Source organism: Hirsutella rhossiliensis (assembly GCF_020360975.1).
Source record: "Hirsutella rhossiliensis strain HR02 chromosome Unknown scaffold00008, whole genome shotgun sequence".
Lineage (NCBI taxonomy): Eukaryota > Fungi > Ascomycota > Sordariomycetes > Hypocreales > Ophiocordycipitaceae > Hirsutella > Hirsutella rhossiliensis.
The window spans coordinates 1,252,640-1,320,424 of NW_025408674.1; the positions used below are offsets into that span (position 1 = coordinate 1,252,640).

The following is a 67,785-nucleotide window of genomic DNA, read 5'->3' on the forward strand; positions in this document are numbered from 1 at the left end:
TGAAGACCGGGGGCGATTGATTCAATTGTTGATCTTTAAAGAGCCCCTCCAGCGGGCTGTGGTTATCCCCTCGTCCTTATATAGGTCGCGTCGCGATCCCCACTTCGGTTTCAGATGGGCCATGCCAGGTCTTTAAGCGCGTGACACCCCTCTCTTGCTCTCTATAGAGATACTAGCTGTCGTTGTGCATATAGGCTTTCGCAATAGGAAACAAGGTCGTCAGTGATGCCCGAGCTAGTCATGGGCTTTACAAAAATGACACCAATCCCTGAGCGAAGCGCGCTCTCGAGGCATGATGTGGGCGTGATGAACTCCACTCTTGGCTGCCCGGAGGATGTATCGCACCCCATTAAGGTATAGCCGGCTGTCACCCTTTTCGTAGCCTCCTCCTCCACGAGAAAGCATCCAACCGGATCCGCTTTCCACGTACCATCATCCATAAGCTGATGGAACTCCACCATCTCTGTCCGCATACGACTGCAATCTTGGGACTCTTCTTGGCGGCTTTTTCCCCCTTGACGCGGCTCTCCCCCCTCTGGTGAGGCGATGAGACGGCGACCTGAGTCTCACAAATAGACAAAGCCTCTGGGGTAGCACCTGTATGGATGAAGAACGCATATAACACCGATCTCAGAACGTGAAAAGTGTCCAGTTCTGGTCCTGCCTTATTAAGTCTCTCCAAGTTGAGGTGAGCTTTGTCGAACTTAAAGGAAGCTGTGTCTGGAAATCCACATCGGTGCAATGGCCGCTTAACAGATTCTTCTAAGCGATCGGAGCTCAACTCTTGCACGACATGCGAAGCTTGACCGGCAGTCCAGTGCCGAATCTTAGCAGACCAGAACCCTAGTTCTGCGGCATAATTGGCAAAATGAATAAGGTCTTCCCGTTTTGCTACCCGCGGTCGAATTTTCGCAAGCAGCTCCTTATCATTCCTTCGGGGTGCAAGAGGCATTTCAAGGTGTCTTTTCCTCGCGTACAGCCACATATTAACACGAGCGTCCTTGAACTGTGTTAAATCTCGCTTGAACGAAGCTCTTAGCTCTGTGGTGATCGACCCATTTTTTCTAGGTACGTCGATCAAGTGGCGCATACAATGCGCGCAATACTCGAGCACCTTCACATCGTTATGGAAGGTAAACAAGGAAGGGATTAAGAGCTCCATGTTGCAGAGTCTTAACAACAACTCCTGACGCCAATCTGGAGTCTTAGTGGCGAAGATTTTGCCCGATGTGAGCAGATTTTCAATCTCCTTCCTGTCTTCCGCGCCGTATCGTGGACACTTCTGCTCTAACGCCCGGACTGTAAACTCATCTAGGGATTGCAAGGCATCTATATCGCCTTGAGTTATTGTCTCGAAGAAGCAATGTTTAATCCAGGCGAAATAGCTAAGAATTTCCTGTGCTGCCCATCAGCCAACGCCTGCTTTGGGCTCTGGAGCTCGGATAAATACCTCTCTGCACTGCAAAGCGATAACTTTATGCATAGTCTTGAGTAGGAAGGCTGATCGGAGTCCTTCTACGTCGAGCAACTCGTCCAAGGCATCGGCCAGAGCTGGTTGATTCAGCAGCCTCTTTGCGCACCTCCGTGCGTGGTTAGAAGAGAGCTGTTCGAGACAAGCTGATACTCCTTCTTCGTCGTTTTTCTGCCTGTAAAAGCGGATTTGACGATAAACTTCGTTGTCTCGCTTGCGGCATTCATCGACGTGTCTACCTGGATGAGAGGGACGATTTCGCGGCATGATGAAGCACCTTGGTGAATGCTGTTTCGGGTGGTGGGACAGCGCATAGATCTGGGCTATAAGCAGATTTTACGTTTTTTTTTACTTATCTTGCCTCGAGTGGGCCTAAACGGAGCCAGAATTTGCTGCAACGCGAACACTTTTTAACACAGTCTTTGCTATCCCTCGACCCCGAACAAGGTGGTGCGAGCTTAGAAACAGCCATGAACTTGAATACGAACCGCCGTGGCCGATCTACTCACCTTTTCTCAAATCACGATACCCCCCAATCGCCTTCTATGACGGAAGGCGAGAGGGATAAGACCAAGGCCCCAAAACCTTCTCCATACTGGAATAGGCGCTCGCTGCTGAAGGGAGATGAGCCGAGCTCGACCGATAAGGAAGCTCCGACTGGGAGAAATATCCCTGGCGCCAAAACTGGGAAGCCATGGGATAGTTACAGAGATTTACAAGATCCTTGATTTTGAAGGAATATCTCACTTGCCATCAGCGCTAAGTCACCTCGCCGAGTTGTTAACATTAGATCATTCCCATCGGTCGATACGGGCAGCCCTCTTGCTTACTACCACTTCAATCACAAAAATATCGTGTCCATCTTAGAAGTCTTCAACGATTCCCCTAGTGGCTTCTACCTCGTGTTTGAGGAAATGGCCATCTCGCTACGTCAACTCGTCAACTGCCCAGCCCACCGAGTGAGCTGCAAGCCGTTGCATTGCTTCGTCAGGTACGCCCGTTCCGGACGAACCGTCGCGTAACACTTCATCATCAGACACTAGATGGCCTGGCATATTTAGAGCGTCAAGGATTCGGCCATGGGCAGCTGAGCTACCAAAACGTTCTTCTCAACCAGAATGGCGTCGTCAAGCTAGGTGCGCAGGTCCGCTTCGTACCATGAACCTCAACCCGTTTTCTAACGGCGGCGCCCTGTGGCTAACGAGATCAATTAGCGAGCCCTGAGAAATTTGAGAAACTGAATAGAGACGTTGCCTCAAGGAACATGGAAGATCTTAGAACAGTCACGCTTTGGTTTCTGCAAAAAGATCCGGGACCGGGACTTAAGGATCGGCGCTGGCTCAGTCGCGACAAAGTGGCAGACTTCGTAGCTGCAACAACTTCGGTTAGCACTGCGTCGGAGCTTTGCCAGGTGCGTGTCTTCACTCATCCGGTAGAGCAAAACCTCAGGCTAAGTGATTAAGCATCCATTTCTTGGTGGGTTCAAAATGACATCGCTTGCGAGTTGCTTTTGGATCTGGTCAAGCTGGCCGAGGTCACGAATCAGAGACGTTTCGAGTTCAAGCTTATTTAAAAGATGTCTTCTCCATTCTGCCCAGCTTACCTGCCCCGTCCACGTAGAAAATGGACTTACCAGAAGCCAGGGTGGCAAACCACTCAATCCCAGCAACGGTTGCTCAATATAGTTGAGCAACCGTCAACTCAATCAACTCAATCGAGTGTCTGCTGAATAAGCTTGTCAATTCAATTCATGCTCCGTTGATTGATGGATTGATGAGATTGCCGTTGACGGTCAGGGATCCTGTAGGGTAGGTGGCCAAGGCGAAATGTAGGTACGGATTGGGTATATAGCTACCACTAACCTTACAGGTTACTCAGGCCCGTTGTAGGTAAGCCTGCTCTCCTCTTCGGGGAACAGGGCCCCCTGTTCCGTTGGAAGAGTCGACGCGCTGCGCGCATCGACGCGCTTCACAACAAAGTTCAATCTCGCCTCAGTTCCACTTACACTTCTCGATTCTTCCACAACGCCTTGGCTGATCTAAACATTCCTATATGCAATGAGCGAATCTCCTGAGCCTTCTTCTACTCCCTTGCCGCCATCAGGCGATTCAGGCGACTCAGGCCCCGTTCCCCATCTCGAGTGGGATGCCTTCCCTGGCATCACTTCCGCGGCTATACCAAGTCTCAACGCGCCGGCAAGCTCAAATCGTGGATCTGGAGCTTTGGGTTCGACATTGAACATCAAGCTAACGTAGATAATCGCCTCTGGGTCTGTGAGCGGTGTTTACCGAAGAAATCGCCGAAGGGACCCGTGAGCTTCGCGGCAAAGGGACCCTAAACATTGAGCGCCATCTACATGATGCTCACAATGTTATTGACCCATCAGGTAGACGGTTACCGAAGGGTTCTACAACCAACAAGCGTTCTATTGCCCAATTCTTCAACCTCGATGCCAATGACCAGAAGGAGCAAGCATTCATTAACAAGCTAAAAACCAATTCGATAAAGATGTCTTCAATCTCTCTTGCTTGCTTGGATCACCGAGTCGAATGTTGCCTTCCGCGCAGTTGAAGCCCCTCGATTCCGGCGTCTTCTCGAATACCTCAATCCCTCGATCGCCCTGACTCAAGCCCACATGACACACTCGACTATTCGAACGAAGCTTTTCCAAGAATACCACCAGTACAAGCATATTGTGATAAAGGAACTGAGGAGCGCCCGGGCAGATACACCTTGCGTTTGACGGCTGGAGATCGCCCAATCGCTATGCGCTTAATGGGATTGCTGCGTTCTATCTCTCTAAGGAAAAGCGGCACAGAAGATCATCCTTGGGCTCCTGAACTCCGAGAGTCTCATACTGGCGAGAATATAGCGTCGCAGGTGGCGGAAGTGATCGAATCATTCGAGATTCAAGACAAGATCGGGTATTTCACGCTTGACAATGCGAAGAATAACGATACGGCGGTAGCAGCACTGGGACACGTTTTTAATTTTGAAGGGAAGCAGAGACGGGTCCGCTGCTTTGGGCATATCATCAATCTCGTGGCCAAAGCGCTGCTCTTTGGCAAAGATAATGAAGTCTTCAAATCAGAAGAGCGACTCGACCTGGACCTTGCTCGACATGATCTCTGGCGGAAGAGGGGGCCTATTGGCAAGCTCCACAACCTTGTCCACTGGATTCATCAATCGGATAGGTTAACGTACATGCTTCGGGATCTACAACGCAAGAGGGACAGTACGAAGAAACCAGTTGACGTTCTAACGGATAACATGACACGATGGTTGTCCCATTATAAGATGATGGATCGAGCCCTTCTACTGCACGACTTTCTTGACGACCTCGTCGCATTGGAACAGTTCGAATATACGAAGCAGGTCAAAGAAGAAAGACATGCCTGCATGCCTCCGAGATTCTGACCTGCTGACCGGTAACGACTGGACAGTGATCAGCCACTTTCGGAATATTCTTAAGCACTTCGAAAATGCCATCAAGGCCCTCGAGGGAGATGCCCAGATTCGGGTGCGTAAGGGCGGCAACCTCGTGGCATACGGAACAGCATGGGATATTATCAAGCATTCGAATATCTCCTTGAACGATTGGAAGAGGCAAAGGAATTCGCCAAGGATGTGCCTGATTCCGAGCATTTCGCGATAAACGTCGAATTGGGGTGGAAGAAGTTGGAGAAATACTATATCAAGTTGGTTGAGTGCCCGGTATATTATGCTGCAGTCGCTCCATCCCGCCTTGCGACTGCAATGGTTTGAGGAGGCTTGGGCTCATCGACCTGAATGGGTCCTTGAGGCACGACGGATTGTTCAGGGCATCTGGGAACGCGACTATAAGTCATTAATTCTCAGCGATGACGAGGCTATTCCGATGGTTAAACGTCGAAAGGTTGACGACTTGAACGAGTTCCAACAGTTCCGACTGAGGCACCGGCTACAAGCTGGTCAGACGGCCACAACCGTCGTGGGCCACCTACTGCCGATGAATTCGATCGCTGGACTGTTGATATCGGCGCAGATGACGGAGACATCACGGATCCGTTCCAATACTGGCAACTCAAAGAGTCAACGTATCCCAGACTTGCTCGAATGGCCTTTGATATGCTATCTATACCGCCAATGTCAGCAGAGTGCGAGAGGGCGTTCTCATTTGCTGGGCTAATGGTCACACGACTACGCAGCCGGCTTCAGGCTAACACGATCAATGCAGGCCAGGCAATTCGGTCTTGGCTGAAGGCAGGGCTAATACCCGACTACCAGGGATTATTGATGCTTCAGTCGATGACGATGTCTTCCCGAAGAGGTGCCCCACGAAGGACGAGAAGTTGATGGTGTTGAGGACCTTAAGTAGCTTACTAATAGGTAGGGTAGGCATCAACTCCATCAATCAACGCAATCAATTCAACGAGGGCTTGGATTGCTCAACTCAACGAGAGGTTCGCTGATGTAAGCCGTCAATCTACTCAATTTGACTCTTTGGTTGAGTTGATTGAGTGGTTTGCCACCCTGCCAGAAGCCTATGCCGCTTGCATCTCACTCATCCTTGTATTGCTCCTCGTCGTTTCTAACCGGCCGGCAGGAAAGCGTATCAGACGTCTCTCCGCGACTGTCGCGAACAAGGTTGCTTACAGTGTGATGGTGAAACGACATCGCATGCTGGGCCCATGGCTCTTGTCTTCAGCCTTGCTCAACACTACATATGTTGCTGTCAATGGTTTATGCGTTTTTTGCAAGGTTTCGTTTGAGGCTACCACAAAGGGGGGTCAAGTATTATCACTCGCTTCACCGAGTGAAGCTGCATCTAGAGCGGGTCGTCTCTCAGTCGTCAACCTGATGCCGCTGTATCTTTCTTTGCACCACTCATTCATCGCAGATATGTTGGGTTTGTCACTCGCCAGTTACAAAAAGGCTCACCGTGTCTCAGGTGCAGTTTCATTTGGCCTGTTCCTTTTCACGGCGTTACAATGGTGGGCAAAGGGACGCAATTCGACATCAACAGTTGGGTAGATATTAAGAAGCTTCTTGTCTGAACCCTAAACTCTCGTCGGGTCACTTCTCGCCTGAAAGAACAAGTGCTGATACTTTTTAGGCTGCATTTTCGTTCCTTCTGCTTGCTTTCGCGTCACTGCTTAAAGTCGCCCTTCCCTTCGAGCTCCATCTTCGACTTCACCAGTCTGTCGCTCTGATTCTTATAGTCGGCATCGTTGATCACACCTTTTCGGTTGCTAGGTTTGAACGTATGCCATTGTACGTTTACGGAGGAGCCATCTGCTCTATCAATATAGGCTATTATATTCGGATACTCTGGCGGAACACCAATCTACATATGCCCTCGCCGCGTGCGTTTCTGAAACGACTAGATGGCTCCATCTATATGGTAGTCCGTGTCTCACAGCCGCTAAGAGTTGCGGCAGGACAATACATCAACGTTTGGATCCCAAGTGTGCAGTTTTGGTCAAGTCATCCTTATACAGTATCACGATATTGGTGGAGCGAGGAACGTTCAAATCTCGAGATGCTCGTTGAGCCTCATCGTGGCCTAAGCCAGAAGCTCTGGCATAGTCTTGTGGCGAACGAGAGCGCATACGCTGAGCGACGAGTCTTTTACGGGGCCACATGGGGCCCGGATACTATGAGAAGTTCAACATAGTGGTTATGATTGCAGAAGGTTTCGGTGTTTTATCTATGTTTACCTGTCTCGAGGAAATGGCACGTGCCTTTGCAACAAGCCGCACTCGCCAGATACGGGTCGTTTGGATGAAACGAGCCTCAGGTATGCTTGAATCACTCCGGTTCGAACGAGACTGATTCTTTCAGATCCTTCTCACATACTGGATCTCTTCAACGAAGCCTTGGACAAAGACTTATCAGCAAAGGCAAGTAGTTATCACAGGACTGGGAGCAAAACTAACCATATCGCAGAGGATGAAGGTTCTAGTTCACGAAGATGGCCGGCGTTCGACAGAAAACGTCGGCCGCGTAGCCATTCTTCCAGGAGCTCCAGATTTTCAGAAAATATTGACGGATCCTGATGCTTTTCATGATCCTATGAAAAGCTATTTCACAGCCTCCGAGGACCATACTAGGAGCACGACGCTTGTCCTTGTCTCTTCTAGTAGACGGGTGAGAGACAAAGTAAAAGAGGTTGCAAGCGCTTCATCCCATCGAATTACTATTAGGGAAATGGATTTTCAACCACTACAAGGCAGAACGATCGGCTTGAATGCACTAGCAAGCGGGCGGCAGTTGAGAAGCCTCACAGTCGAGAGAGCAGCGACTTTAGATGAAAGAAGTCGATATTTTGGCTAGTATATTACTTGGCTACAATCGAATGCATTTTTGCCATCATCTCGTCCAATTCTGGAGGATATACCGGGAGGGTATTGCCGGTTGGCAACAGATCTCTTTGGTCTAAGTGGGTCAAATCGCAAGAAACGAAGTAGAAAGTATACCTTCTCCTCACGAATCATACTGCCCTGCTTTGCAGACGTCCTCCCTCCGTGGAATACCACGTAAGCCTGGAGGCGTCATCACTCTTGCGTGTTACTCCGCTAAGCTACACCCGCAGCTACATCTGGCTCCCCGGTAGGAAAAAGCGGCTATAGAACCTGTGCTGCAACCTCCTCAACGGCCATTATGAGGCCTGCTACCTATTCTCCTGGTCTCGTGCAGCTGGACTTGAAGCTTTAGTGTCAGGTGTTCAGTGCCGCGCAGAAGATCATGAGTTCTGTGCGCCATAGCAACGCTGAGCGCAGGCGGAAAGGGACCAGTGTCGAGAAAGACTGTCGGCACATATTCGTAAGCCCGCCAAGAAACCCTTTTCACAGAACGCTAACACTTTTTCAGTCGATAGGTTGGGCATCAGAACTGAGCCTTCAGAAGTTCGTCTTATCCCTAGAGAGGATTTCTATTCTTGGAGCATCCTTCCCGATAAGCCGTATTTGTCCCGAATATTCTTGAAGAACTTGAGCGATCATTCTATAAGCACCTACCGCCTGCTCTCAAGGAAGTCGGCCACACATTCGAAGCAATATTCTCGACCGCCCAAGGCTTCGAAGCTGAGTCCCAGGCTACAGTATGCTGCGTTTCCCTCCCGGTCTCCCCATACGTAACACTGGTATAGTCATCAAGTTCAGCTCCTAGCTTTCAGACGGCAATAGATCTACTGCAAGAGGAGAAAAATAGGCTTTGTCTTCAAACTCAAGTCCTCAGTCAAAAGGTCTCTGAAGAATGTCGGTGCAGAGAAATAGCGGAGGAGGAGAATCATCAACTAAGGGCAAGCCAGCGAACTCTTGAGATGCAGATTCAAGATCAAACGGATTTGATAGTTTCGCTCAAAACCGTCATCTCCACATATCTTTGGAGCTGGATAAGTCCCTGCCGGCGTTGCAGGAGCTCAAACGCCACACACTAGAGTCTCCGTAGCACCACTGAGTGATCAAGACAATGAAGAGCTCAGCTGTGTTTGCAATGATAAGTGGACGCACAGAATTTCTCGACGCCCAATAAGGCATCTGTAACCCTTCTTTAAATCGCTCCTGCATGTAAACACTTTGTAGGCTTGTACCACCCTTACATACGGCGTCGACATGATAGCAACCCCGTACGATTCAGACAATCTTCTCCCGGGATCGACTTTGTTTTCGAAGGTTTATCGCAACCTCCCGACACGGAAATGCTGAGGGTATGGAAAGAAGGATACTGAGAGGGTTATATTACGTTGACAGTGACGATGATTAAGGAATATAGCACGTTTTCAGACGTATACTTTCCCGCAAAATAAGGTTACATGAAGAGTGGCGAAGTACCAGTCACTTATCGCTCGCATTTTCCCCTTTTCTGTCGCTTAGGCATTTCCCTCGCCGCTTCCCAATCTCGTTTCCTTTTCGGACGATGATCGGCCGAGCCAAAGCAGGCATCAAGCCTTTGCGCCTGGTTGAGCCAGTCAATAGTAAAGGGGGAGCCGCTTATGTGATTGTCCCCCACATGCCCCTCCCTCAACATAATCTTAAAGGGAACCCGCCGCCCAGACACCCGAAACCTGATCTCTTGACGGAAATAGGCTCCTCGGTCAGTTAGATCGCGGCCCTGAGAACTGACGGCGAGGACCGCACCCGCAATTTTGAAAGTTGCTGAAGCGCGATCAAGTTGATCCAGAAAGGTGTTGAATGCTGGCGTTCCGGGGGGCAGGCGACAATGCAGATGACCCACGCATTCGTAGAACCCGTTCAGCAGCCGAGGCATATAGTCTAGCTCAAAGAAAAACAGCTCTGCACGAATGCCCGTTAGCTCTGGCGACTTGCGGATAGATTCCTTCGCGCTTCGTCCAAGTTCCTCTAGCCCTGTGACGTTGTCCAATCTCGGCCCGCGACCTTCGAACTCAAGATTAAATCGAAATAGCTCTCCCTCATGATCCATATTTCGATGGCCAAGAAGCTCGCTTTGCTTCACAAATGCTCGGAAGAGTCTGGCGAAGCAGGAATCCTCCATCAAACGGCGAGATAGGACTTGAGGCCCCCTGTTGAGAACGAAGTCGAGCAATGAGCGCCGCGTAGTAGATGGTTGTGACTCCTTCGGCCTTGCAGAACCAGTCGAGAGGGAAACCACTATGCTGGTCCGAGAATCAGGAACAATCTTTTAGATTCTTCGTAAGCCATAGACGTGGGGTTGTTGTATGCCAACCCTCCATCTTGGACATTGCCAAAGCCTTCTATGAGCTGGGGCGAAAAATAGCTGGACCAATCAGCAGCAGAACATGGCTTCGCTGGAACTACTTACAAGGGAGCGGCTGTGCCTCGAAGACTACTCAAAATGTTAGCATTCATCGTGCGGTAGAGGATGGCATTGTTTGTTACAATTTCAAAGAGGAACGCCGCTGATACCGGCTGCCGGCTGAATATTCCGATACCCTATAGGCGATGAGATCAGCGCCAAGCGCGGATCGATCCGCGGCGCCGTACACTAGGAACGAACGTACCGGCCCTTTCATCACTGTTCCCAACACCGTTATAGTTGGTAACGATATATGTACTGGCATCGCCAGTTGCTGTTACTGGCATGCCAACAAACTGTCCCATCTCCGTTGCTGCTGATTGATCTAAAATGCCGCGCTTCGTGCCGAAAAGCTGTTGCAATGCTTTCTCTAGTCCTCGAGCAGGATACCTGCAGTCATATGCTAGGGATAGCAGAATCTGCCAAAAGACACGAATAGGAGGAAGCCATGCTAGAGGAAGTTGAGACACACCGAGGCCTGAAGGCTAACTTCGCTATCGCTTCAGAAGAAGCTATGCAATCTTCTATTGGCCAACCGTTGATGAAAAGTCCGCAAACGCTGATGGCCCCTGGTTTGATAAGCTTCTGTTGCGCGAGCGGTAGAACGGCAGTACTGTACCTGAGCTAGTTCCGTAGGCAACCTCGAAGTGGTTTTGGACGGGGTATGGCAGCCTGACGGAGTTATGTATTTCCTGGAGGAAGGTTAAAGGTATGCGCGCACGAGTCCCTCCCCCATCTATGCTCAGAACACGGACTGATGCTGTGTCTGGTTTGATCGTTATTCGAAAACCTAAGCTGTCCATCCCACACAAGAGACAAGAGTAAAGGTATAGCTTGCTGTCATCTTTATGGCCAAAGACCTTCAGGCAATTCAGGCACACGAGGTGACCACAAGGTAGCTTGTACATCGGACGCCGAAAGAGACAGCTGAAACATGTATCTTCGGAATAAAACCGTATCCAGTCTTGTCGAAACCGCGCCAGTTGCTCGCGATGGAAAGTTGCAGCAGGCTTGCCATAAGACAGGTACGATTCAAATTGAGAGAGTAGCTCTTTTCCACAAGAGTGGCGAACGAAGAAGGTAAAACCAGATGCAAGGAATTTTGATGAGCAAGAACAGCCTCCCTGCATACACTGATGCATGTTTGCCTGTACAATGCGGCAAAGATCAATTGTGGCTTAAAGGCTAGGGGTATCGCTTAGCTCAGGCGCAAACCGTGAAACAGCCTTGGGAGCGACATAATAAAGGCTTACCATGCATTCGCGGTACATACTGATCCAGTATGAAGCTGGAGGCCAGGACCGGTATGGCGAAATTCTTCAGATTCTCTAGAGAATCAAATCTCCGAGGAAGTCTTTCAAATAGGTCGATAGTTTCTCGGGCACCGTGTTATTTGAGCGAGAGCTTCTTACGAAGTCGAATGGCTCTAGTTGACTTAATTGCTGTTTGGCGGCGCAGTGCACAAGGCGTGCGAGGTGCGTCGCAGAGAACAACATGTGATTGCAACCACGCGATTTCTGCATGTCAATGACAGAGCTATATAGCTCGTTCTTGAATTGATCCCAGCTAGTATGATGATAGGTTCGGCTTCTTCTTAGCCTTACCCATGTAGAAAGACCTACGAGGCGGATTTTCTTGCAACGGTTGTAGGGATCCATGGAGTTTTGAGACCGCAAAAGATCTTGGAACTCGGTATACTCGTGTACACCTAGTTCCTTCTCTGTAACCAGAAGGATATGGGGTAGAATATAAGGCGTAGAGGGCTGTCCTTTGTCGATCCAACGCGAGATCTGCTGAACTGCATCTGCGATGCCGCCAAGATCGTCGGTGAATAGACATACGACGTCTGAGAAAGGAAACAGTATGCGATAATGGACGCCAGCAGCCAGGCAAGCATATTTCAGAGAACCATTCTCGTCGTTCATCGGTAAGCTGTATTCGATGGTCTCATGACATCGTTGAGGCTGGCCAGAGCTTTGGAGTCGATTGTGGGACGGAATGTCCGTCTCCGCTAGCAGCAAGGGTCTTGGATTCCGCTTGCACGCTGTCGACAAGAAAGGTGAACTTCCCGTGGCCACGGTGTCCGCTCCCCTCCCAAGTGTCTAACCCCAATTGCTTCAGCGCCCTGGCCTTAGCTCGGTTGCCTACCAGGAGGATAAGACTCGGTGTCTCAACATCAGGGTCGCGCAGCGATTCGATGAGACAATCAGGTCGGTTCGTGGCTTGAAGCTTCACTTCGCCCTCTTTCCGCACGAGTCGTAACCAGGAGCTGTGCTTGCAGGACATATTCTGCAACGATTTACTAGATTTGTGAACTGAGGCTAAGCGTTCTTTTATATGACGAACAAAAAGCGAACACTCCGCTCCAATTCATGCTGCAGCCATTTCCCGCCACGATACAGTGAAGCAAAGCGTCCTCTCGCGGTATAAACACGAACGGTGTAGCCCGCTATGTAGCTGGTGGCGGGTCGTATTATCTCGTGCCCTGCCGTCGAGATCGAATTCGTCAAAATGCTGTCTCGACTGGAGCTTCTCTTTATTTGTAAGAACTGCCAAAGGGCTCGAGTTCGGACCTGCAAAACTCGAATCGGACTCCCGGGGCTTTTATACTGCTATTTTCGAGCTCGGTGTGGACGCCAGAGCCTGGTCATCGATGATCTGTGCTCACATTGCCGGCCGAGTCCAAAAAAAGGACCAATAGTCACTTACGAACATCACCACTTTCATCACGACTCTTGCGCCCATTCGCCACCCAACTACTGTGCTGAGCTTCCGTCAGCTCCGTGATTCAGCCACCAGAGATGCAAGCAGCGCTTACTGGCTACGAGAATGCACAGGAAGCTTGATCATGGCTTTGGACTGTTGGATCTGCCCCGTAATTTCTAGCTCAACATATGCCGGGTCACCAGACGGTTAGAGGTCAACAACGTCTACGCGATGATCAAGTACTCGGAGGTTGCCTGTTTCTTAGTAGGGTAGAGACTTTCAAAAACTAGAACAGAAATAGGCCAAGGTCAATCGCGAGGGCCACCATTTGCCCCCTTTCCCCTCTGCAGTACCTCGTCCTGGAGATGGTCTGGCAAGGGTGGCCTTGATTGAGGTGTTTGCCGCTTCTACCTGGCAGGAAGTTGTGCCGATAACGTTCGTCCACTCTGGTAGCTGGTTCTGCACATGAATGCTTTCAAGCGTATCCAGCTCGTCTTGAATTAACATGGAAGGTGACAGGAAAGACTTGGGGACTGCCGTCATCCAGTCTTTGGATGACGATGGAAAACTGTCATCTTGAGCCTCAGTCGTAGACGCTGAATCGTTATTCCCAACCATTTGCCAGCCATTGCCATCGCCACGCTGGCTACTTGATTCCGCGTCGTGAGGCATATCGTCATGGATCTGGTCGATCCCTTCAGAGGAGTTCTCGTCCGTGTTGAAACCATCGGCTTCGGGCTCGACTGGAGCCTGGATAGCGTTATCTACAGAGTCGGGCGTCAAACTGTCCCTGTCATCCAGCGAAGCCGAGTCCTCGCTGGCCTGGAACTGCACAGGCATTAGAGGCCAACCTCCCATTTCACTCCAGCTCGACGATAAGCCGAAGAAACCGCAACTCGAATCGCAGATGTTAACCTACAACTCGGTTCAAATCGGGTAGTTCCAGGCCTCGGGGCACATGGCTTTTTACCATCCACTTATGATGAGTTGGCTCCCAGTAGAAAGCCCCGCGATAATGTCCGCCTTTCGCCCGACGTCGTAGCCCTTGTTTAACAGACTGGGCCCTCTCTTGAGCTGCCTCTTTCTGTTTTCTGTTATGTCTTTTGCGAGCCATTTCTTTTAATCGCGTGAACTTTGAGCTGTTCCAGTGAGATTCTTGTGATGCAGCCTGATATGGGCGCAATCGGCTTCCTAGAATTCAGGTCATCCCTCTTTGCCGAGGAAAAGGAGATGTGAATCTTCGAGAGGTCGTAAGGTAGTGCAGCAACCTTCACGGCTCGTCTCGTGGTGGCGGAGGTAAGGAGCAAAACATCAAAGCATTTAGAGACAATCAATTTAATGCTCGCTTTTGCCGCATTTCCTAGCCAACATGAGTGTCCTCGTCGCATTTGACCATCAAGCGGGACCAAAATAGGCTGCGTCACACCATCCACACCATCACACCTGGCAAGCTAGCGCGCGCTCAGTCCTCTTCACACCACCTTACCCAGGCATGATGCACCATCTAGCAAGGATTCTGAGGCATCGCTTCGCAAGCCACCACACCCGTCCCAAACCCTTTCCTCCTTCACACCCTCTGCCGAAGATGGCTGCCACACTCGAACGATCGAGGTTATGTCGACAAACAAGACAGTGGGAGCGCATTCTGGCTCATGCGTGGCTGGGCGTGCTTCGGCAGCTTCAAGTGGTGTGAAGCATGAGCGCGGATTGGATGCGTATGGCGGCTTGCGGAGCACAGCCTGCCCTTGTCAGTACGTACCGCTCCTCTTGCCGGCATAGTGCGAGAGCAGTCAGGAGCATGTTTTGGCCGCTCTGGGTGGCACGTAGGAGAATCGCATTTTTTCGAGCGGGTGAGCGGTTACAGAGCTTTCTTGTCCAAATGTCTAATTGCGCCTACACGAGCATCAGGCTTTCGACAATGCAGCAAATCCAAGACTGAGCTTCTTGGTGGCGAATAGTTCTTCTATTTTCACACTCTTCAGTACAAAAACAAAGGACGAGCAGATCGCGTGCCCTCGTTAAGCAGTATCAAAATCTATGGCCCTCACTTTTGGCCTTTTCTTGCTCTCTGACGAGCATCAAGCCCTCGACAGTGCAGCAAATTCAAGACTGAACTTTTTGGTGGCGACTTCACCACATTACAATAACTAGACCGGGCAGTAGAAATGTTTGTTCACAAGACATAACTATCGGTATTGTAGCGCGATGGCCCTTGGGTCTCACCAGGAGGATTTGAAGAATCTAGAGTAGTAGTAACTTAGTAGTAGTAGTAGTAGTAGTAGTAGTAGTAGTAGTAGTAGTAGTAGTAGTAGTAGTAGTAGTTTATTACACTAGCTAGCCTACAGGCTCTAGAGCGTCTACTCGTTACCTATATAGGAAAAACCCGGTGGCCCAGGAGGAAAACCTATATACAACCTTCTCATCTGCCTCGGCCCGCGGGCCGCCGTCGTCGCGATGTTGAGCATGATGGGTCGCAGCCGCCAGCCTGGTGCAGGTGGGGGACCTCCGTCCCAACTGAGCCGGGGCGTCAGGTCCCGTAGGCGCGTTATACCCGAATAGCCGTCAACGCGCGCGCAGCGCGACGGAGAACTCTATCCCGCTTATACCTCCTTTCTCAGGAATTTCTTGCTGGTGTTCGGTCGGTCGTCCACGGTCCGCCAAGCTCCCGAGTGTGAGCCGTACTAGGGGCCAGGGGGGGGAGGCGCGATTGACACCATTGTGGGGGTCGAGACCCCGGCAGTGCGTGCAGGCCCTTCGCGGCTGTTTGGGATTGGGAGCCGACAAGAGTAAAGACCTTCACGCTACCTTGTTCTCTCTTTCTACTCTCCGTCCGCTCGTGATCGTGTCGTTGTCGCGGCGCTGGCGGTCCAGCTTCTTGCGAGATCTGCTGCTACCTTGTAGTGGGGTATCGGCCGAAAGTTGAGAAACCATCGGACGAGGGATGGGGCTGTATCGGGTCGCACAAGAAGCGCGCGGAGGTCGGCGTCAGTGCGGAGGGCGCCTGGGAGGAGCCTGCGGTTGTCAGCTTGTAGGGGGCAGCGGAGGAAGACGTGAAACACTGTTTCCTCCCCGCCACCGCACCGGCAGAGGGGGGTCGTCGCGCTGGGAACGTTCTTGTGATAGAGAAAGCTGTTAAGACTTATCTTCCCCGTGCGGAGCTGGATAAGCGTGGAGCTCTCTCTCGTGCTTGTAGAGGTCGGCGTGGGCCTTCAGCCTTCTCCCGGGCTTCGGAGGGGGCGGTTCCGTGTCTGATGGTTGGAGGGCGCGACGAGGATGGCGTGCCTTCGCGTCTCGCAGTTCTCTTTCCCACCCTCTCGTCCATTCACGCCATAGAGCTTCACGAGGCTCCGTCGAGCCTGTGCACCAGCGCTGTCGCCACTCCTCGCGGTCATTTCTGGGTTTGCGCCATGGACCCTTACGCTTTCGAAGCACGCTGCTGACTTTTGCGCAAGCCAGGCGCAGCCGCACCGCCATCCCCGAGGTCTCGAGTCGACTCTGAAATCTGGCTAGTCGTTCGTTGAGGTAGAGGTCAAGCGGAGGATTTCGGTCTCTGTTTCTAGGGTGCGGGTTGGTGTGGCTTTATACGCGCCGGCAACGGTTCGAAGGCACATCGTTTGTAGGCCGCAGAGCACCCGGGCCACTTCCCTTGGGCGTCCGTTCGGTGGCGTAGGCGTATGGAAGGCTGGGCCTCCGTAGACGATGGCGCTGCGGATAACCTTGGTGTAGATCTCCCGTGCGCGCGAGTCGACATCCCCACGCAGACGCAGCGAGCGCGGTAAGTGCAACCCGTTGGCGCTGAAACTCGGTCTGGATTTGCTTAAGGTGGGGACCCCATTGGAGCTTGCGGTGAAGCCAAACTCCGAGGAAGCGGGAGGACTCTGACGGCGCTATCGTGGTGTTGCCGAGGCGAACGCATGTCTCGGGCGGGGCGTGGGCGCGTGTGAAATGCATCAATTCGCTTTTCGCCGGTCCGAACGCTGCCCCTACAGCGCGCGCCCAGCCTTCGCATGCAGTCCATGCTCCTTCGAGCCTTTCAGCGGTTTCGTCTGTGGTTCTGCCGAAGGCAATTATGTTCGAGTCATCCGCGAAGCCGACTAGTATGGTTCCCGCCGTTGCTTCGAGAGCGTCGTAAAGGGGGGCGATATAGAAGAGGAAGAGGATCGGGGAAAGCGGGGATCCTTGGGGGACGCCTGCGTGTATGCTGAGGGGTCCGACGCGTCGCCGTCGAAGAGTAGGCGAGCTGTTCTGTTGCTTACGAAACTCCGGATCCAGGCTAGGAGCCATTCCGGGATACCTCTCCCTTTTAAAGCCTGGAGGAGGCAGGTGTGGTCTACCCTGTCAAAAGCACCCTTGAGATCGAGTTGAAGAAAGGACGCGACACCGCCTCGATCCCACGCCTTGCGCGCCAGTTCTGCGACAATATGGACTGCTGCTTCCGTAGAACGTCTAGCCGATTGCCCATCTGTCCCTCGAGGAGCAGTAGATGCGTCTCCGCAGTATCGGCGAGCCGCCGTGCGATCGTCGCCTCTATAATCTTGCCCACCGTGCTGAGGAGGAGATTGGGCGCCAGCTGCCTGCTAGGTTAAGTTGAGTCTGGGTCTTGTTGGGTTTGGGGATAACCACCACGTCTGCGCGGCGAAAGCGCTCTGGGAAATACCCGAGGGCGCAGCTAGAGTTTAGCAATGTAAGGATAGAGATAGCGACTGTTTTACCGCAGGCTTTTATTAACCCCAGGGGCAGACCATCTTCCCCCGCCGCCTTCCATGGTGCCGTCCGTTTGATGACCTGCTCGACCTCCTCGAGGGAGAAGTGGTTGCTGATCGTAACCGGCTCGCGGGCGGGGCCCCCGGTAGCGTCGGGATGGGCGGCCGAGGGTGTCGGGAAGAATCTTTCGGCCAACACTCTGGTTTTGTCGGCGCGCGTGCGAGCTGGGGTCGGGTCGCCTTCTACTCGTGAGAGGTCGGGGAGGCGTAATGGTGCAGGCGGTTGGGTGCTTCTAAGTCTGGCCCATCGCTCCAAGACCCAGATGCCTTTCGTCTTTGAGGCGTCGTGGAGATGTCTCCTCCATGCGCTCCGGCACGCCTCATGTACGGCTCGATCCTGTGCCGCTACGGCGTCGCGTCGCGCTTCCCATTGGGCCGGGTTCCTGGTCCTGGAGCCTCTCGGCCTGCTTAGCCGCCCGGGTGGCGTTTTCAACGTCGCGGGTCCACCACTCTTCCCTGCCTCCATCAGCTCGACCGCGGACCTTGGGCGCAGCGCGATAGGCGATTTCTGTCAGTTGGTTGACCAGCCAGTCGGCATAATCGTCAATTTCTTTAGGGGATTGCGGTGTCGAAGGGGCAATCGAGGGCCTGAAACGCGTCGTCGCCTCCGCGCGGGCGCGTTTGGGTTCAAGTAGGCGCCAGTTTATTGGAAGTCCTCGGAGCCGTAAGCGGGGCGGAGGCGGTCCAACGTCGAGTTGTAGGAGTTGCGGGATGTGGTCTGAGCCTGTGATATCTGCTCTGCCGAGGTACGTCGCTGAGAGGTCCCGCGAGACCCAGGCGAGGTCTATCGTGCTGTCACGCTTACCCGGTCCACCAAGACGAGTGATTTCGCCCTCGGGCGTAGCGAGCGCAAGGTTCCATCGGCTCGCCAGCTCTAGTATGTCGTCGCAGTTGTTCGACGTTCGGTTATGGATATCCCAGAGCGGGTGATGGATGTTGAAGTCTCCGACGAAGGCGGCTCTACAGCACGGCGTGCACGATGCGAGCGGGTAGCGGGCTCTGATTAGGCTCCCTAGCATAGATCGGGGAGTAGACGGAGAAGATTGTGGTGTTGGACTTAGTGAAGGTGACGCTGCACCAATCGACGCCTCCATCGCTGGTCCACGACCCGGTGTCGTGCCGTTTGTGGACATAGAGCGCCGCGCGGCCGCCAGTAAAGACAAGACGGTAGCTGCTCCTGCTCGGGCATATAGGATGGCCAGTCTTAGCCTTCTTAGCCGGCTCTTGGATTGCAATGACGTCGGCGGCGTGCGGGGCTCGGAGCGCAAGCTTCGTGAGAGTGGGTTGCCGGTTCGTATTCCAATACATCACTGTAATTAACATTCAGCATTATCCATAGGGACGTCGGCGACACTCTCTTGAGACACTCTTATCGTATCAGCGGCCCGCTGGCTAACCGTAGAAGCCGCGAGTGCCGATTGGCCCCGCACGCGTGCGGTCTTGGTCGAGGGGTGGCCCGGTCCGGCTGAGGCTGGTCGAGGTCGTTTGGGGTGTGGCGGCAGTAGCGAGTCGTCAGCTGGTTTGTCGAGCTCGGGTGGCCAAGGACGCGGCGTCGGGTCGCGGTCGCGGCTTTCGAACCGCCTCGCTCTAAAGGCGTAGGCCTTACGCGCTCTGTCCCAGTGCTCTTTAGTCTTATTGCAGCGGCGGTCCCACGCTGGGTGTGCGCCGCCGCAAAGGGGACACTTATGGGGAAATTGGCCTAGGGCGGCCGGGCACTCGTTGTCTGGGTGCGGGTCAGTGCCGCACCGTCCACACGTCGGCTTCGCTTCGCAGTAGCGGGCAAGGTGACCCATCTGGTAGCAGCGGAAGCACTGTTTTGGGTCGAGCGAGTCGTCGTAGGGTTCTGAATTGAAAAGTTCGAACTGAAGAAGCAGTCCTTGATCGCAAATCTTGTTCGCCGCATTTACCCCGTCTACTGTGAGTATGAGGGTCGTCTTCGTCGCTCCGGCGCCCTTTGCTCTACGCGCTCTAAGGCGGATGACTTCGACCTTATTCTCCGCCGCAATCGCCTTCGTCGCGGTCTTGTTATCTCGATCTTGTAGTGCCTTGATAGGAACTCCTTTAAAAATCAGCGTGTAGCCGCCCTGAGAGAGCGTCGCTTGCGGTCCGAAGGCGTCTCGTAGCCAGTCCGTCTTCATGCGATACTGTCTAGCGTCTTTCTCGAAGGTAATGACTGTGTCTCCGCTTCGAAGCACTCGGGCCGCGATCGCAACGGTAGCGCCGAAAGCGCGATTGACAGCCTGAGCTATCTCCGGGGGGGCGACGTTGTTTGAGATCTTGGGTGATGCCGCTGCCGCGGACTACCAATTCCCTGTCGAAGCGAGCAGGGACCGGTTTCTCCGCGGGGGGCGGGGGTTGGCGGGCAGTCTGCGCGCCGGCTGCGATCTCCGCCCAAGTCTTCTTCATGGTCTTGCCTCCCATAGCTGCTTCGACTGCTTCCCTGACTGTCGCCGAGAGTTCTGTTTTCGTTGTGGTGAGTTTACCCGAAGTTTGGCCACGTGGCGCGTGCGCCTCGCGGTCGGCGCGTAAAAGCTTTTGGATGGCCTCCCAGACGCCTTGGAAGGTCTCCCCGTGCACCAGGCTGGCGATATGTCGGTGGGCTTCTCGTACGTGTTCCTCGAGCTGGTCTCGGTCCGCAGGAGGGTCAGGATTAGTGCGCGATGCCGTTGTGAAAGCTCCTTGGCCGGCATTGGGGTGGTGCATGCTCTGCGCCAACCCTTTCTTGCCGCCGTCGATCACCATCGGCACCTCGTCCAACCCTCCGACGCTCTGAGCGCGGCGCGCCATCGCGTCGAGGGCGAATCGAGGGTGTAGATTCCGATGGAAGTGTCAAAAATGATTTTAGGGTGTGCGTTGGCCCTCAAGCGTCCAAGTTCTAAGTCATTTTGAAGAATCTAGAGAGGAGCAAAGTGGAGTTCACCACCCAAGGCTTCCCGGACTGTCTCCATACCCTTCCTCTTTCGCTCCCGTGACGCCATCAGACCCCGCATTAAACATGCCTCAGCGGTCTATGTCTTCCATCATTGGCCCTTCCATACGTGAGCTGGTGGCTTTCTGCCTCCCATTGAGAGTTGGCTTGATCAATCATGCTGTTTGCTTCACGCAAAACAGATTTCATCCCATTGACGTGGAAGTGCATTACTGGCATCAATCGATGCAGGGTATCTGTAAGGGCCCTGAAGTAGGCGATCTCTTGATGCATGCCTCCGATTTCTCGACTCAGCTCCACGATACGGTCCTCCATGGAGATAGGGGCTTTCTTCGCCTGGATTTCTTCTTTCTCCCTCTCGCACGCAGTTGATAGTCCGCCTGCACTTTTCACTTGGATATCTACCAGACTGGGTGACGGTGGGCGACAGCCTCGAGACGCCTGAGAGTCCCGGGAAGCCCGCGATTGTCGAAACTTGAATTTGCTCCAATGCATGGAAAATACTAATATCGTACTGTTGTAGTACAGCAACCTTGCCAAGTGGTTTGAATCGAGAGAGAGATAACTATATGTGTTTGAACCCTTCGCTTTACAGAGCTTGGGTGATAAACTGCTACCTCTCTACTTGGATTATTGGAGAAAGTCTTCGCTGCTTAGGAGCTCACCTAGCAAAAGCCACTTCAGGCGAACCCCTACCGGTAGATAATAGTAATCTTTTACGCTTCTCGACTAACCCATATTTTGTTTTGGGGGTAGTTATCCGTACAACACATTTTGCTGAACGTACAACAAAATGTGGCTCTGTGTGGCTTGGTAGCGCGCCGTAGCGCCGATACCGCAAAGTTTGTATGCGGGCGCCCCCTAGTCTAACAGGAGACCGGCCCCTTGCAGGGTCCGCCAATGCCTTGAGGAACGGGACTGAAGCATTCGGTTTGGTTTGACACTGACAAGTCTGTTGAAAGGAAAGATGAGGCTTGCTCCCGATAGTGTGGCTGCTTGGACGCCGTTTTACCCCGCCACAACACGATAAGGTTAGGCTTAGGGCGGGGTAAGGACGTAATTGAGCCTTTTCAGGAGCCATCATCTTGAAGGTCGAAGGAGTCCGAACCGTTGCGAATTATGCAGTGAAGGGTAACAATTTGTCAAGAATCGACCCAATGCCTCCGATTGATTACTCAAAGTGGGACAACATCAACACCGATTCGGAGCCAGAGACATCGCCCCAGCAAGCGCCAGCGGCAAAACCCACCCCGGCCACGCATGCCTCGCCGCCGATGGGTACGTCAGGTTTGAGGGAAACGCACAGCAAGTCGGGGCATGTCGAAGCTGTCATTGTCCGATGCGAGGCCGAGAAACGCAAGTTTCCCCTCTGGTCTGCCACTACAATCCCTGTGAATCATGATATGTTTTCGCAGTCGGTGCCCTCCGTCCCAGCGCTCATCGAGGTCCCGCTGGTCCTCTATCGGACGGGGACTCAGTCCGTCAACGAGGCAGACCTCGACAACCAGATTGCTACGTCCCTCAATATTGATGCCGACTCCAGGTTTGCACCTCCAGAATGGCAGTCACAAGTTGGCACCGTCGTGGTCGCGCGCAAGGACAGGAGGCCATTTTATCCGCAGCATCTTGAAGGAGTGTGGATGTTCTGCGACCATATCCTCGACCTGTTCGGGGAAGGAGAAGGGCCGCCGAGATGGCTTTACAGCCGCCAGGCGTTCGAGAAATGGTGGGTAAATTATTGTGAGGAGCAAAAACGCTTACGTCCTGGGAAGGGAGGGGAGCGAGATCCGGATGATTGGCGTGCGGCCCGGTCACCTTATCAGGTGTGACTCTTCCACGCACGAAAAGGCGTACATGAACGATCTGATTGACCAGTGTCACTGCTTTTCTAAATCGCCACCCTCATATGCCCGTCTCGTTTGCGCCGCCAAGTTTGTGAGTCTGCGCATTCCATCAAGCATGGCTCGATCTAGCGTATTGTCAATAAAATCCTGGTATCTCACGGGACTGAGGAGTTTGATGCCATGGAGCGTAGTACACCTGGACAGTTGAACATAGAGGCTCGTGAAATCGCATTTGGAGGGTTCGCCATTGGTTAGACGATTTCCACGCAGCTCCAAGAGTACTTCTACAAATGTTTTACCCTGAGATTTATAGTCAGTGAGGACGAACGCTGGCGCAACGGGTAATCCACGTCGTGTGCATCTTGCCGACAAGAATTTGAAGTGAGAGCTAGTCGAATCGAGCGTATGCGACATGGGTCTGATGAGCACTGTCCCGACCGGGAGGGATGGTATCGCCAAGGCTTTCGTCTCCTCGGACTGCAGAAGAATGCCGAGCGGTGGCCCGAAGTGGATGGTCACGTCATCTGCCAAGCAGTATCCCGGGTGATTGGGATCGATTATCACGTCCACGGCGGTAAAGTCGGCCCCATTCACAACCTTCAGGCCAGTGTAGATGTTCTTGTTCACAACCACGGGCATGCCCTGGGCGTAGAAGAAGACGCCGGGGACTTTGCAGGCAGAGTCGTCGCCTTGTCCGATGGTTCGCACTACGATGTCTGGAGAAAGCGCGCCGCTACGCCAGGTGTGAGTCGAGACAAAGATACGGATATGCCGCTGGTTGAAGCGCGCCCAGCCCACAACAGCTTCCATGTTGAGGGCCCACCGGGTGCGGTTCAGCGGCGTTATAGCGCGCAAACCATCGTGGAAGGTGATTTGCGAGCGTCCTACAATGTTGGCATTGAGCAAGCTCAGATCTTCATGGGTCTGGCGCCCGTTACGAACTCGATCCAGGAGTGCACGGAGTTGGGGATCGTTGCGTGCGCGGACTTGGTCTTCGAGGAGCACCACGGTTTTGAACAGATGCCACAATCTGCAGCCGCTGTGGTGAGAGATGGTGGCTTGTCGCAGGGGGGTCTGTGTTCGGTCCGGCGGTCTGTTGATCAGGAGGCTTGTTTCCCGCACGGGGGCGAACTGGTAGAAGTCTCCCATCAGTAGAACGACAGGCATCCCACCAAACGGCTCGTCCGGACAGTCACGGAGTGCCTGCAGGTGACGACTGACGTTGTGCAGAGTGGCTCCTCCCAGCATACTGACCTCGTCAATCACGAGTACCAGCTTCAGTTTCCATATCCATTTCTTCGCCTCCGAGAAGGGGGGAGGCGGTTTGTTTGGATCGCGATGGGAATCTAACCCACAGGCCGAGTGGATCGTCGTGCCGCCAATCTGGGCCGCCGAACTGCCTGATGTGCCGGTTATCTGCAGAAGATGTGGCTGGTCTCTCGCCGCGAACACGCCCTTCAGGGCATCGATAATCCTTGACTTTCCTGTGCCTCCCGGCCCGCCGGTATATTGAAGATGCTGACCAGCTGAGTCCGGATCGGCAGTATACTTGTCCAGAAATACGCAAACGAGTTGAAGGGCCATGGTCTGTAGATAGTTCAGTGTAAAGCTAGCGGCGGTGGTGCGTCCCATCTCCACGAAGCTAGTGACCGGACTGACGTCGACAAGCATCCGAGGGCCTTGTTCATCGAGGTCACTACCCGGGAGCGCAGCGGCGGACTCCATATCGCCGTAACGAGCTAGGTATCGTCAATGTCGGTGCCATTCGCGGACAGTACGGTGCGCTGAGAACCAGCCTCGATATCATCCAGCATCCGAAGATGCAATAGTCGTTGGGCTTTGGCCGCTGCTTGGACATCGTCTCGAGAGATTGAAATTGGCACAAGGCGTCACCTTGATCATGGGGTATATTCCGGTATAGATCGTCCTGACGTAGCACAAAAGGCTGTTCTTCTTCAGCCGGGTTCTCTTCGCACAGGTCGCGTATTAAACCTCCAAGGACGGGGGAGTCTTTCGTGGCGTCTGTATCTTGCACGGCATTTCGCAAAATCTGGAGTAGAGCTCTGTAGGCCTGACGATGGGCCATCGCTGGAGGCTCCTCTTCGTAGCGGCCATCGTCAAGTGGGTACTCGACGTCAATTGTGTCGTCACCTCCGATCGAGTGGCCCAGAGCTTCGCGTCTTTACGCGCGTCCTCGGCAGACTTTCTCAAAAGACAAATGTTGGAGACGTAGAAACGGAGGCGGGGACAAAGCCGCGCTCGATGCGTCGTCCATATGTCGGTTATATCGCCTTGGCTCTCAGAAATGAAGTTTTCCCAAGGGACGAATAACGCCAAATGTAGGACAGAATTTCTGCACAGGCCGTCAGACGGAGCCAAAACGGTGCCGGGGGGTTAGAGAGTACCGCTTAATATACACTGGGTGATCGTCGTCATGGTCGTCGCTGATGTATCCTTGGAAGATCGGGACGGCGTACTGGTCGGGCCGTCGAAGCTTTGCATCCAGCCGTCACAGTCGGAATCCTGCCCATCGAGAAAATGTGAGATTCATCTTCACTCCGACCCTTTCGACGCACCAAATGAATCATCGACATGTAGTCATACAGGCATAAGTCCCGTAGAACATGGCCCCGGTAGGCGTACGCATCTAAGCATAGAAGCGTTCGCCCTCCTTGCCTCAGAGGGATGGTCTCCGGGGGCTGTTCAGCGTCCGTCAGCTCGCCGGCCTGGTGGCGGAGATGTGCCCATAGCCGAAAGATTGTCCAGTAGAGGGCCGTCAAGTTCAGGAACGACCAATGCGGCACGTTGGTAAAGTCGGTGTCATATCCAAGGAGGTGGTAACAGACCTCGACGGCCGAGAGTTGTCGCTCGGAGAAGATCCGATTTGCCGTTCTCATCAGGAACTGACGGCTCTTGTTTAAAACTGCCTGCTGCCTGTCGTCGGGCAGGGTGGGACCTGGCGCGCGACACCTCGCACCACCGGCTTCGCGGAGTTGGCGGGCAACCTCGGTGGCGAGAGCAATGCGCTTCCACATCGGCGTATCCAGTTTGGTGGCGTAGTTCGTGATGTAGTACACCATGGCCAGGCCCTTGGTTTTGGTCAAGATCATCGAGACGTCGTGATTATGACGAAGGCCGACCGCCAACGACTTGTTGTACCGGTTGACGAGTGGATGGTTGCGCCGGATCTGAAGCAAGCCATCCTCTGTGAACCCTGTCTCCTCGAAGATCTTCCACGGTGCCTTGAAGCGGCAGGCTGTCCGTCTCTGTTGATCTGCCCCCTGTTCGATGACCCCTTTAGAGAATACTTAAGGCAGGTGTATGTGGGAGTGCACTTGGCAACAGTACGCGATGAAATTGGATTCGTCTTCAAAGGCCGAAGTGAGAGCCAAGGTGCTCCTCATGACCTCCTCCACGGGTTCGATGGGCTTCCTCTATTGTCGCACGGCTTTTCCGGCATCTTCATCTAGGCACTCATGAAAGACGGAGTCTATGTATCGGATCACCTGGGCACGATACGATTCTTCCGCGGATTGGCCATGTCGTCCATCAGGTTCGGTAACCGCATGTTGCCGTCCAGCCAGAGGAGTCCATGCAAGTGGAGGCTGCCTCGCTCGTTCGTTTCCACCGTGGCGTAGTAGTGGCTGATCTTCCCGAAGATCGATTCCTGGCCTGTGTTCACGTATTTGTCAAAGAATAGAGATATTTCTCGGTGGAAGAAGATGGCCGAGCTGACCGGATCCATGGTGCTGAGGGCGATTCTGTCGTACCTTTCACGGAGATCGGCCAAAAGCTCCTTTGCAGACTCATAATCATGGAGCCTATGAATGGCAAGCTTCATCTTTACCGGATTATTTATGTCGTTGGGACTGATGGTAATCCAGATTGCAGGCATACCGGCCCAAATGTCCAGAGCTTGGATCTTCCTCCGCATAAGCAGACGGGATTCGTTGGAGAGCGGCTGTGCATGACCAAAATCGACAGCTCGCGGAGCAAGAGCGATATGTCGGGGTCCGACGTAGTCCTTGTCTCCCGCATCTCCGCCTCGGCCCTCTTCAGTCGGTCCTCGGTCAAGTTCGCATAGGCCTGCTCAAACCTGTTGAAGGAATCTTTAGCGACACGAACCATGCTGATGCGGCGGTTGGAGGAGCGGAGGAGGGTGTTGAATACTAAGAAACAAAAGACAGGATGGGTGGCGAACCGGCCTCCATGCCGTTGCAATACGTATTTGGCCCAGTAATTAAGCGAGTGATTCGGACGACGGTCGGCAGGGCCGCCTTGTCGTCTGTGACTCGAGTCGCACTTCGATTTCGGGCCGCCCTTCCCACGGGAAAAGCTTCGGAAATGTTCGAGGGAAGAAATCTTCGTGCAGGTTGTCTGCAAAATCCGCACCACGCTCTACTCGGACAAACGGCTGGTCTCCCGTAGTTTGGACCTGCATAACGCACAGCACAGAGTTGCCATGTCGATCCGGATTGGCGTTGACGATGTCGGCCAGAAACGACAGTTTATCGGACTCGGCGAAGGCAGCCGGACCATCGAGAGGAAACATGCCGGATGTAGACGTCTCACAGACAGTGTCCACTTCCTGGCCGATGGCAGCCGAGTCGGGGACAAGAGTCACCGGCTCACCAGGAGAGGGTTGAGTCTGCTCGGTCGACAGAGTACAGTTCAAATCGCAAGATTCGGCGATGAAAGTAGGATCGATCGAGTTCACCAGTTCATCGATGCTTCTAAAGCTGTTTTCCTGCAAGCCTCGATCGGTGTCCGGGACTATGTGGTCCGTTTGTGTCTTCTCAACAGTCGACGGTTCCTCTCTTCGCATGCGGTCCATGATGACGGTCGGAACAGTGGAGCCGTCGGCATACTGCCAGCCGTCCATCTCTGCTTGGTTGATTGCGATACCCTCATAAAGCGGGTTGTTCCTTTGTAGCCATGCCAAGGCAGCTGCCACTCGAGATTTGCGCACCTGAAGCAGGTTTCTGACGTCTGCGGAGCCAGGCTTAGCCGAACCGCTCCAAGAGACGTGAATGTTCTCGATGGCCTGCAGCAAGGGATGAGGAAGAACCGTGGCCACGAGATCGTCCACTTTGTTCGGAAAGACGACAATATGTCCTTTCACGTGCTTGCGGTAACTGATTCCCGAACGGGTCTTGTTGTCGACGGTGAACTTAGTGATATAGCCAAAAGGTGCATGCAGGGCAATGAGTCTCTCTTCGACGGGAGAGAGGTCATCAAGCTCTTCGGGGTACCGGTGCTCACAACCGATGGCCATGTTGTTGACCGAGCAGGCCTTAGGCAGCCGCCCACTGTCGAAGCTGGCGCGACACTCGCGGCACACGTCAACTCCGGCGCCCTCGTGCGACGGAAGGCACGCATCACACTCCTGGAGAGCCATGGCCGTCTGTAGCAGCAAGGGTGACAGACGACCCCTCCACTGCATGGTGGTGAGTTCGCAAGGCGATGTCTTCCTGTAGCAGAAGACGCAGTGGAGACCGGCAACGTCCTCTCGTCCGTAAACGCTTGGTAGAAAGACTTGGAGGCCTCAACCTGAAGGGCAAGTGGAACTTCGTGGCACCAGGATCGCGTTGATGACGCAAGCTCCTTGACGCGGAAACAGGCGTCATAGTGATGTAGAGTGGACTCGACAGAGTCCCGCTGGAGTTGAACGGTTTCTCGCATCGGCCGGGGCCTTTTTGGGGGGCGCCTTGGCTGCGTGGGCGGTGGAGTGGGAAGTGCTTGCTCTTCTCTAGGTCGTTTTGGTGATGGAGTGGCTGGCGGCTGCGTGTGTGCGGCATATTGGTATTGAGCTTCACGGCGGCGGGTTTGGTCTTCGGCGCGCCGGCGATCCATATCGTGCAAGACACGGAGGATCTCGTCATGGGAACTCTGACAGTCTGTGACCGGCGCTGATAGGACCGGCGCGATTCAAGATCCCTTAAGGTGCGGCGAACCTCTTCGGGTGAGACCGTGGCTGGGTTCTCGCGGCATGGTGCAAGGGGATGGTTCCGAACGAGTGCATGGAAGAAGGAAAGAAACAGTCTATTACTGGCACCTGGGAGCAAGACGGCGACCACGACATGTGATCGAGAAACTCAGCAAAGGTTTCGAATGCTCATGGACGGGGTAGTCTGCCGAAGCTCAGAGGTGCTTGCGTGAAGGATAGATGGGCAGACGGAGACGTCGGGTTCATGGCTCCGCTATCGCAGGGGATGGCGGCGGTTACGAAGTGAGGGGCTTAGGGTTAGAAGCATCCCGCAAAACGGGAGGGCCAATCATGTGTTGTACGGTTCTTGGCGGAGTGGATGGCGTCCTTGCCCATACGACAAGGGCCCCATGACGTCGATTTCTGGGGTAGACCGTCTCCCAGCACAGGATCCGTATCCAAATGGACAATCGGGGCCGGGCTGACCATGGTCGAAGTAGGGCTCCGGCCCGGGTAGCGGGCCGGGCAGCGGGCCGGCGGGGCCGGAGCCGGAGCGGTCAACGCGGGCGGTGGAGGCGAGAACGGAAAAGAGGAGAGTTGTTGTGTGGCTCGGGAAAGGCATGAAGCCGAGTGGAAGGTGGCGGTGAAGGCTGGCGCAGCTCGCACGGGGCGCTAAGTGGCCCGAGCTTACGGAGGGGCGGAAGAAGGATCCTTTCGTCTCTTCGTTCCTCAAGGCACAAGGCACGGGGCGCTAAGTGGCCCAAGCTGACGGAGGTGGCGGAAGAAGGATCCTTTCGTCTCTTCGTTCCTCAAGGCACCTCAGCAGGACAGGAGACCGGCCTTTCAGGGTCCGCCAATGCCTTGAGGAACGGGACTGAATTTGGTTCCACACTGGCAGGTCTGCTGAGACGATGAGGCTTGCTCCCGGTAGTGTGGCTGCTTGACGCCATTTTACCCCGCCACAACAAGGTGGGTTGAGGGCGGGCGGGGTAAGAACGCGGAGGTAACTTGTAGGGCCATCATCTCGAAGGGCAAAGGAGTCTGAACTGTTCGCGAATCATGCAGTAAAGTGTAACAGTTTGTTAAGAATCGACTCAATGCCTCCGATTGATTACTCAAAGTGGGACAACATCGACACCGATTCGGAGCCAGAGGCATCGCCCCAGCAAGCGCCAGCAGCAAAACCCACCCCGCCGCCCACGCATGCCTCGCCGCCGATGGGTACATCAGGTTTGAGGGAAACGCACAGCAAGTCGGGGCATGTCGAAGCTGTCATTGTCCGATGTGAGGCCGAGAAACGCAAGTTTCCCCTTTGGTCTGCCACTACAATCCCTGCGAATCATGTCGTGTTTTCGCAGTCGGTGCCGTCCGTCCCAGGGCTCATCGAGGTCCCGCTGGTCCTGGATCGGACGGGGACTCAGTCCGTCAACGAGGCAGACCTCGACAACCAGATTGCTACGTACCTCAATATTGATGCCAACTCCGGGTTTGCACCTCCAGACTGGCAGTCACAAGTTGGCACCGTCGTGGTCGCGCGCAAGGACAGGAAGCCATTTTATCCGCAGCATCTCGAAGGAGTGTGGATGTTCTGCGACCATATCCTGGACCTGTTCGGGGAAGGAGACGGGCCGCCGAGGTGGCTTTACAGCCGCCAGGCGTTCGAGGAATGGTGGGTAAATTATTGTGAGGAGCAAAAGCGCTTACGTCCAGGGAAGGGAGGGGAGCGAGATCCGGACGACTGGCGTGCGGTCCGGTCACCTTATGAAGTGTAGGACGTCTACGTGCCGCGTTACGACGTGCGAAAGGTCAAACTATAAGGATGGTTAGTATACTAGCACTACTTTTCGAAACCTTGGTCCTTGTATAACCGTCTCGTTTCCGCGGCCAAGTTCTTGAGTCTCTGCATTCCATCAAGAATGGCCTGATCGAGCCCATTGCCAATGAAGTCATGGTGTCTCACGGGATTAAGAAGCTTGATGCCCCGAAGCGAGGTGCACCTGGATAGTTGCACATAGAGGCTCGTAAAATCGCACTTGGAGGGTTCACCATTGGTCACACGATTTCCACGCAGCTCCAACAGTACTTCGACGAATGTTTTACCCTGGGCTTTGTAATCAGTGAGAACGAACGCTGGTACAGCGGGCAGTCCACGTCGCGTGCATCTTGCGGATAAGAACTTGAAGTGAGAGTTAGTCGAATCAAGTGTATGCGACATGGGCCGGATAAGTACTGTCCCCACCGGGAGGGACGGTATCGCCAAGGTCTTCGTCTCCTCGGACTGCAGAAGAATGCCGAGCGGCGGCCCGAAGTGGATGGTCACGCCATCTGCCAAGCAGTATCCCGGGTGATTGGGATCGATTATCACGTCCACGGCAGTAAAGTCAGCCCCATTCACCACCTTCAGGCCAGTGTAGATGTTCTTGTTCACAACCACGGGCATGCCCTGGGCGTAGAAGAAGACGCCGGGGACTTTGCAGGCAGAGTCGTCGCCTTGTCCGATGGTTCGCGCTATGAGGTTTGGAGACAGCGTGCCGTTGCGCCAGGTGTGAGTCGAGACAAAGATACGGATGTGCCGCTTGTTGAAGCGCGCCCAGCCCACAACAGCTTCCATGTTGAGGGCCCACCGGGTGCGGTTCAGCGGCGTTATAGCGCGCAAACCATCGTGGAAGGTGATTTGCGAGCGTCCTACAATGTTGGCATTGAGCAAGCTCAGATCTTCATGGGTCTGGCGCCCGTTACGAACTCGATCCAGGAGTGCACGGAGCTGGGGATCGTTGCGTGCGCGGACTTGGTCTTCGAGGAGCACCACGGTTTTGAACAGATGCCACAATCTGCAGCCGCTGTGGTGAGATATGGTCGCTTGTCGCAAGGGGGTCTCTGTTCGGTCCGGCGGTCTGATGATCAGTAGGCTTGTCTCGCACGGGGCGAACTGGTAGAAGTCTCCCATCAGTAGAACGACGGGCATCCCGCCAAACGGTTCGTCCGGACAGTCACGGAGTGCCTGCAGGTAATGACTGACGTTGTGCAGAGTGGCTCCTCCCAGCATACTGACCTCGTCAATGACGAGCACCAGCTTCTGTTTCCAGATCCACTTCTTCGCCTCCGAGAAGGGGGGAGGCGGTTTGTTTGGATCGCGATGGGAATCCAACCCACAGGCCGAGTGGATGGTCGTGCCGCCAATCTGGGCCGCCGAACTGCCCGACGTGCCGGTTATCTGCAGAAGATGCGGCTGGTTCCTCGCCGCGAACACGTCCTTCAGGGCATCGATAATCCTCGACTTTCCCGTGCCACCCGGCCCGCCGGTGTATTGAAGATGCTGACCGGCTGAGTCCGGATTGGCAGTATACTTGTCCAGAAACCGGCAAACGAGTTGAAGGGCCATGGTCTGTAGATAGTTCAGTGTAAAGCTGGCCGCGGCGGTGTGTCCCATCTCCGCGAAGCTAGTTGCCGGACTGACGTCGACAAGCATCCGAGGGCCTCGTTCATTGAGGTCGCTGCCCGGGAGCCCAGCAGGGGACTCCGTATCGCCGTAGCGAGCTAGCGTATCGTCGATGTCGGCGCCATCCGCGGAAAGCATGGTCCCCTGGGAACCACCTCAATGTCGTCTAGCATCCGAAGATGCAATAGTTGTTGGGCCTTGGCCGCTGCCTGGACATCGTCTCGAGATATGGGGAGTTGACACAAGGCGTCACCTTGATCATGGGGCATATTCCGGTACAGATCCTCTTGACGTTGGACAAAAGGTTGCTCTTCTCCAGCCGGGTTCTCTTCGCACAGATCGTGTATTAAACCTCCAAGGACGGGGAGTCTTTTGTGGCGTCCGTGTCCTGCACGGCATTTCGCAAAATCTGAGTAGAGCTCTGTAGGCCTGACGATGAGCCATCGCTGGAGGCTCTTCTTCGTATCGGCCATCGTCAAGCGGGTACTCAACGTCAATTGTGTCGTCGCCCTCCGACCGACTGGCCCAGAGCTTCGCGTCCTTACGCGCGTCTTCGGCAGACTTTCTCAAAGACAAATGTTAGAGACGTAGAAACGGAGGCGGGGACAAAGGCCCGCTCGATGCGTCGTCCATATGTCGGTTATATCGCCTAGGCTCTCAGAAATGAAGTTTTCCCAAGGGACGAATAACGCCAAATGTAGGACAGGGTTTCTACACAGAGTGTCAGACGGAGCCAAAACGGTGCCGGGGGTTAGAGCGTACCGCTTAATATAGACTGGGTGATCGTCCTCGTGGTCGTCGCTGATGTATCCTTGGAAGATCGGGACGGCGTACTGGTCGGGCCGTCGAAGCTTTTGCATCCAGCCTTCACAGTCTGAATCCTGGCCATCGAGAAAATGTGAGAGTCATCTTCACTCCGACCATTTCGACGCACCAAGTGAATCATTGACATGTAGTCATACAGGCATAAGTCTTGTAGAACATGACCGCGGTAGGCGTACGCCTCCAGGCATAATAGGGTTCGCCCTCCTTGCCTCAGAGGATTGTCTCTGGGGCTGTTCGGCGTCCGTGAGCTCGCCGGCCTGATGGCGGAGATGCGCCCATAGCCGAAAGATTGTCCAGTATAGGGCCGTCAAGTTCAAGAAGGACCAATGCGGCACGTTGGTAAAGTCGGTGTCATATCCAAGGAGGTGGTAACAAACCTCGACAGCCGAGAGTTGTCGCTCGGAGAAGATGCGATTTGCCGTTCTCATCAGGAATTGACGGCTTTCGTTCAATACCGCCTGCTGCCTGCCGTCGGGCAGGGCGGGACCTGGCGCGCGAGACGTCGGACGACCGGCCTCGCGAAGTTGGCGGGCAACCTCGGTGGCGAGAGCAATGCGCTTCCACATCGGCGTATCCAGTTTGGTGGCGTAGTTCGTGATGTAGTACACCATGGCCAGGCCCTTGGTCTTGGTCAAGATCATCGAGACGTCGTGATTGTGGCGAAGGCCGACCGCCAACGACTTGTTGTACCGGTTGACGAGTGGATGGTTGCGCTGAATCTGAAGCAAGCCATCCTCTGTGAACCCTGTCTCCTCGACGATTTTCCACGGTGCCTTGAAGCGGCAGGCTGTCCGTCTCTGTTGATCTGCCCCCTGTTCGATGACCCTTCAGAGAATACTTGAGGCAGGTGTATGTGTGGGAGTGCACTTGGCAACAGTATGCGATGAAATTGGATTCGTCTTCAAAGGCCGCAGTGAGAGCCGAGGTGCTAGTCATGACCTCCTCCACGGGATCGATGGGCTTCCTCTGCTGTCGCACGGCTTTTCCGGCATCTTCATCTAGACACTCATGAAAGACGGAGTCTGCGTATCGGATCACCTGGGCACGATATGATTCTTCCGCGGGATTGGCCATGTCGTCTATCAGGTTCGGTAACCGCATGTTGCCGTCCAGCCAGAGGAGTCCATGCAAGTGGAGGCTGCCTCGCTCGTTCGTTTCACGGTGGCGTAGTAGTGGCTGATCTTCCCGAAGATCGATTCCCGGCCTGTATTCACATACTTTTCAAAGAATAGGATATTTCTCGGTGGAAGAAGATGGCCGAGCTGACCGGATCCATGGTGCTCAGGGCGATCCTGTCGTACTTTTCACGGAGATCGGCCAAAAGCTCCTTCGCAGACTCATAATCGTGGAGCCTATGAATGGCAAGCTTCATCTTTACCGGGTTATTGATGTCGTTGGGACTGATGGTAATCCAGATTGCAGGCATACCGGCGCGGATGTCCAGAGCTTGTATCTTCCTCCGCATAAGCAAACGGGATTCGTTCGAGAGCGGCTGTGCATGGCCAAAGATCGACAGCTCGCGAAGCAAGAGCGATATGTCGGGGTCCGACGTAGTCCTCGTCTCCCGCATCTCCGCCTCGGCCCTCTTCAGTCGGTCCTCGGTCAAGTTCGCATAGGCCTGCTCAAGTCTGTGGAAGGAATCTTTAGCGACACGGACCATGCTGATGCGGCGGTTGGAGGAGCGAAGGAGGGTGTTGAATACTAAGAAACAAAAGACAGGATGGGTGGCGAATCGGCCACCATGCCGTTGCAATACGTATCTGGCCCAGTATTGAAGAGAGTGATTCGGACGACGGTCGGCAGCGTCGCTTTGTCGGCCATGACTCGAGTCGCCCTTCGATTTCGGCCGCCCTTCCCACGGGAAAAGCTTCGGAAATGTTCGAGGAAGAAATCTTCGTGCAGGTTGTCTGCAAAATCCGCACCACGCTCTACTCGGACAAACGGCTGGTCTCCTGTAGTTCGGACCTGCATAACGCATGGCACAGAGGTACCCTGTTGGTCCGGATTGGCGTTGACGATGTCGGCCAGAAACGACAGTTTATCGGTCTCGGCGAAGGCAGCCGGACCATCGAGAGGAAACATGCCGGACGTAGACGTCTCGTAGACAGGATCAACTTCCTGGCCGATGGCGGCCGAGTCGGGGACAAGAGTCGCCGGCTCACCAGGGAAGGTTGAGTCTGCTCAGTCGACAGAGCACAGTCCAAATCGCAAGATTCAGCGATGAAGATAGGATCGATGGAGTTTACGAGTTCATCGATGCTTGTAAAGCTGTTTTCCGCCAAGCCTCGATCAGTGTTCGGGACTATATGGTCCGTTTGTGTCCTCTCAACGGTCGACGGTTCCTCTCTTTGCATGCGGTCCATGATGACGGTCGGAACACTGGACCCATCGGCATACTGCCAGCCGTCCATCTCTGCTTGGTTGATTGAGATATTCTCGTAAAGCGGGTTGTTCCTCTGGAGCCATGCCAGGGCGGCTGCCACTCGAGATTTGCGCACCCGAAGCAGGTGTCCGACGTCTGCGGAGCCAGGCTTAGCCGAGCCGCTCCAAGAGACGTGGATATTCTCAATGGCTTGCAGCAAGGGATGGGGAAGAACGGTGGCAACAAGATCGTCCACCTTGTTCGGAAAGACGACAATATGTCCTTTCACGTGCTTGCGGTAGCTGATTCCCGAACGGGTCTTGTTGTCCACTGTGAACTTGGTGATATAGCCAAAAGGCGCATGTAGGGCAATGAGTCTCTCTTCGACGGGAGAGAGGTCATCAAGCTCGTCGGGGTACCGATGCTCACAACCGATGGCCATGTTGTTGACAGAGCAGGCCTTGGGCAGCCGTCCACTGTCGAAGCTGACGCGACACTCGCGGCACACGTCAGCTCCGGCGCCCTGGTGTGACGGAAGGCACGCACCACACTCTTGGATGGTCCTGGTCGCCCACATCATGGAGGGCGACAAGCGATCCCTCCACTGCATGGTGGCGAGTTCGCAAGGCGGTGTCTTCCTGCAGCAGAAGACGCAGTGGGACACCGGCAACGTCCGTTCCTCGGTAAACGCTTGGTAGAAAGATTTAGCAGCTTCTACCTGGAGGGCAACTGGAACTTCGTTGCACCAGGATCTTGTCGATGATGCCTGCTCTTAGAGCGGAAACAGGCGTCATAGTGATGTAGCGTAGACTTGACGGAGTCTCGTTGGAGCTGAACGGTTTCTCGCGTAGGCCCGGGCCTCGTGGGAAGCGCCCGCCCGTGTGAGCGATGAAGGGCGAAGCGGTTGTTCCGCACTGGATCGACTCGGTGATGGAGGCCGGCGTCTGCGTGTGTCTTTTGGAGGAGCGCCTTGGCTGCGTGGGGGTGGAGTGGAGGTGTCTCCTCTTCTCTGAGTCGTTTCGGTGATGGAGCGGCCGGCGGCTGCGTGTGTCTTTGAAGGAGCGCCTTAGCTGCGTGGGAGGTGGAGGGGGTGATTGCCTCTCTGGGTCGTCTCGGTGATGCAGTCGCTGGCAGCTGCGTGTGACTTGTACGGGAGTGTTTTGGCTGCGTTGGGGTGGAGAGGAGGGCTTGCTCTTCTCGGGTCGTCTCGGGATGGGTTGTTCGGCTGTTGCGTGTGCGGTATATTGGAATTGAGCTACGGCGGCGGGTTCGTTCTTCGGCGCGCTGGCGGTCCATATCGTGCAAGACGCGGAGGATCTCGTCGGGAACCCTAATAAGCGGTGAAGGTCGTTGACAGGAACGGCGCTGCTGGGATCTCTGCGATTCAAGATCACCCAAGTGCGGCGAACTTCGGGCGAGACCGTGACGGGGTGTTCTCGTGGCATGGTGCACGGTGATGGCTGTGGTGAGTTGGCCCGGGAGTGGGACCGGAGCAGGAGCGGGACGGGAGGACGGGAACGGGCAGCAGGAACAGGAAGTTGGTGGGGAAAGAAACAGGTGGCGGTGAAGAGACGGAGCGGCATGCGGTCCGTGCGTAAGGGGTAGAGGATGTGGAGGTGTGGCGAAGGGCGCGGAAGAAGGATCCTTTCGTCTCTTCGTTCCTCAAGGCACATGCGGTCCGTGCGTAAGGGGTAGAGGATGTGGAGGTGTGGCGAAGGGCGCGGAAGAAGGATCCTTTCGTCTCTTCGTTCCTCAAGGCACAGTGGATCGTGCCCTGCGTCTCGCCAGAAAGCTCGTCATCAGAGTCATCAGCAGCAGCGGCGCGCTGATACGCCCGTGGCATCTCTGTGCCCGGCTCGTACGAGTCGCCGTGTGTATGAAGGTATTCCACGAAGGCTGCTCGCTACAATAAAGTAGGTATCACAGCAGCCCAGCGGCGGATTGCCCGATCATTAGTAGACAGCGCGATATTCAACCCTATTTTCTGAAGGCCCAGGCAGAGTTCGGTCGGATTTTGCGAAGACCGGCGAGTGACGTTGATAATATATCGCAATTTGCTGCAAATTGAGTATTTCGTCTGACTGGGCCCGAAGACGCTGGAAAACAGAGGTCAAGTCGCCCATCGAGGACCATAGGAACCGCTTCATCGTAGAATGCATGCCCTATAATAGGGTTGTTGTATGCCCGAGGTGCCGGTGCCGGTCAACGAAGCACATCACGAACTTCTCTTCCAGGGTCGAGCCACGTATTGATAGCGTAATCCACGGCGGCCTGCGGATGGCCGGCTGCTTCGAACGCAGGGACCAGTGTGTTATAGATAGCCTCATTAGGGCGTTAACGATGCCTGCCCACTCTTTGAGGAAGGCTGTGAACGTAGGCTCGGATTGCGCGATCTCCTTCCTTTGTTGCAGCAGGAAGTGCTTGCACTTGTAAGAACGTTTTCGTTGATATGCCAGCGGCAGAGCAGGTGAACTACGTGGTGTAATTCTGGAAAGCAACAACTGCATTCATTAGGCAAGCTCACGATCTGTGACCATGATCCGCGGCGCCGGAATGCCTCTTCGGCTGCCAATTGTAGGCATTGCAGAGCCCAGCGGTATTGTGATTCGGCCTCCCGTTGAGGAAGTGGAGTGTAATATCGCGGGCACAGGAGGGTGGTTGTGGTCTGTACAGGACGGCGATGGCCGGCCAGGCGCCTCGCTGCTCCTCTTAATAATAAGGCGGAAGCCGCAGTCGCATTGTATGTGGCCTGGTTCGCCCGGCGTTTTGATCTATGGGCGCTGGGGTCAGTAGAATCGCGATGCCCGCCAGCCCGCGAGCAGGTCATGTAGGCGTCGTTATCCCTCCCCGATCGTACAATCAGGGCGTGGCCTTGTGCCTTGAGGAACGAAGAGACGAAAGGATCCTTCTTCCGCGCCCTTCGCCACACCTCCACATCCTCTACCCCTTACGCACGGACCGCATGCCGCTCCGTGCCCACCAGCCACTCTTCACCGCCACCTGTTTCTTTCCCCACCAACTTCCTGTTCCTGCTGCCCGTTCCCGTCCCGTTCCCGTCCTCCTGCTCCGGTCCCACTCCCGGGCCAACTCACCTTTTACAGCCATCACCGTGCACCATGCCACGAGAACACCCCGTCACGGTCTCGCCCGAGGAAGTTCGCCGCACTTTGGGTGATCTTGAATCGCAGAGATCCCAGCAGCGCCGTTCCTGTCAACGACCTTCACCGCTTATTAGGGTTCCCCACGACGAGATCCTCCGCGTCTTGCACGATATGGACCGCCAGCGCGCCGAAGAACGAACCCGCCGCCGTGAAGCTCAATTCCAATATACCGCACACACGCAACAGCCGAACAACCCCCGAGACGACCCCGAGAAGAGCAAGCGCCCTCCTCTCCACCCCAACGCAGCCAAAACTCCCGTACAAGTCACACGCAGCTGCCAGCGACTGCATCACCGAGACGACCTGAGAGGGGCAATCACCCCTCCACCTCCCACGCAGCTAAGGCGCTCCTTCAAAGACACACGCAGCCGCCGGCCGCTCCATCACCGAAACGACTCAGAGAAGAGGAGACACCTCCCCACCTCCCACGCAGCCAAGGCGCTCCTCCAAAAGACACACGCAGACGCCGGCCTCTCCATCACCGAGTCGATCCAGTGCGGAACAACCGCTTCGCCCTTCATCGCTCACACGGGCGGGGCGCTTCCCCACGAGGCCCGGGCCTACGCGAGAAACCGTTCAGCTCCAACGAGACTCCGTCAAGTCTACGCTACATCACTATGACGCCTGTTTCCGCTCTAAAGAGCAGGCATCATCGACAAGATCCTGGTGCAACGAAGTTCCAGTTGCCCTCCAGGTAGAAGCTGCTAAATCTTTCTACCAAGCGTTTACCGAGGAACGGACGTTGCCGGTGTCCCACTGCGTCTTCTGCTGCAGGAAGACACCGCCTTGCGAACTCGCCACCATGCAGTGGAGGGATCGCTTGTCGCCCTCCATGATGTGGGCGACCAGGACCATCCAAGAGTGTGGTGCGTGCCTTCCGTCACACCAGGGCGCCGGAGCTGACGTGTGCCGCGAGTGTCGCGTCAGCTTCGACAGTGGACGGCTGCCCAAGGCCTGCTCTGTCAACAACATGGCCATCGGTTGTGAGCATCGGTACCCCGACGAGCTTGATGACCTCTCTCCCGTCGAAGAGAGACTCATTGCCCTACATGCGCCTTTTGGCTATATCACCAAGTTCACAGTGGACAACAAGACCCGTTCGGGAATCAGCTACCGCAAGCACGTGAAAGGACATATTGTCGTCTTTCCGAACAAGGTGGACGATCTTGTTGCCACCGTTCTTCCCCATCCCTTGCTGCAAGCCATTGAGAATATCCACGTCTCTTGGAGCGGCTCGGCTAAGCCTGGCTCCGCAGACGTCGGACACCTGCTTCGGGTGCGCAAATCTCGAGTGGCAGCCGCCCTGGCATGGCTCCAGAGGAACAACCCGCTTTACGAGAATATCTCAATCAACCAAGCAGAGATGGACGGCTGGCAGTATGCCGATGGGTCCAGTGTTCCGACCGTCATCATGGACCGCATGCAAAGAGAGGAACCGTCGACCGTTGAGAGGACACAAACGGACCATATAGTCCCGAACACTGATCGAGGCTTGGCGGAAAACAGCTTTACAAGCATCGATGAACTCGTAAACTCCATCGATCCTATCTTCATCGCTGAATCTTGCGATTTGGACTGTGCTCTGTCGACTGAGCAGACTCAACCTTCCCCTGGTGAGCCGGCGACTCTTGTCCCCGACTCGGCCGCCATCGGCCAGGAAGTTGATCCTGTCTACGAGACGTCTACGTCCGGCATGTTTCCTCTCGATGGTCCGGCTGCCTTCGCCGAGACCGATAAACTGTCGTTTCTGGCCGACATCGTCAACGCCAATCCGGACCAACAGGGTACCTCTGTGCCATGCGTTATGCAGGTCCGAACTACAGGAGACCAGCCGTTTGTCCGAGTAGAGCGTGGTGCGGATTTTGCAGACAACCTGCACGAAGATTTCTTCCTCGAACATTTCCGAAGCTTTTCCCGTGGGAAGGGGCGGCCCGAAATCGAAGGGCGACTCGAGTCATGGCCGACAAAGCGACGCTGCCGACCGTCGTCCGAATCACTCTCTTCAATACTGGGCCAGATACGTATTGCAACGGCATGGTGGCCGATTCGCCACCCATCCTGTCTTTTGTTTCTTAGTATTCAACACCCTCCTTCGCTCCTCCAACCGCCGCATCAGCATGGTCCGTGTCGCTAAAGATTCCTTCCACAGACTTGAGCAGGCCTATGCGAACTTGACCGAGGACCGACTGAAGAGGGCCGAGGCGGAGATGCGGGAGACGAGGACTACGTCGGACCCCGACATATCGCTCTTGCTTCGCGAGCTGTCGATCTTTGGCCATGCACAGCCGCTCTCGAACGAATCCCGTTTGCTTATGCGGAGGAAGATACAAGCTCTGGACATCCGCGCCGGTATGCCTGCAATCTGGATTACCATCAGTCCCAACGACATCAATAACCCGGTAAAGATGAAGCTTGCCATTCATAGGCTCCACGATTATGAGTCTGCGAAGGAGCTTTTGGCCGATCTCCGTGAAAAGTACGACAGGATCGCCCTGAGCACCATGGATCCGGTCAGCTCGGCCATCTTCTTCCACCGAGAAATATCCCTATTCTTTGAAAAGTATGTGAATACAGGCCGGGAATCGATCTTCGGGAAGATCAGCCACTACTACGCCACCGTGGAAACGAACGAGCGAGGCAGCCTCCACTTGCATGGACTCCTCTGGCTGGACGGCAACATGCGGTTACCGAACCTGATAGACGACATGGCCAATCCCGCGGAAGAATCATATCGTGCCCAGGTGATCCGATACGCAGACTCCGTCTTTCATGAGTGTCTAGATGAAGATGCCGGAAAAGCCGTGCGACAGCAGAGGAAGCCCATCGATCCCGTGGAGGAGGTCATGACTAGCACCTCGGCTCTCACTGCGGCCTTTGAAGACGAATCAATTTCATCGCATACTGTTGCCAAGTGCACTCCCACACACCTGCCTCAAGTATTCTCTGAAGGGGGTCATCGACCGGGGGGCAGATCAACAGAGACGGACAGCCTGCCGCTTCAAGGCACCGTGGAAAATCGTCGAGGAGACAGGGTTCACAGAGGATGGCTTGCTTCAGATTCAGCGCAACCATCCACTCGTCAACCGGTACAACAAGTCGTTGGCGGTCGGCCTTCGCCACAATCACGACGTCTCGATGATCTTGACCAAGACCAAGGGCCTGGCCATGGTGTACTACATCACGAACTACGCCACCAAACTGGATACGCCGATGTGGAAGCGCATTGCTCGCCACCGAGGTTGCCCGCCAACTTCGCGAGGCCGGTCGTCCGACGTCTCGCGCGCCAGGTCCCGCCCTGCCCGACGGCAGGCAGCAGGCGGTATTGAACGAAAGCCGTCAATTCCTGATGAGAACGGCAAATCGCATCTTCTCCGAGCGACAACTCTCGGCTGTCGAGGTTTGTTACCACCTCCTTGGATATGACACCGACTTTACCAACGTGCCGCATTGGTCCTTCTTGAACTTGACGGCCCTATACTGGACAATCTTTCGGCTATGGGCGCATCTCCGCCATCAGGCCGGCGAGCTCACGGACGCCGAACAGCCCCAGAGACAATCCTCTGAGGCAAGGAGGGCGAACCCTATTATGCCTGGAGGCGTACGCCTACCGCGGTCATGTTCTACAAGACTTATGCCTGTATGACTACATGTCAATGATTCACTTGGTGCGTCGAAATGGTCGGAGTGAAGATGACTCTCACATTTTCTCGATGGCCAGGATTCAGACTGTGAAGGCTGGATGCAAAAGCTTCGACGGCCCGACCAGTACGCCGTCCCGATCTTCCAAGGATACATCAGCGACGACCACGAGGACGATCACCCAGTCTATATTAAGCGGTACGCTCTAACCCCCGGCACCGTTTTGGCTCCGTCTGACACTCTGTGTAGAAACCCTGTCCTACATTTGGCGTTATTCGTCCCTTGGGAAAACTTCATTTCTGAGAGCCTAGGCGATATAACCGACATATGGACGACGCATCGAGCGGGCCTTTGTCCCCGCCTCCGTTTCTACGTCTCTAACATTTGTCTTTTGAGAAAGTCTGCCGAAGACGCGCGTAAGGACGCGAAGCTCTGGGCCAGTCGGTCGGAGGGCGACGACACAATTGACGTTGAGTACCCGCTTGACGATGGCCGATACGAAGAAGAGCCTCCAGCGATGGCTCATCGTCAGGCCTACAGAGCTCTACTCCAGATTTTGCGAAATGCCGTGCAGGACACGGACGCCACAAAAGACTCCCCGTCCTTGGAGGTTTAATACACGATCTGTGCGAAGAGAACCCGGCTGGAGAAGAGCAACCTTTGTCCAACGTCAAGAGGATCTGTACCGGAATATGCCCCATGATCAAGGTGACGCCTTGTGTCAACTCCCATATCTCGAGACGATGTCCAGGCAGCGGCCAAGGCCCAACAACTATTGCATCTTCGGATGCTAGACGACATTGAGGGTGGTTCCCAGGGGGCCATGCTTTCCGCGGATGGCGCCGACATCGACGATACGCTAGCTCGCTACGGCGATACGGAGTCCCCTGCTGGGCTCCCGGGCAGCGACCTCAATGAACGAGGCCCTCGGATGCTTGTCGACGTCAGTCCGGCAACTAGCTTCGCGGAGATGGGACACACCGCCGCGGCCAGCTTTACACTGAACTATCTACAGACCATGGCCCTTCAACTCGTTTGCCTGTTTCTGGACAAGTATACTGCCAATCCGGACTCAGCCGGTCAGCATCTTCAATACACCGGCGGGCCAGGTGGCACGGGAAAGTCGAGGATTATCGATGCCCTGAAGGACGTGTTCGCGGCGAGGAACCAGCCGCATCTTCTGCAGATAACCGGCACGTCGGGCAGTTCGGCGGCCCAGATTGGCGGCACGACCATCCACTCGGCCTGTGGGTTGGATTCCCATCGCGATCCAAACAAACCGCCTCCCCCCTTCTCGGAGGCGAAGAAGTGGATCTGGAAACAGAAGCTGGTGCTCGTCATTGACGAGGTCAGTATGCTGGGAGGAGCCACTCTGCACAACGTCAGTCATTACCTGCAGGCACTCCGTGACTGTCCGGACGAACCGTTTGGCGGGATGCCCGTCGTTCTACTGATGGGAGACTTCTACCAGTTCGCCCCGTGCGGAGACAAGCCTACTGATCATCAGACCGCCGGACCGAACAGAGACCCCCTTGCGACAAGCGACCATATCTCACCACAGCGGCTGCAGATTGTGGCATCTGTTCAAAACCGTGGTGCTCCTCGAAGACCAAGTCCGCGCACGCAACGATCCCCAGCTCCGTGCACTCCTGGATCGAGTTCGTAACGGGCGCCAGACCCATGAAGATCTGAGCTTGCTCAATGCCAACATTGTAGGACGCTCGCAAATCACCTTCCACGATGGTTTGCGCGCTATAACGCCGCTGAACCGCACCCGGTGGGCCCTCAACATGGAAGCTGTTGTGGGCTGGGCGCGCTTCAACAAGCGGCACATCCGTATCTTTGTCTCGACTCACACCTGGCGCAACGGCACGCTGTCTCCAAACCTCATAGCGCGAACCATCGGACAAGGCGACGACTCTGCCTGCAAAGTCCCCGGCGTCTTCTTCTACGCCCAGGGCATGCCCGTGGTTGTGAACAAGAACATCTACACTGGCCTGAAGGTGGTGAATGGGGCTGACTTTACTGCCGTGGACGTGATAATCGATCCCAATCACCCGGGATACTGCTTGGCAGATGACGTGACCATCCACTTCGGGCCGCCGCTCGGCATTCTTCTGCAGTCCGAGGAGACGAAGACCTTGGCGATACCGTCCCTCCCGGTGGGGACAGTACTTATCCGGCCCATGTCGCATACACTTGATTCGACTAACTCTCACTTCAAGTTCTTATCCGCAAGATGCACGCGACGTGGACTGCCCGCTGTACCAGCGTTCGTTCTCACTGATTACAAAGCCCAGGGTAAAACATTCGTCGAAGTACTGTTGGAGCTGCGTGGAAATCGTGTGACCAATGGTGAACCCTCCAAGTGCGATTTTACGAGCCTCTATGTGCAACTATCCAGGTGCACCTCGCTTCGGGGCATCAAGCTTCTTAATCCCGTGAGACACCATGACTTCATTGGCAATGGGCTCGATCAGGCCATTCTTGATGGAATGCAGAGACTCAAGAACTTGGCCGCGGAAACGAGACGGTTATACAAGGACCAAGGTTTCGAAAAGTAGTGCTAGTATACTAACCATCCTTATAGTTTGACCTTTCGCACGTCGTAACGCGGCACGTAGACGTCCTACACTTCATAAGGTGACCGGACCGCACGCCAGTCGTCCGGATCTCGCTCCCCTCCCTTCCCTGGACGTAAGCGCTTTTGCTCCTCACAATAATTTACCCACCATTCCTCGAACGCCTGGCGGCTGTAAAGCCACCTCGGCGGCCCGTCTCCTTCCCCGAACAGGTCCAGGATATGGTCGCAGAACATCCACACTCCTTCGAGATGCTGCGGATAAAATGGCTTCCTGTCCTTGCGCGCGACCACGACGGTGCCAACTTGTGACTGCCAGTCTGGAGGTGCAAACCCGGAGTTGGCATCAATATTGAGGTACGTAGCAATCTGGTTGTCGAGGTCTGCCTCGTTGACGGACTGAGTCCCCGTCCGATCCAGGACCAGCGGGACCTCGATGAGCCCTGGGACGGACGGCACCGACTGCGAAAACACGACATGATTCGCAGGGATTGTAGTGGCAGACCAAAGGCTTGCGTTTCTCGGCCTCACATCGGACAATGACAGCTTCGACATGCCCCGACTTGCTGTGCGTTTCTCAAACCTGATGTACCCATCGGCGGCGAGGCATGCGTGGGCGGCGGGTGGGTTTGCTGCTGGCGCTTGCTGGGGCGATGCCTCTGGCTCCGAATCGGTGTCGATGTTGTCCCACTTTGAGTAATCAATCGGAGGCATTGAGTCGATTCTTAACAAACTGTTACACTTTACTGCATGATTCGCGAACAGTTCAGACTCCTTTGCCCTTCGAGATGATGGCCCCTTACAAGTTACCTCCGCGTTCTTACCCCGCCCGCCCTCAACCCACCTTGTTGTGGCGGGGTAAAATGGCGTCCAAGCAGCCACACTACCGGGAGCAAGCCTCATCGTCTCAGCAGACCTGCCAGTGTGGAACCAAATTCAGTCCCGTTCCTCAAGGCATTGGCGGACCCTGAAAGGGGCCGGTCTCCTGTCCTGCTGAGGTGCCTTGAGGAACGAAGAGACGAAAGGATCCTTCTTCCGCCACCTCCGTCAGCTTGGGCCACTTAGCGCCCCGTGCCTTGTGCCTTGAGGAACGAAGAGACGAAAGGATCCTTCTTCCGCCCCCTCCGTAAGCTCGGGCCACTTAGCGCCCCGTGCGAGCTGCGCCAGCCTTCACCGCCACCTTCCACTCGGCTTCATGCCTTCCCGAGCCACACAACAACTCTCCTCTTTTCCGTTCTCGCCTCCACCGCCCGCGTTGACCGCTCCGGCTCCGGCCCCGCCGGCCCCGCTGCCCGGCCCCGCTACCCGGGCCGGAGCCCTACTTCGACCATGGTCCAGCCCGGCCCCCCGATTGTCCATTTGGATACGGATCCTGTGCTGGGAGACGGTCTACCCCAGAAATCGACGTCATGGGGCCCTTGTCGTATGGGCAAGGACGCCATCCACTCCGCCAAGAACCGTACAACACATGATTGGCCCTCCCGTTTTGCGGGATGCTTCTAACCCTAAGCCCTCACTTCGTAACCGCCGCCATCCCTGCGATAGCGGAGCCATGAACCCGACGTCTCCGTCTGCCCATCTATCCTTCACGCAAGCACCTCTGAGCTTCGGCAGACTACCCCGTCCATGAGCATTCGAAACCTTTGCTGAGTTTCTCGATCACATGTCGTGGTCGCCGTCTTGCTCCCAGGTGCCAGTAATAGACTGTTTCTTTCCTTCTTCCATGCACTCGTTCGGAACCATCCCCTGCACCATGCCGCGAGAACACCCAGCCACGGTCTCACCCGAAGAGGTTCGCCGCACCTTAAGGGATCTTGAATCGCGCCGGTCCTATCAGCGCCGGTCACAGACTGTCAGAGTTCCCCATGACGAGATCCTCCGTGTCTTGCACGATATGGATCGCCGGCGCGCCGAAGACCAAACCCGCCGCCGTGAAGCTCAATACCAATATGCCGCACACACGCAGCCGCCAGCCACTCCATCACCAAAACGACCTAGAGAAGAGCAAGCACTTCCCACTCCACCGCCCACGCAGCCAAGGCGCCCCCCAAAAAGGCCCCGGCCGATGCGAGAAACCGTTCAACTCCAGCGGGACTCTGTCGAGTCCACTCTACATCACTATGACGCCTGTTTCCGCGTCAAGGAGCTTGCGTCATCAACGCGATCCTGGTGCCACGAAGTTCCACTTGCCCTTCAGGTTGAGGCCTCCAAGTCTTTCTACCAAGCGTTTACGGACGAGAGGACGTTGCCGGTCTCCCACTGCGTCTTCTGCTACAGGAAGACATCGCCTTGCGAACTCACCACCATGCAGTGGAGGGGTCGTCTGTCACCCTTGCTGCTACAGACGGCCATGGCTCTCCAGGAGTGTGATGCGTGCCTTCCGTCGCACGAGGGCGCCGGAGTTGACGTGTGCCGCGAGTGTCGCGCCAGCTTCGACAGTGGGCGGCTGCCTAAGGCCTGCTCGGTCAACAACATGGCCATCGGTTGTGAGCACCGGTACCCCGAAGAGCTTGATGACCTCTCTCCGTCGAAGAGAGACTCATTGCCCTGCATGCACCTTTTGGCTATATCACTAAGTTCACCGTCGACAACAAGACCCGTTCGGGAATCAGTTACCGCAAGCACGTGAAAGGACATATTGTCGTCTTTCCGAACAAAGTGGACGATCTCGTGGCCACGGTTCTTCCTCATCCCTTGCTGCAGGCCATCGAGAACATTCACGTCTCTTGGAGCGGTTCGGCTAAGCCTGGCTCCGCAGACGTCAGAAACCTGCTTCAGGTGCGCAAATCTCGAGTGGCAGCTGCCTTGGCATGGCTACAAAGGAACAACCCGCTTTATGAGGGTATCGCAATCAACCAAGCAGAGATGGACGGCTGGCAGTATGCCGACGGCTCCACTGTTCCGACCGTCATCATGGACCGCATGCGAAGAGAGGAACCGTCGACTGTTGAGAAGACACAAACGGACCACATAGTCCCGGACACCGATCGAGGCTTGCAGGAAAACAGCTTTAGAAGCATCGATGAACTGGTGAACTCGATCGATCCTACTTTCATCGCCGAATCTTGCGATTTGAACTGTACTCTGTCGACCGAGCAGACTCAACCTCTCCTGGTGAGCCGGTGACTCTTGTCCCCGACTCGGCTGCCATCGGCCAGGAAGTGGACACTGTCTGTGAGACGTCTACATCCGGCATGTTTCCTCTCGATGGTCCGGCTGCCTTCGCCGAGTCCGATAAACTGTCGTTTCTGGCCGACATCGTCAACGCCAATCCGGATCGACATGGCAACTCTGTGCTGTGCGTTATGCAGGTCCAAACTACGGAGACCAGCCGTTTGTCCGAGTAGAGCGTGGTGCGGATTTTGCAGACAACCTGCACGAAGATTTCTTCCTCGAACATTTCCGAAGCTTTTCCCGGGGAAGGGGCGAAATCGAAGTGCGACTCGAGTCACAGACGACAAGGCGGCCCTGCCGACCGTCGTCCGAATCACTCGCTTAATTACTGGGCCAAATACGTATTGCAACGGCATGGAGGCCGGTTCGCCACCCATCCTGTCTTTTGTTTCTTAGTATTCAACACCCTCCTCCGCTCCTCCAACCGCCGCATCAGCATGGTTCGTGTCGCTAAAGATTCCTTCAACAGGTTTGAGCAGGCCTATGCGAACTTGACCGAGGACCGACTGAAGAGGGCCGAGGCGGAGATGCAGGAGACAAGGACTACGTCGGACCCCGACATATCGCTCTTGCTCCGCGAGCTGTCGATTTTTGGTCATGCACAGCCACTCTCCAACGAATCCCGTCTGCTTATGCGGAGGAAGATCCAAGCTCTGGACATTTGGGCCGGTATGCCTGCAATCTGGATTACCATCAGTCCCAACGACATAAATAATCCGGTAAAGATGAAGCTTGCCATTCATAGGCTCCATGATTATGAGTCTGCAAAGGAGCTTTTGGCCGATCTCCGTGAAAGGTACGACAGAATCGCCCTCAGCACCATGGATCCGGTCAGCTCGGCCATCTTCTTCCACCGAGAAATATCTCTATTCTTTGACAAATACGTGAACACAGGCCAGGAATCGATCTTCGGGAAGATCAGCCACTACTACGCCACGGTGGAAACGAACGAGCGAGGCAGCCTCCACTTGCATGGACTCCTCTGGCTGGACGGCAACATGCGGTTACCGAACCTGATGGACGACATGGCCAATCCCGCGGAAGAATCGTATCGTGCCCAGGTGATCCGATACATAGACTCCGTCTTTCATGAGTGCCTAGATGAAGATGCCGGAAAAGCCGTGCGACAATAGAGGAAGCCCATCGAACCCGTGGAGGAGGTCATGAGGAGCACCTTGGCTCTCACTTCGGCCTTTGAAGACGAATCCAATTTCATCGCGTACTGTTGCCAAGTGCACTCCCACACATACACCTGCCTTAAGTATTCTCTAAAGGGGGTCATCGAACAGGGGGCAGATCAACAGAGACGGACAGCCTGCCGCTTCAAGGCACCGTGGAAGATCTTCGAGGAGACAGGCTTCACAGAGGATGGCTTGCTTCAGATCCGGCGCAACCATCCACTCGTCAACCGGTACAACAAGTCGTTGGCGGTCGGCCTTCGTCATAATCACGACGTCTCGATGATCTTGACCAAAACCAAGGGCCTGGCCATGGTGTACTACATCACGAACTACGCCACCAAACTGGATACGCCGATGTGGAAGCGCATTGCTCGCCACCGAGGTTGCCCGCCAACTCCGCGAAGCCGGTGGTGCGAGGTGTCGCGCGCCAGGTCCCACCCTGCCCGACGACAGGCAGCAGGCAGTTTTAAACAAGAGCCGTCAGTTCCTGATGAGAACGGCAAATCGGATCTTCTCCGAGCGACAACTCTCGGCCGTCGAGGTCTGTTACCACCTCCTTGGATATGACACCGACTTTACCAACGTGCCGCATTGGTCGTTCCTGAACTTGACGGCCCTCTACTGGACAATCTTTCGGCTATGGGCACATCTCCGCCACCAGGCCGGCGAGCTGACGGACGCTGAACAGCCCCCCGGAGACCATCCCTCTGAGGCAAGGAGGGCGAACGCTTCTATGCTTAGATGCGTACGCCTACCGGGGCCATGTTCTACGGGACTTATGCCTGTATGACTACATGTCGATGATTCATTTGGTGCGTCGAAAGGGTCGGAGTGAAGATGAATCTCACATTTTTCTCGATGGGCAGGATTCCGACTGTGACGGCTGGATGCAAAAGCTTCGACGGCCCGACCAGTACGCCGTCCCGATCTTCCAAGGATACATCAGCGACGACCATGACGACGATCACCCAGTGTATATTAAGCGGTACTCTCTAACCCCCCCGGCACCGTTTTGGCTCCGTCTGACGGCCTGTGCAGAAATTCTGTCCTACATTTGGCGTTATTCGTCCCTTGGGAAAACTTCATTTCTGAGAGCCAAGGCGATATAACCGACATATGGACGACGCATCGAGCGCGGCTTTGTCCCCGCCTCCGTTTCTACGTCTCCAACATTTGTCTTTTGAGAAAGTCTGCCGAGGACGCGCGTAAAGACGCGAAGCTCTGGGCCACTCGATCGGAGGGTGACGACACAATTGACGTCGAGTACCCACTTGACGATGGCCGCTACGAAGAGGAGCCTCCAGCGATGGCCCATCGTCAGGCCTACAGAGCTCTACTCCAGATTTTGCGAAATGCCGTGCAAGATACAGACGCCACGAAAGACTCCCCCGTCCTTGGAGGTTTAATACGCGACCTGTGCGAAGAGAACCCGGCTGAAGAAGAACAGCCTTTTGTGCTACGTCAGGACGATCTATACCGGAATATACCCCATGATCAAGGTGACGCCTTGTGCCAATTTCCAATCTCTCGAGACGATGTCCAAGCAGCGGCCAAAGCCCAACGACTATTGCATCTTCGGATGCTGGATGATATCGAGGCTGGTTCTCAGCGCACCGTACTGTCCGCGAATGGCACCGACATTGACGATACCCTAGCTCGTTACGGCGATATGGAGTCCGCCGCTGCGCTCCCGGGTAGTGACCTCGATGAACAAGGCCCTCGGATGCTTGTCGACGTCAGTCCGGTCACTAGCTTCGTGGAGATGGGACGCACCACCGCCGCTAGCTTTACACTGAACTATCTACAGACCATGGCCCTTCAACTCGTTTGCGTATTTCTGGACAAGTATACTGCCGATCCGGACTCAGCTGGTCAGCATCTTCAATATACCGGCGGGCCGGGAGGCACGGAAAGTCAAGGATTATCGATGCCCTGAAGGGCGTGTTCGCGGCGAGAGACCAGCCACATCTTCTGCAGATAACCGGCACATCAGGCAGTTCGGCGGCCCAGATTGGCGGCACGACGATCCACTCGGCCTGTGGGTTAGATTCCCATCGCGATCCAAACAAACCGCCTCCCCTTCTCGGAGGCGAAGAAATGGATATGGAAACTGAAGCTGGTACTCGTGATTGACGAGGTCAGTATGCTGGGAGGAGCCACTCTGCACAACGTCAGTCGTCACCTGCAGGCACTCCGTGACTGTCCGGACGAGCCGTTTGGTGGGATGCCTGTCGTTCTACTGATGGGAGACTTCTACCAGTTCGCCCCCGTGCGGGAAACAAGCCTCCTGATCAACAGACCGCCGGACCGAACACAGACCCCCCTGCGACAAGCCACCATCTCTCACCACAGCGGCTGCAGATTGTGGTACATGTTCAAAACCGTTGTGCTCCTCGAAGACCAAGTCCGCGCACGCAACGATCCCCAACTCCGCGCACTCCTGGATCGAGTCCGTAACGGCCGGCAGACCCAGCAAGATCTGAGCTTGCTCAATGCCAACATTGTAGGACGCTCCCAAATCACCTTCCATGACGGTTTGCGTGCTATAACGCCGCTGAACCGCACCCGGTGGGCCCTCAACATGGAAGCCGTCGTGGGCTGGGCGCGCTTCAACAGGCAGCATATCCGTATCTTTGTCTCGACTCACACCTGGCGCAACGGCACGCTTTCTCCAAACATCGTAGCGCGAACCATAGGACAAGGTGACGACTCTGCCTGCAAAGTCCCCGGCGTCTTCTTCTACGCTCAGGGCATGCCTGTGGTTGTGAACAAAAACATCTACACGGGTTTGAAAGTGGTGAATGGGGCGGACTTTACTGCCGTGGACGTAATACTCGATCCCAATCACCCAGGATACCACTTGGCGGATGACGTGACCATCCACTTCGGGCCGCCGCTCGGTATTCTTCTGCAGTCCGAGGAGACGAAAGCCTTGGCGATACCCTCCTCCCGGTGGGGACGGTTCTCATCCGCCCCATGTCACATACACTTGATTCGACTAACTCTCACTTCAAATTCTTGTCGGCAAGATGCACGCGACGTGGATTGCCCGTCGTACCGGCGTTCGTTCTCACTGATTACAAAGCCCAGGGTAAAACCTTCGTGGAGGTACTGTTGGAGCTGCGTGGAAATCGTGTGACCAATGGTGAACCCTCCAAGTGCGATTTTACGAGCCTCTATGTGCAACTGTCCAGGTGCACCTCGCTTCGGGGCATCAAGCTTCTTGGTCCCGTGAGGTACCATGATTTCATTGGCAATGGGCTGGATCAGGCCATACTTGATGGAATGCAGAGACTCAAGAACTTGGCCGCGGAAACGAGACGGTTATACGAGGCCAAGGTTTCGAAAAGTAGTGGCAGTATACTAACCATCCCGATAGTTTGACCCTTTCGTACGTCGTAGCCACGATCGGCCAGCTTCTACTCGATCTGCGGTGCTGTCGACTAACCAAGCGTATCCCTTCACCGCCGACCAAGCATGGCTGCTGACATGTCCATCATATGCGACTCCATCCCCTCTGCTTTACCCTGCTCCATCGCGACCATCATTTGACTCATCGCCGTCCCACTTGTCCCGCTCGGAGCTCGACCGTACACGGACTCGGCAAACATCCGAAGCTGCATCGGGAATCGGGAATCCCCATATTGCTCGATGATGTCGCTCTTTTCCACCGCGCTTCGTAGGTCGTGCCATTGCGATGGGGTCATACCGAGTGTCTCACACTCTTTCTTCTTTGCATCCCACCACGGCGGCAGTATACCGGGACAACGCTCGACGCGCTCCAGGAAACGCTTGAAGCCACGCAACCCGTTGGCGGCACCACCATATATGCTATCCGCGTCTGCTTCGCCTTCAATGTTGTACATGTCCTCAACGCGCAGTCGGTAGGCGTCGATCAGCAGCCCGTAGACATCTCTTTCCGATCGATCATGCAGCCAAGTGCGATTTTCAAGACGCGTGAAGGGGCGGATGACGCCCTGTTCCAACCCCTTCGGAGGCGATGAATTTCCCGTTGTAGGCCCATCTTGGAACGATGTCGTGGCGTCGGCCTGTTTGCCACAAACCTTCTTATGGACCTTCCAGTCTGCCTTCTGGCAATCCCTGGAGCAGTACGGCGTGGTGGAACATTTCGCGCACCTCTTGAGGAGGGCAACTTCAGGCGGCGACTTCTTGCAGCTATTGCACTCAAGGGCCATGATGACCTAATTCCGATGACCAATTCGTTGAAGGTTGCTTGTGTGAAGAGGCTGAATCAATTTGAAGCTCATTTGTGAACAGGTAAGGTGCTGTAGCGGGTCCAAGCAGCCGCACTACCACCTCTCTTCTCCAACAGACTTGTTTTTATAAAAACAACCCGAATGCTCGCGCTCGGCTATGCCCAACTCTCGTCCCGTTCCTCAAGGCATTGGCGGACCCTGGAAGGGGCCGGTCTCCTGTGCACACAAAAATGCGGTATCGGCGCTGCCCCGCGATCTGCGCCACATTTTGTTGTACGTTCAGCAAAATGTGTTGTACGGATAACTACCCATGCTTACCCCCCCTTCTGCTCACCCCTTATGCTCCGCAAAAATGTTGCCGCTCCATACAAATTGGACCAACTTCACTTATACAGAATCTACTCAATTTTAAAGCTTTTGACAAACAGTCACCTGTAACGGGTATAGAAATGACTGAACTTACATTTTGTGAAGTCAGCTGATGACCATAGGTGTCGTGGTCCGTGACACCCTGACATCGCGAAATGGCAATTTCGACCCCTAATCTCCTCCTGCCTCCTTTGCTTTCCACTCTTGCTCATCCTCCACCACCTGTCACAAATGGCTCCAAAAAGGCCTCGTTCCATCTATACAGAGAACGTGATGGCTGAGGCAATCCTCGATGTCACTGATAACGGTCTGTCGCAGCGCCAGGCTTCTCAGAAATGGGGGATACCCCAGAGTACTATTTCCAGCAGAATGCGAGGTCAGTCGGCATTAACCGACCAGGAACAACCTGGAAAACTCCTATCCAGAGACCAGGAGGCCAACTTGGTTGCATGGACTCTTCGCCAAGAATCTCTGGGTTACGCTCCGTCCCAGAGTCAAATCCGCGCCTGCGTTGTTGCCGTTCTGAAACAGCAAGGCTGCGACTCAAGATTGGGACGTCATTGGGTAGAAAAGTTCATTCAACGCCATCCAGAACTTAGAAGCAAGGTCGGTAGGCGTCAGGAAGCCAACAGATTCGACTCATTTACTCCCAAAGCAGTGCACTGGTACTTTGACGTCAGGGAGAAGGAGTACGGGTGGATCAAGCCGGAGAACACCGTGAATGTTGATGAAGGGGGGATTATGTCGGGTTTTGGTATGCAATCAACTCTCCATAGGCGATATAAGCTAATACAATTTCTTTGCTAGGTCTGGACAGTCTGGTGGTTGGAAGTTTGGACCTAAACGGAAGACTCTTCTCAAGGGACCCCAGTCCCGCAGCTGGACCACTTTTATAGAGGCCATCACCGCCGACGGGCGCGCCTTGACTCCTGGCATCATATTTAAGGGCAAAGATCTCCAGGCACAGTGGTTTAAGGACGAGTTTCGAGAATTTGCGGATTGGAACTACATAACTTCACCAAATGGATGGACGGACAACCACATTGCCGTCGAATGGCTTGAGGAAGTCTATTTGCCTCAGACGCGACCTGACGACGACTCTGAGGCCAGGCTTATCATTCTGGATGGGGAGTCATGCAACGGTTCGTACTTTGTTTTTACGGCGATGAGGCCCTGCTGATTTGACGACAGAATAAGTGGATGGCTACGTGCTTTCTGAACAATGTCTACTGTTGTTATCTTCCATCTCACTGTTCTCGTAGCCTCCAGCCATTAGAAAACGTTGTTTTCAATGCTATAAAGACAGCCTACCGGAAGGAGCTTGACAGACTGGCTTCTTTGACGGATTCCACGCCTGTTGACAAGGTCAATTTTATACGTGCGTATGCCACGGCACGTCAAACGGGAATGACAACAAGAAACATCTTGTCCGGTTGGAGAACCACTGAAATTGGCCAATCTCGCGTTCCAAGGCGTTGGGGCATCCTGAGATCCAAGGAGACAAAGTTACGGCATCCCCGGAACATAGGCCGTTTTTGGACTCTGACGACACCCCGAAATCTAGCCGCCATATTCGTGATCTTGGCAAGAACAGAACACCTACGACTCGGAGGCGATATGCCAAGACAGCGAAAGGCTGGGAAACTCAAGAACAGACACTAGCAGAACATGGTAGTAAAATTGCTAGGCTGGAGGAGGAAGTGGACAGGCTGAAGAGAGGAAGAAAGAGAAGAGCGATCCCTAACCCAAATAGACGCTTCATGCGTCTCGCCGAAGCTTTGGCGGCCGGTGAGGCCGTCCCCGAAATTGGGAGTCCAAAGAAAGCCGTTGTGGTGGATTGCGACTGGTTAGAGGAGGTGGTGGAGTCGGAGACGGAGACAGCTTCGGTGATTGAGGTCAACGTATCTGGGCCTCCGCAGCGCACCACGCGACAGGGTCGCGTCATAAAAAGACCAAGAACCAATTAGTGTGTTCAATTCTCATTCAAATGATGTATCTTTTATATTTATATGTACATAGTTCGCCGAAATATGAGCAGTTCAAAAATCAGATTTTGGGTGAGGTTTGTCTCATTTGGCGGAGCATAAGGGGTGAGCAGAAGGGGGTAAGCATGGTACCCCTTTGTTTTCCGGACTTTGTAATCCTGGATTCTTACTTTCTCGGACGTTTTCAGACCCTTCGCACAGTGGTGCACACTCACAAAGAAACTTTGCAGAAAAGGCATATGATGTAGTAATGGGGTAGTTGCATCGTATTTCGTGTCTCTGTCTTCCTCTCTTTCTGTCCTAAACTCGTAGTATATGTATATGGTTAAGGCAGGCTGGGGCCCCAGCCTCTCGACTGGAGACGTTCCAGTCTTTAATAGGAGCTTTCAGCCTCCTCGTTAGACGCGGTTGTCAGCTCCTTGTTGGCGTAGCTGCCCATGGGTGACCTGGCTAACTCGACCAAGAGACGTTCTTCGCAACACACACAATGTATCGATTGATGATACTCGCATTGGCAAACATTTTCTTAATCCAAGCATTAGGTTTCCAATGAGAAGTTTTAAATTTAGTAAAAGTGTTCAACTTCTCAAGGCAAAGGGCAATTTAGGGTTAAAGGATGGCAATTGCTACACCGGCATGAACAAATGGCTACACCGGCATGACTCTTACACCGGCATGACTTTTACGGCCTCTGATTGGTCTATCCCTTGTTGTTAGTGCATTTGGATTCTGCCAACAGCTCCCGTTGTACCCCGGGGCTTTACTCTGCAAATTGCGACGCCACGCATCTTCGCCAGCCAGCTATCACGCTAATTACTCCTTCGTTGCGAAGCCTACTGAGAATAATTGTTCCCGACTTTGCAAAGCCACAGGACTGCAGGAGCAGTAGTGTTTCGGACTCCTTGCTGAGACCAACACTCAAACACAAGCTGTATCAGACATCGCCACAGCCTCGTTTTCAAGGCTATCTGCACCACAAACCAGCTCTTTCCCTTGTACTGAAGTAGTCCCCCTCTTTCTCTCTTTCATCGTCGAATCGACTGCCCTGTTAACCATGTTCTGCTCCGTGCGTGCGACACTTTTCCTATCGCGATCAAGACCGCCAATTCGGCATTAGTTATGTCCCAACCTGGCTTTGGATCTAACTCGGTAAGAAACCGACGACGACGGAGCTACCAATCACGCCCTCGAAAACGACAGCGGCAGAACCAGTCTGATAGTTCAAGACCACCTTCGTCTAGTAGCATAGGGACGAGCATTGGCCAGCAGCGGCAGGCGAAGAAGTGAGTGGGAGCTGCTTAACAGCGACGAGGAGGCTCTTCCTTCTATAGTAGTTAGATAATAGAGACGTAGATAGCTGTCCCTAAGGGTGGACTAGAATTGACATTATTTCGTGTTGCAAACTAGACTTCATTTTAGTGCTCGCGGCTCGCCTCAGTTGAAGATGGGGCCTTGTTAAGAGATTTGGCTTCACCGCCTTCACGCGGATGTACCTGTGGATCAAGGAACGAATGGAGCGAATCAGAGGCTGTAAAAGTCATGCCGGTATAAGAGTCATGCCGGTGTAGCCATTTGTTCATGCCGGTGTAGCAATTGCCTAAAGGATAGGTATGTCGTATAGGCGGGATGGCTCCGGACAGACAGGTTCAGACAGACATATTGCAGGGATTATCGCGCTAAGCATGGGTTAAAAGCCATCGCGCCTTGACTACAACCTGAACGGGAATAATCGTTCATCGCCCTTGCTAGGGTGCGCGTCGCAATAAGAATCGCGTTGTTCAGGTTCAATGGAGATCCAGCATCTCGTCCGACGCGAACGCGAACGCGATGGAGATCCAGTACCGCGACAGCCTCCCGATGATGTCCGCTCCGGCTTCGACAAAGCTGTAGAAGCCCTACCGCAAGAGCATCTCCGCGCTCCTGTTACCGGTGACGAAGTGAACAGCCCCGAGGAAGCCCTTCACTGGTTCCAAAACTATGCATTCACCCAGGGTTTCGCTCTGGTCACTGCCAGCAAGGTACGCGACCGCCTGCGAGTGAATTGTATCCATCACGGTAGAGGTACCCGAAATACTCGAAAGCTGCCGGACATCGTCACAGAGGGAGGGGACCGAAAGAAGGAGCTTACGTACACCAAGGCCAAGGAGTGTCCTTATAGTCTTTATGTCTCCTACAAAACTATCCGGAGCGGCCGCGGAGGATAGAAGAGCGAAAAGGCTGGGTGGTCGGTTTCACTTACGCGTACCATACGCATCCGCCACTTCAAAATCCCTTCCACTACGCCTGCCATAGATCCCGTATCCCAGAGCGGGCTGCGGCAGTCGATCTGGCCCTCGCGCATCGGACTGCCGGCCTGTCAGCAACTGAATCAACCCGGATTCTCGACCAACACGGCTTAGGCAACTGTCTTTCTGCAAAGGAGTTCTACAACCTGAGCCGGTCTGAAGGAGACGCAGCAGTCAAGAAGCGCTTGACGTCTTGCTCACTTGTTTGGAGTTCGAGGACTTCCGTGTTCGTTGCTTCTTCAAATACCTTCTTGACGACCAAGGACGACGGACAGCGCGAGTACTCGAGCACCTGTTCTTCTGTTCTTCCGAGCAGATCCGCCTGGGTAGAAGATTCGTCAGCGGATTCCTCATGCAAACCGATGCGACGTTCAACACCAATTGCCTCCACCTGCCTTTATCTGTCATAGTGGGAATCACAAACACAGGCAAGACATTTCCTCTGGCTTTCGCCTTTATAACATCTGAATCAGCTGAAGCCTTCGAATTTGTGAATGCTCAATTGGCAGAACTGGTCTGGTACGATTGCCCACCACCTCAAGTCGTTCTCGGGGATCAAACCAAAGGGCTCGCTGCCGCGATGGCGGCGTCCCAAGCGAGCTGATCCTCAGGGTGAAGATGGGCAAATATTGCAGCTCTGTGAATGGCATGCCGCAGAGAACTTCAAGAAGCGATTGTTAGACTCGGGCAAATATACGAAGGAACGAAGGGAAGAGCTACTTCGGTTTGTTTGGGATTACATACAAGCTCCCGATGAGGCGCGACTTGAAGAACGGCGAGGCGAGCTGCTCGCAGAAATTCGGGAGCCGGAACGCCTTTATCTCAAGAATAATTGGCAACCGAAAGAGCGCCAATTTGTCCGAGCACACACACGACAGTACCCGAACCTCGGATGTAACAGCACGCAGAGGAACGAAAGCTACCATGTCGTGGTCAAACAGTCTCTGAACAGGCAGCTTCCCCTGCAGGCATCCTGTCAAAAACTGGCCGAAAGCTTGAAGAAATTAACTCAAAAAATCACTGAAGACGAGGATCGGAGCAGGGCTGACGTCCCAAGGCTGTTGGACCGAGCTGCTTTCCGCCTTCTTATCGGGAAGGTTCCACACTACGTTCTAAGCAAGCTAGCTCCGGAGTGGGAGGCAGCAAAAGCTCTAAGATGGAGGCAAAACACTGAGCTCGAGAAGGAGCGGTAAGGTATTGGGCCTTCTCAACGAACCTGGATGTCCCTTCGCGTGTGAGTTCCCACTCAGATACGGCCTGCCCTGTCGACACTGGCTGTACGAGGCTGTTGTCAGGTCCTGGCCTGTCCCACTCAATGTCCCACTCAATGTCCTTCATCCACGCCGGTTACTCGACGGACCTGCGGTGGTACGCAGCTGGACCATGTCTTATGCAAAGCAGCCAGCTCCCGAGGTCACAAAAAATCCAGGGGATCGTTACCAAGATGGCGGTAGGAACATGGTTCTTCAATCGGGATTGGAGGTCGTTCAAGTACAGGGAGCCTCGGCGGACAGCAGGCAGAGGAGTTCTCGAGACTCTTTCGCCTACAGAATGACCGTCTAATAGCAGATTTCCAGGCGCAGGTACAGTCAAGAGCCCTCCTGCCTCCGGAATTGCCGGAAGCACTGCATTCGCCTGGCTTGAAGAGGTTCAAATCGCACGGTAGCACGAAAAGGCGATCCATGACCGGCCGTGAGGCCGCAGAGCATACTGCCGCTCGAGCGGACCGAGCCACTTCGGATTTGCTGAAGGGAGTTGATCAGCTTCCTGACCCTTCCTCGACCCCGTCCTCTCCTTTAGCAACTTCGCCACAGCTTCTTCGGGAAACGAGACGTAGTCGAACACGGAGCACGAAGGATATAGAGAAGGCGACGACTGCTACTGGGAAGTCTCCAGATAGAGCGGGAAAGGCCCGAAAGGGTGAGGAACCCGATATGCCTAAGCCGCGGTGCAAGAAGCGGAAGGCTTCCAAGGAGGATGAAACGCAGTTGGAACTGCAACAGCGGCCTACCCAGGATTGTATACTAAGGGATTTTCCGGTGATCTGCCGGATCTGGCGATTCGCCGGATTTTGGGCTCATTGCATTCCAGCAAAGAACTGAGAATAACTTCACGAATACTATTTGAATTGTTCTAAAATCTTATAAGAGCAGTTAATAATGCTCAAAGATGCCACTCAATCTTTTTGAAGTCATCCAGCCATCGAGGTCGTCTTCTGTTACTCTCCGATCGCGCAAGTCCCCGAAATGCACCCATTGCCTCCCGATCACTATCAACAGCTAAAGAGGGCCTTTGAGGACAGGATATGTCGTTTGAAGTTATCATTGCCTTATTATTTGCGTTATTATATAGTGTGTTTGGTACCTGCAATGCTATGGCCCGCTCTGGTGTGAACGGAAGAGTGACAATTTTTGCAGCGTGAACATCCTGACTCCTCTCGCGACCCTCAGAAGCCACCCGTCGCTCATTCTGCATTTTCTGTGGCTTTTCCACTTTCAAAATCTTCAGCTCTTGTTAATAATGCCAATTTATCTCCTTATTTTGCTTCACGGCCTCCGTCATCCGTCGTTTTCTCCCAATTTCCGCCTCTCATTGCTTCCTCTTCTCTAGAGCGAGAGCTTTTGCTCCGCTGCCTTCTGCTGTCGCTGAAGCTTTCGGGCCTCCTTCTTCAGAGCCTCCTCTTTCTTTTGGAGTCCTTTCACTGTCATTTTTTGGCGAGCTTGAGCCACAATTTTAGAGCTAAACACCTCGTCTGCACTAGAATCTGTACAGCAGAAGAGATCATCTTTGAAGCCTTACCGGTCTGCCTGCGCTGGTTCTTGTGACTACTTGTTCTCTGCATACTTTAACTCTCATATCAAGCACTTAAAACTCATATTGAGGGCTTTCGAGGGTGCTACTCAGCCTTCGGCTGTTGCGGCCAGCATCAACAGAGGACTTCTCGACTACTTCCTGAAATGCGTTCCAAAACACAGTCTAGATCTTCGATTTCAGCAATCCAATGAACCTTTTGATTTGTCTGTGTACTGGATAAGATCATGCGTATACGCTGTTGAGAGAGGCTGAATAACGATACATCAAGGGTTGCAGCCGATGAATGGATTGAGGGGAAACACCACAACGATCACTCGGTGCCGGTCACACCACTCCATAAATTCGATACTAAAATGGTTAAGTGGCCATCGGGAACCAAAGGCGATAAGCACAACCGTTTCGAGCTTTCACCCTGGTAAACCGGTCGAACGTACCGGTGAGCTGCTCATTTCAATATTGTGATTCGTCCACCTCGTTTTTGACGTGTTAAAAATATTTATTGACGACTTGATTCACGTTTCACGAACCAAAAGTCCAGAGTTTGTGCTGGCTTGTCTTGGTGGATGAGAAATGGGGCAGCGATGCCATCTCTTGACTGACGCACATCTTGAACGTAAGGGAGGATGGGTTGCCATTTTAATACGCCGAGCAATTTTGCCTTGTTTTCTTATAATAAGAAATACCCTGTTCGTTCAAATGCTCATAAGGAATAGAAAGCCCATTTCATCCATGTTATACGTGTTTTAGGGTAGGGTGTCGAATTTCTCAATTTTCGTGCACGTCTTTCCTTGTCAGGTGTGAAAGCGGAGCCTCGCGCACTGAATTTCAAGCTAAAAATAAACCTTACATTCAGATGCATAGATAGGTTCTTTCAGAAGATGCTTGTACCGTCGAATCACGTTCAATCTGGCTCATTACGGGTGCGTAGAATGAAGTTATCCAGCTCGCCCTTCCAACCCCATTTTTGCAGTATCCTGAGCCAAGTTCTGCACTATGGATAGAATGGGGAGAATCCCACATGATTAAAGCCTACGATGAAAGCCAATAATGTTCTGTTTTGCTGTATTGGCTGAAATGACTTACACAATCTGTCGGCATCCTATTTTGGCCGTTGCTTGGTTTGATGTCAGCACCGCAGCGCATTGCCCCTAGATAAAAGTTCTAAATATATGCCAGACTTTCACTGCTTCTGATGATTCAGGAAATCAAAGGATACGTCAATTGGCACCGTTGTTGTTGAGCTATTGTCGATTGATGTTGAGCGTGCGAAGTCGCCGCAATCCGGCAGATCACCAGATCCGGCAGATCATCGGAAAATCCTTAGTGGATTTCCTTCAGACTGAAAATGGCACTTGTGCCCGTTCAGGTTGTAGTCAAGGCGCGATGGCTTTTAACCCATGCTTAGCGCGATAATCCCTGCAATATGTCTGTCGGAACCTGTCTGTCCGGAGCCATCCCGTGCATTAACGACTCTGTTCCAATCTCGTCTTGCTACAGATTATCAATAACCCTACGTGTGTCGCTCAATATGCATCTTATGTGACGTCTTTGTATCTACACTCGCTTCAGACTCGTTGACCCATCCAAGTGAATTGGAAACGGCAAGAGGAGCAGATATCAACCTCCTATGACTCTTGATTCCTTGGCTGCTAGACTTACTTTGCGGGTGTGACCCCGCAAATCCAAGAGGCCGTGCATCGTGGCCAAGGAGACCGTCATCGACTGAAAGTTCTGCTGCTGCTCCGCAGTCAAGATGTGACGTTCTGCGACCACTTCGATTGGCAGTTCTCAATTCGGAACTCCGGTGAATTTCTTCCGCGCCTGAGCCGGCTGATTAGCAAGAACAGCGCGGTACTGAAAAGCAGACTAGCACCAACGGTGCCCGTGATGATGCCGATAGATGTCACCCTCTCTCGGACCTTGACCTCCTGCTTCAGTAGAATCAAACGCGTCGTGGCTCTGAACCAAACTAGTGCTCGTGGGAAGAGCGCCGTAAGTCGTTACTCGGCCGGATTTGACGTTGTCTCGGACGTCAATCTTCGGATTGATGAGAGCAGTGAGGTTATTGACGGCATCCTCCTCGTGGTGATAAACTCGCGAGCTAGGCATCCACAAGTCTATCTGGAGCTTGTCTACCAAATTTTCAGGGTAATGTACTTTGGCCACAGTGGTGATGTAGCCCCAGGAGTCTCTTGTATCATAGGGCTCCAACGCGTACACTGGAAGTGTGTCAGAGGGAAACGTGCTGGTAGCGGCCAGAGCTCGGGTAAAAGTTGGAGAATAACTGAAGCAGCGCTTAGGTTCTTCGAAATAAAAGTATAGTTTAAAGGGATAGAAACCTATTTGGATCGGAACAGTTTCCGGCGGAGGCGTTTGATAGCGGCCGCTGGGCGAAATTCTATCAGATGGGTTTGTGGGGAGAGGCTTGGAAAAGAAAGCTTTTGCAGCCTCAAGCGAAGCCGAGGTTGGTCTCGGCGATGTTTTGAGACCGATTGAGGGTACAACTTCTTGGCTCGCGAACAAGATGGTGGTAACATCTATAGGGACTCCGTTAAAGGCTTGACTGGTGCGCATGGTAAATGATTCAGTCGTTCGCTCGACGGACGGACTTGCGTCGACGGAGCTTTGAATCAAAGCTCGGACATCCGTTGTTGAGTGTAACGAGGCTACTGTGAGCTTTGCTGCAGGGCTATCTGGAGGCAAGAAGTTCTCAGGAGTAACAGCTTGATGAGACTTGATGACCGGCGGCTGCATCCCAGGAGAACCTCCGTCTCCTGCATTGGATTGTGTAATAACCCAAGTCGGCTCAGTGATTAATGTAGTGGGAGGCGGAGGATCAGGAACCACGAGTTCTGTACTGGCCACTTGGAATGTTTGTGTCGAAGGGGGTCCGGTCAAGACGAAAGCCGAGGACCCTGAACTCAAATTCGGAGTAACAGAGGGCCGAGTCGAATCCATTGGATTTGAATACGTTGAGATGCTAATATCAAGTATCTCCAGATGCGTCGGTTCGAAAACCGGATAAGGCTGCGATGTTCCAAACTTGTCGAAACCTCCCCCAGGCGAGGGCTTCTGATTCGAGAGACTCAGGCTGGTATGCCGGTGTATGGCTCCTTTGCTTGTTGAAAATTGCCGTGCGGAATCTGATAAGGGTGCTTCAAATCCGAGCTAACCTTCGACCAAGGTCTGCTGCGAGGGGGCGCGAGAGGGTCCAAGTTGCCATCATCACTAGGGCTACCATGAGTTGGTAAGGATTCTGCAAAAGAACTAGTTGTGGTGGATCTTAGCCGGGGCGTTGCATTGCCCGCTTCGATAGGTCTACCGCTTGAGAGCACTGGAATCAAGCTTGAAACTATCGACGAGAAAATTGGCTCTCCTTTAAGGGCGTCGATATAGATTTGTACGGTTGGGGGTCGGCGGTACCGAAAGCAGAAGACAGGCCCAAAGGCGTTGTTTGCATTGCAATATTGGAGTTGAGGCGTTCCTTCGATGATGTTGGAGAATAGGAGACGTGAAGTATGGAAGCCGGCCTTAGAATGTCTGATTGCCATGATATATTGGGATCCAAGTGCAGCACGGATGATATTGATCTTGTGAACCACTCCCGGGTCGATTCTGTTGTAGCGGAACGACTAATCGTGAAAGCTGTGGGCATCTTCCTGCTTGCTGAAAGCTGTGGCTGGGTCATGGGCGTTTCAGGGTGTTTGTCGACACATTTCGTGTGTCAGCTAGAATCACTTTGCTTACAGTGGCGGGAATAGTAAACTTTTCCGAAAATGACGGGGCGCTTGATTGGACCAAAGACATTTGCTCATGATGTGACACATCCATCCTACCTGTCCAGGTGAAAATTTGGGCTTTGGGGCTGGCGGAACTCGGGACGATGATCGTTCTCGAACCGGAAGCAGTCCAGGGCTCTGGAGGTCTCAATGAGTTGAGCTTTTCAGCTGCTGTTGATGCTGCCAAGCCTGCTGTTGAATCGACCTGGTTTCCCGTCTCCGAGGTCTCGAATGCAAAGGTGGACGGTATAACCCGGGCGTTTGAAGGGGTTGGGCTGACATAACCCCTTGTTACTACACCTTCTTGGCTTTTTGACTCGGACAGCCTGAGCGAAAAAATAATGCTAGGAGTATCGAACCTTGTAAAGCTAGTAAGAGTTGTAAACCGGCCTGGTGGATTCAGCTCTTGGCTCGGTGTATCCAGCTTCCTGGTTCTAGCAGGCTGTAGAGTCGATCTGCTCGCGCCCTGGACATCCCCGCCAAACGAGCTCCACGCCTGTGAAGCTGCTCCTGAGGTGTCATTTGCAGTCCGGACTATCGAAATTGGAATCTCAGAGACGGAGGGGAATATATTGGTCTGCCAGCCGCGGGCTGCGCAGATACAGAGAAGCTCCAGCCAGTATTGCTCATTGAGAAGCCGATGGCGATATTGAACTCACTCTCTCGAAGGGCGGACGACTCGACACCCCAGCGCCCATGGCATGCGAGCCAGGCGGATAACGCCTTTCTCGGCCTGAACTGCGGGCTTGAGGTTGCGGCAGTGGGCGTTGGGCACTGACAAACTCCGCCAAAGCAAGTGCCAAGACCATAGCGGGGGCCATCTCAGAATGAACGGTGTCAGTATCCCGAGGGTGCAGCGACACACAATGCGAGCAAAGAAGCGTCACACAACCAGTAGCCTGGTGAAAGCCAGATGCAAGCAGCACACAACACTTATTAATAACCGTGACTAAGTTGACCACATCGCAAGGGGACGGAGTCAGGAAGGGATGGGCGGTTCAAGGCCGGGACGCGCAAAGTAGCAGGCAAACCATTTGCTTCTGAAATGCCTTCATGTCGGGTTCGCTAGAGACGGAGGAAATGCCTGCTATGGTGTTACATACATACAGGGGTTCAGGTACAGCGTCCGCCTTCGAAAAGTATAAACTTGTCCCAGATTTGGGTCAATAGACGGTGCATATTATCCACATCGAAGTATCGCGCTACTGTTTTCTTAACAGTAGCTCGTTCGTACATAGGAGATACATACTTGTCGACGATTAAAAATGATGGCCATTGCGGCCATTTTTCTCTGCAGTCTCGCAACACAGCAGCCCAAACACGCTGAAAATAGCGTACATGGCTCCCCGACTGCCAACGTCCCCTAGCATGAACAGATCCTGTCTACATATGATCCTCTAAGGACTTTGGAATGCGGAGATTGCCAAAAGTGTCTCATGGTTCCAAATAGGCGGCAGTGTACCGGTACCTAGTGCATCCGATTCGCACCACTCATGCCGGCCAGAAAGTCTGGTCCGTTCTACTAGGTAACCTCGGACGCCGCGGTCTGGGCGCATGCACTTGAAGCTGCTCTACATAGACTCACTCTTTCATCACTTTCAAAGGTACATTGTGATCCAGGTATCGCGTCGTCCGGGCTTTACTGTACATATTGCTCAACACGTGAGGTTAGCGCGAATGCACCAGTTGGGTTTGGTTGTGGTACCTTGCCGCATCAAACCAAACCTTGCCGCGTCGAACCTTGCCACGCTAAACCTTGCCACGCTAAACCTTGCCGCTCTAAACCTTGCCGCTCTAAACCTTGCCGCTCTAAACCTTGCCGCTCTAAACCTTGCCGCTCTAAACCTCGTCAATCTTTACTCGGCAGCTTTTAACCTCGCCGGTTCATACCTATTACTTCCTGTTGGGGACAGAATTGCCTACACAGCAAGGACAGTACGACGTATACGCTTGAAGGCCAGTGACTTATTGTGACCGCTTCGATTCGGTGCTGGTTGGATACTGCCCTTCGTAACCTGCCACCAGAGGCGGCCAAGAATACAACTGTGCTCTTTCGATGGCTTCGCATAAACCTGCAACATATATGGTAGAACTGCATGGTGGCCGGCCCGATACAAACCGGAGCGTGATACGGCTATACTTTGCACTCAGTACTACATGTTGATCTTGAAATAGCTCCTCCTCCCATGGTTCTGTGAGGCGCACAAGCACAACGAAACAGAGAGTGAAGAACGGGAGCCAGTGATTCAATTGTTGATCTCTAAAGAACCTCCGACAGGAGCTTGTGGTTTTCCCTTGTTCCTTTATGCCCGACCACTGTAGAGACAGCCTCTGCCAGCGCATCGCAGCCCCACTTCACTTTCGCCCGTGGTTCCAATTAGAGTTCCCACGTTCACAAGGGAATAACCTTACGCCCACACCTCGCACGTGACAGCGGTTGATCTTTGTGGCATTAGTCAATTGATGAGAATTATCTAAAGAACAAGAAGCGACTGATGCCACAAAGATCAACCGCTGTCGCGTGCGAGGTGTGGGACACTACTGTCCGACAAAACCGTCACAATTATACCCAGCTGTACCGACATTGCATAACTGTGGGGTAACTATGGTATAGCGAATGAACAAGCAGCGGCAAGATCGGAACGCTCATTCACTGTGCTGCCTAACAGGCAGCAAGCAGTTCGTAATGCCATATTAGTGATGGATTCGAACCTTCTAGGTGACGTCGTCATCTATGCTGCCTGGGTGGCAACATCGCCACTCAGCCCAAAATCACAAGTATAAGAAGCCAATTTTTCACCATCACTTAGATAGAGAATCAAGAGTCTTTCGTTGCCCGATTCACAGGATCTCCTTCCCGATCGTTGCTCAGTCATCCATACTGTCCGTGCCTCTTGTTGTGTGACAAGCCCTGCAAGCAGCGTAAATGGTGCATAGCCGTCGTGTGGTGAGAAGTCATACCTTCGAAGAAGAGCAGGATTCATGTTACTGCGTATGTACCATTGGCTTATTCTGGCTGTGTTGCCTGGAATGCCCGGACCACTTGCTTAAATCACCTGTGTTGAAAAACGCAGATCTTAGCAGGCAGTATGTACTACGGCATTAGGTAGTGAGCACAGCCGACATATAGACAAGATCATGGCGACCTTGAGCAGCAAATGGCTACTTAATGTTGCAGAGCAAGGTTTTAAAGACCGCTATCCATGAAAAGACGGCGGCGAAAGCTCTGAAATCTAGACGGTCTACAATATCGGGAATGAATCCGGCATCGAAGCGAGACAGAACATGGGACAATTTTTCAAGGGCGACGTCACGTATTATGAAGAGATGCCACCAAATAAGCCGTCGATATGATGCTGACGTCTACATACTTGTGCGACGAAAACTTAAAACCTATGACTATAATTCTACGAACGATTCGTCTTTCCCAGCTACTATTGACCTCGTGGGTGGACCTGTTCGCAGACAAGTCCCAACGCTGATTGCCGATTCAGGAGAAGCTATATCCGCCTGCGGTGAGGAGAACGCCTTCGGATTTCAATAGGTCTGGCGATGGC

The 67,785-nt window shown here is 54.0% G+C and overlaps 15 protein-coding genes across 15 annotated transcripts; 8 read left to right on the plus strand and 7 right to left on the minus strand.

Annotated features, from left to right (window-relative positions):
- Positions 1-5,192: 5,192 nt before the first annotated feature.
- On the plus strand, positions 5,193-5,711 carry HRG_07433 (uncharacterized protein; the record flags this gene model as incomplete). The annotated part of the gene is made up of 3 exons (XM_044865904.1): positions 5,193-5,392; positions 5,419-5,641; positions 5,688-5,711. The coding sequence occupies 3 exons, from the start codon at positions 5,193-5,195 to the stop codon at positions 5,709-5,711; spliced, it is 447 nt and encodes a 148-aa protein (XP_044718868.1).
- A 16,093-nt stretch (positions 5,712-21,804) lies between these two features.
- On the plus strand, positions 21,805-22,476 carry HRG_07434 (putative ectomycorrhiza-upregulated zf-mynd domain-containing protein; the record flags this gene model as incomplete). Its single annotated transcript, XM_044865905.1, has 1 exon — positions 21,805-22,476. One exon carries the CDS (start codon positions 21,805-21,807, stop codon positions 22,474-22,476), a length of 672 nt encoding a protein of 223 aa, XP_044718869.1.
- Positions 22,477-22,524: 48 nt separating this feature from the next.
- HRG_07435 (PIF1-like helicase domain-containing protein) lies at positions 22,525-24,216 on the minus strand (the record flags this gene model as incomplete). The annotated part of the gene is made up of 1 exon (XM_044865906.1): positions 22,525-24,216. The coding sequence occupies one exon, from the start codon at positions 24,214-24,216 to the stop codon at positions 22,525-22,527; it is 1,692 nt and encodes a 563-aa protein (XP_044718870.1).
- A 1,777-nt stretch (positions 24,217-25,993) lies between these two features.
- Positions 25,994-27,934, minus strand: HRG_07436 (Arrestin-lik; the record flags this gene model as incomplete). Its single annotated transcript, XM_044865907.1, has 3 exons — positions 25,994-26,332; positions 26,389-26,587; positions 26,940-27,934. 3 exons carry the CDS (start codon positions 27,932-27,934, stop codon positions 25,994-25,996), a joined length of 1,533 nt encoding a protein of 510 aa, XP_044718871.1.
- A 1,580-nt stretch (positions 27,935-29,514) lies between these two features.
- Positions 29,515-30,234, plus strand: HRG_07437 (putative ectomycorrhiza-upregulated zf-mynd domain-containing protein; the record flags this gene model as incomplete). Its single annotated transcript, XM_044865908.1, has 2 exons — positions 29,515-30,090; positions 30,190-30,234. 2 exons carry the CDS (start codon positions 29,515-29,517, stop codon positions 30,232-30,234), a joined length of 621 nt encoding a protein of 206 aa, XP_044718872.1.
- A 20-nt stretch (positions 30,235-30,254) lies between these two features.
- HRG_07438 (PIF1-like helicase domain-containing protein) lies at positions 30,255-31,994 on the minus strand (the record flags this gene model as incomplete). The annotated part of the gene is made up of 1 exon (XM_044865909.1): positions 30,255-31,994. One exon carries the CDS (start codon positions 31,992-31,994, stop codon positions 30,255-30,257), a length of 1,740 nt encoding a protein of 579 aa, XP_044718873.1.
- Positions 31,995-32,422: 428 nt separating this feature from the next.
- On the minus strand, positions 32,423-35,653 carry HRG_07439 (ATP-dependent DNA helicase PIF1; the record flags this gene model as incomplete). Its single annotated transcript, XM_044865910.1, has 7 exons — positions 32,423-32,567; positions 32,619-32,737; positions 32,858-33,493; positions 33,549-33,760; positions 33,900-34,309; positions 34,438-34,799; positions 34,844-35,653. The coding sequence occupies 7 exons, from the start codon at positions 35,651-35,653 to the stop codon at positions 32,423-32,425; spliced, it is 2,694 nt and encodes an 897-aa protein (XP_044718874.1).
- A 3,353-nt stretch (positions 35,654-39,006) lies between these two features.
- HRG_07440 (PIF1 protein) lies at positions 39,007-42,459 on the plus strand (the record flags this gene model as incomplete). The annotated part of the gene is made up of 6 exons (XM_044865911.1): positions 39,007-40,037; positions 40,354-41,140; positions 41,208-41,442; positions 41,492-41,802; positions 41,923-42,041; positions 42,093-42,459. The coding sequence occupies 6 exons, from the start codon at positions 39,007-39,009 to the stop codon at positions 42,457-42,459; spliced, it is 2,850 nt and encodes a 949-aa protein (XP_044718875.1).
- Positions 42,460-42,630: 171 nt separating this feature from the next.
- HRG_07441 (PIF1-like helicase domain-containing protein) lies at positions 42,631-44,407 on the plus strand (the record flags this gene model as incomplete). The annotated part of the gene is made up of 3 exons (XM_044865912.1): positions 42,631-43,322; positions 43,414-44,005; positions 44,144-44,407. The coding sequence occupies 3 exons, from the start codon at positions 42,631-42,633 to the stop codon at positions 44,405-44,407; spliced, it is 1,548 nt and encodes a 515-aa protein (XP_044718876.1).
- A 20-nt stretch (positions 44,408-44,427) lies between these two features.
- HRG_07442 (putative ectomycorrhiza-upregulated zf-mynd domain-containing protein) lies at positions 44,428-45,138 on the minus strand (the record flags this gene model as incomplete). The annotated part of the gene is made up of 3 exons (XM_044865913.1): positions 44,428-44,472; positions 44,572-44,886; positions 44,956-45,138. The coding sequence occupies 3 exons, from the start codon at positions 45,136-45,138 to the stop codon at positions 44,428-44,430; spliced, it is 543 nt and encodes a 180-aa protein (XP_044718877.1).
- Positions 45,139-47,289: 2,151 nt separating this feature from the next.
- On the plus strand, positions 47,290-48,731 carry HRG_07443 (ATP-dependent DNA helicase PIF1; the record flags this gene model as incomplete). Its single annotated transcript, XM_044865914.1, has 3 exons — positions 47,290-47,538; positions 47,583-47,722; positions 48,068-48,731. 3 exons carry the CDS (start codon positions 47,290-47,292, stop codon positions 48,729-48,731), a joined length of 1,053 nt encoding a protein of 350 aa, XP_044718878.1.
- Positions 48,732-49,058: 327 nt separating this feature from the next.
- Positions 49,059-51,655, plus strand: HRG_07444 (ATP-dependent DNA helicase PIF1; the record flags this gene model as incomplete). Its single annotated transcript, XM_044865915.1, has 7 exons — positions 49,059-49,161; positions 49,211-49,524; positions 49,646-49,764; positions 49,818-50,650; positions 50,773-50,821; positions 50,922-51,576; positions 51,632-51,655. 7 exons carry the CDS (start codon positions 49,059-49,061, stop codon positions 51,653-51,655), a joined length of 2,097 nt encoding a protein of 698 aa, XP_044718879.1.
- A 585-nt stretch (positions 51,656-52,240) lies between these two features.
- HRG_07445 (MYND finger domain-containing protein) lies at positions 52,241-52,975 on the minus strand (the record flags this gene model as incomplete). The annotated part of the gene is made up of 1 exon (XM_044865916.1): positions 52,241-52,975. One exon carries the CDS (start codon positions 52,973-52,975, stop codon positions 52,241-52,243), a length of 735 nt encoding a protein of 244 aa, XP_044718880.1.
- Positions 52,976-53,700: 725 nt separating this feature from the next.
- On the plus strand, positions 53,701-54,561 carry HRG_07446 (DDE superfamily endonuclease domain-containing protein; the record flags this gene model as incomplete). Its single annotated transcript, XM_044865917.1, has 5 exons — positions 53,701-53,741; positions 53,791-53,975; positions 54,024-54,108; positions 54,173-54,507; positions 54,557-54,561. The coding sequence occupies 5 exons, from the start codon at positions 53,701-53,703 to the stop codon at positions 54,559-54,561; spliced, it is 651 nt and encodes a 216-aa protein (XP_044718881.1).
- A 7,676-nt stretch (positions 54,562-62,237) lies between these two features.
- Positions 62,238-62,558, minus strand: HRG_07447 (uncharacterized protein; the record flags this gene model as incomplete). Its single annotated transcript, XM_044865918.1, has 3 exons — positions 62,238-62,270; positions 62,327-62,377; positions 62,454-62,558. 3 exons carry the CDS (start codon positions 62,556-62,558, stop codon positions 62,238-62,240), a joined length of 189 nt encoding a protein of 62 aa, XP_044718882.1.
- Between the last annotated feature and the right edge of the window lie 5,227 nt (positions 62,559-67,785).